Below are 72089 nucleotides of genomic sequence, written 5' to 3'. Positions count from 1 at the left end.
GGAACTTCTTCATTTGGAGTGTGGAACAATGTGGCAGGCCGGTTGGCTTTGTGCTCCTGACATCCCGCCGAGGCACAATATGGCCCCGTCAGGGATCAGTGGGAATACACAATGCCCATTACCCACGGGGCCGTGCGGAGGCCTCAGGGGGCAGGGCAGGGATGGGCCGTTTCCAGACTACGGGGTGTCTAGGCCACAGTGAAAGAGAGAGATGGAAGGAGGAAAGAAAGATCAGAGAGGGAGATAGAGAGACAGAAGATTAAAAGATAAAAGACGATGGGATGGGAATAAAAGAGGAACGCCGAAATAAAAGTAGGAGAAAGAGGAGGGAAAGTGGAGGATGAAGAACTACAAACCGGGTAAGGGTTATGAGAAAGAGCCGAGCTGGGGCGTGATAGCGAAGGACCAAAAAGAAGGAGGATACAAAAGAAAAGGGGCATTGAAAAGAGAATAACAGGGAGCAGGTCCTCTGCCAGAGATGGGGGCAATGAAAGCGAGCAGACACTCTGCCTGGGGGTGCATCTCCCTGGGGATACACAGAGAGGAGAGGGTGAGGGTGAGGGGGGGTCGGTTTATCTTGGGAGCTGAACTTGGTTGCTTGATCACACCCAGCATAAAGGCAGCCTTGACAAACGGGCCAAGGAAGAGATGCATTTCCACTCTTTCTGACTGGCTGCTTTGACCCCGGGCTCTGTGAGGGGGAACGCAGTGGGTGGACAGGCACTGGGGGTGGACGTCAGGGGCCACAGGACCAGAGGTGGCGACCAGGGGCCACAAAGGGGGCACCTAGCAGGACAGAGGGAAAGATAGAGAGGGTGGACGTGGGTCAACGAGCTAGCTGAACTTAACCATCAGTCTCCCATGAGAATCTATGCCCTCTGTCACTTCTGTCCACCTTTCAGAGAGCACTAAACCAGTTAGCTGGGCAAACAATCTGTGATCTCGAGTCGGGTGTCCTACCTTTTAAACGAGCAAGGAGGGTGGGAAAGTGTTGCAAAAAGGGATACCATGACCTCTGTGTTGAAACATTAGATTATCCCAAAGCCAACCAGCCCCATTTAGACGCTACCTGTGATTTTCATCTCACTTTAATTTCACATGAAAGACCGCAGGGCGCGCACGATCTGAGCCGCTCCTGTATAGCTCCTGACCAAACGTTTGCTCTCACCTCAGTTAGGGGTCAGTACAAGTCTGATTAAATGGGTCAGTGCTCACCTATTTTCAGCCCTCGCTGACAGGGAGATGCATTAGTAATCTGGGAGTACATCCCTGGAAAGAAGGGAAAAAAAGATAAAACTGCTGTGCCGGTGGGTTTGCTTGTGCCCCAGGAAGTTTCTCCACAAACCTCCCAATGGTACATCTTTCCTGTGATAGAGGTGCTCTTATCTATATACAGCCTGCTCTGGCAGAAATTAAGTGAATTTCAGCCTCGCTGTGGTTTATAAACCCTGCACTCATTTAGGGTTGTGCACAGAATCCGTTCGAATGCCCCCCTTTTTTCTCATAGCGGCCAGCTAAAAATTGCCAGATGGCTCTCTATCTATCGCTACCCCTCACTTTTATTGTCTCACAGTCTGTTTCTGCAAATGCACACCATTGTTTTCTCTCCATGTCTCTGTCTTGCACACACATAAAGTGTTGTGCAAATAATCTCATATGAATGCATCACAGACAATTTGGTTCACACGGGGTCAGAAGATGGAGGCAGTTATCTAGACGTCCAGTAATGTAGAGCTGCACCGTTAATGTACAATGTACAAAAACTACACAAAGGCTGACATGGAGCTCCGGAGGAAATATGTGACAGCGCACAGTATGCAACCCAAAACAACAAGCGGTGCTCTTGTTATGCGTTCCCTGGTGAAATCCCTTCACTGGCTTTCTCCTCCGTCTCACCCTCCTATCTGTGCAATAGGCTCCACCCTAGGTGCTGCCACAGGTTTATTTAGAGCTGGGGGCATGTCCACACTGCACAGCTTGTCTGAATGGAGACTCACAACATGTGGCGCCCCCCTCCCAACACTCACCATCTGGTCTGGTCCTCTTCGCGGTATGAGAGCCACGCACAGCAACCCGCTAGGGACTGCACAGATGTGTGATCAAAATATTCCCATGCTCGTGCACATATGGAGACGCTGTGATTTTTTGGGGGGGGAAGTTGGCACTAAAAAGCCCAGCCCCTTTTTGCTGTTGTGAAGTTTCTATTTGTATCAGCATTGTGTTTAATACTTGATATTAATGTAATGAAGTATTTTGCAAAACAGCAAAAGATGACACTTTTTGAACATATTGGATAGTTGGGTTTGGGTCTGCTAAGACGTCAGAGTAGACAGCCTGTTCTTCAACAAGAGCTGAATGCCCATAAGCATGTTGACCTTTCGGGGTCAGAAATCATTGTGTCCTCTCCTTCCACTGTGTGGTCTCTGGTGTATAATTGACATTTAATGAAGGCCTCCGTTTGCGTGGGGCCATAATGGCACTGGGTAAAAGAATGGAGGCAGGGAGACGGGGGGTGAAATAGAGGGATAGGGAGAAATATGGGGAAACCTGTTGATAATGGAATGGTACAAAGTTGATAGGCAGGGTGAGCAACGCTGGGGAGAAAGGGGTGTAAAGACAAAACAAGGCTATATGAAGAGATGGATGGAGGAGAGGGGGCACATGGGATACATGGGAGCAAGGAAAGAGAGCCCAGTAACAGACGTATGAAGACAACAGCCTGTTGTCTGGCTGCCAGCCCCATCTGTCTACTTTCACATCACCTCAATCAACCGCAGAGAGCAAGAGGGAAAGTGAGAGGGATGGAGAGAGAGAAAATGGACACGCTAATGCGCCTCATGTTGACACCATGCCCCGATATGTCAGCTTAATAGCATACCGCCGCACGAGAGGAGCACACAAGTGATCCGTTTGAATATGACGATGATGAATCACTGTTATATTACCTGCGCTACGGTAATTATATTCTTCTCGGGGCACGTCTGGGTTCAAGAGCATCTCTTAATGTGTGTAATCATCTGTCACAGTCTGCGTCTTACACATCCTCCTTAATGACTGGATCAAAGTGGCTCAATCTATTCACCGACCAAACAGCCGAGGAGCATCTACCGTAATGAAAAGGTGTGTGTGTTCTCCTTTCCCGTCATCTCATTTGCCTACCTCTTAGAAATGTTGTGTTTCTAAGGAGTGGCTGTTTTTTTTATCTTCTTCAAACCAACTGAAGTTGGCCGGGTATCAAAGTTTCCTGTTGGGGGAAAACCACACTGAATCACAATGGTCCACAAAATGTGGAAAGTAAACAACTACGTGGTTAGAGATTAGCCATTGTGGTGTGTGACTTATTAATGCTGCAGTAAAAACGGTTTTGCCTGAGGTCAGACACCACGGCCTCACGAATGCAACGGAAACCAGAGATAAGAAGCAACGGGAAAAGTTAATACGGCACGTGGAGTGGAGGGGAAACCCAGAAAATATCTTCAACAGTAAACATGTTATTTTCTCTTATGACACTGTTGGATGATGAGAACCAACCTGTTAGCTCTGTTGCTACACTTTTAGTTGTTTCCCATGACCAGTCCAGCTTGCCCAGGGCCAACACATTGCCATAAATCACATTTCAACTAAAGCCCACTTAATAATTGAAAAACTCTGTGATGAAGTTCTGTTTACTTGAGAGAATTCCTCTATAATGTGTTGCCTTACATGCTGAAAATATAGCTGAGGTAGTGTTAGAACAATTTATAACTATGTGGAAAAATTCTAAGTGTACCTTATGCATTTATTTGCACTCTCAGTAATCATTTATAGAAATATCTGGATCCATTTGACACACTTAACACATCTGGGGATCATATTTTCACAGAGATTACAAACATGTTCAAGTCTGAAAACCCTCTGTGACAAAAGAGCAGGGTGGGTACACCAGAGGACTAAGGTAGTCATTCAAAAGAACCATTCATTAGAGGAATTAAATAACTACAATGTACAGCACAGCCATGAATGACACTTGAAGGTGCAGGTACATAAAAGACAGAATAAGACAGCATGTGTTGCTTTCAGAGTCCCCTAACTTTGGAATACTTGTTTGTTGTTTTTACATTGTAGAAAAGTCACTTTAATAGACTTCCTGTCAGCTTTTAAGCATATATTATGCAAGTATGAATACCTGAATTGTATCTGTGCATCCGTAACAGAAAGTCTATCAAAACGCTGTTTAATAGCCAATGTACCTGTGTTTTTGGTGAGACATCATTATCATCTATCACAGCAACCCAGTCTCATGGGTTGCTGTGATAGATGATAATGATGCCTCATAGCACGACATTACACAGTCATTCTGTTTGTCATGAGGACGCATTTTAGTTTTTTCGCATGTCATTTGTACACTACGCAGTAAAACTATGGTAATGTCCGCAGTTAGATTGAGACAACAACCATTCACATAGGTTTAGGTAACAAAACCACTTAGTTAGAATTAGGAAAAACGTCATGGTTGGACTTAAATAAGTATGTAAACTAAGTAAAATACGTACGGAAACAACGTAAAAGAAGTACAAAAAACATGACAAACGTCACTAAAAACACGTGACAAAAAGTCATTAACATAACTTACAAAACAAAACACTTGTCTATTAAAGTCGTGCGTTTATCGAACCCATCCACCACCTCCCCCGCCCACCATAAGCGGTCTTTCTCTCTTTTTATTCTACGTCATTAGCTCTGAGCGTGGCATATTTATGAACATGCGTTTACATTGGACTCAGTACAGACTACATGGCGTACAAATGACACACCAAAAGCAAGAAAGGCATTCGTATGGCACACTAAATGCCTTGCGCATTATCGTGGCATTGATACGCCTTCTCGTGCGAACGGGCTGACCACAGAACTGCTGTGAGAAAAGAGAACGAACATTTTAGAGTGGACACCTTTAACATATAAACAGGGTTACATACCCAATACCTACGATTACATATACTGTAGGGTTAAACCCCATAATACTGTGACCTCTCCAAAGGCCATATAATAGTGATTATTATTAGTAATTATCTATTAATTATCTATTAATTAGCCAGTAATCTATAGTTGCACTATTGTTTTCCATGTGATATGTGTTTTGTCCCATCATAATTACGTCACTGTACCCCATAATTCATTTATAACATCCTTATAATTACATCAATTGTCACCTTATGGGCCTTTTTCAGAATAGACATTTTGACTTGTCATAAAAGGAAAAGCACAGGTATCACTAATGAACGACGGCTCTGTTCCTACTGTGACATGCCACAATGTCTGCTGTGAAAAAAGGCCAATCATTCCTTCTTTTGATTCGTAACTAAATCGCTGTATCCATAATTTCCATTTACTTATCTGTAATTGGAAACATTGTCAGATCATCATGAATTTATAAGTTAAAAGACAAAATTGGCACCTCTTCATTGTGACACTTCTTTTCTTATGCTCCAGTAACTAATAAGTGACTCTTTAATCTAAAGCATTCCCCAGATGAGATTTTGCAATGACACAGTTGGACGGCTTCTTTTTTTGTTTTTTTGTTTTTTACAGTGTCTTGTCTTCATTATGGGGTATTAATGGATGGGGATAGAGAGCAAGCAAGCAAGCATTCAGCTATTTCTTGTTAGAGTATATTGAGCAATATTTCAAAGAGTACATGTTTTCCAAACTCTTTTACTTTACTTTTTTTTTTTTTTTTTTCGGAGAAAGCAACCTTGCAGAGTGCAAGGCAGGCAAAAAACTATTAAAACCTCCCTTTCTCTGGGGTTTAAAAGCACTCTAAAATAGAGAGCTGTGCGGCAGATTTGCCCCTCAGGGAGCAGCTCACAAAGACCGTTCTTCCCCAACAAACTTTACTGAGCTCATTCTCACAGCTCTGTGATCTATGTGCAAAATTATACATTACTGCTGTCTGTCATTCAAATCACAATGTCACCTTTATAGCAAAATTGACTTAAAGGCTCCCTGCACACAACACAGAGACTAAACTATTACACTTGAGATATTCTGACCAGATGAGTGGCTACACGGATGAATGTCATTTTTTTGCAGAAAAGCACAAAAATCTAAATCAGCCACAAATCTGATTGTCTGTCTCATCTGGCTATTTAATCATACCAAGATGGCACTATGCCATGGGATACAGGAAATGTGAATGAGCGGACAGAGGGGTGACTCATAGAGCAGAATGGCCTGTTTGTCAAGTTCAGGTGCAGAAAATAAGCAAGACTTAGGTCTAATGTTTTTCTTTCTGGAGGTTATGCAGGATACTCTGTCCTCTTATACATTTGCATAAGAGCTCATCATGTCTATCTCATTCACACACACACATTCACGCACACAAAGAGCACGGCTTAAACCTTCTTTGTACCTGTCATCATCCCTCCTCCTGACACGTTGTTCCTCTTTGTAACGGCCTCCCATTCCTTCAGTACCTGTAACCACACACTTAAAGCTGTTAACGGTGGCTGTAGTACGTGTGTGTGTGTGTTGTTGTGCGCACATGCACGTGTTTAACGTAAACAGACTTGGAGACATCCAACTGTCAACACAAAATATACCCCTTGACACAGGGAGGCAAACAGTAAATGAATGCACCCTCTGTAAAAGGGTGTGTAGCTATGTGTGTGGACTTTTCCACACTGTCTTGGAGATTGGCATGTAAGAAGCTAATGGCTTGTAACAGGGTGTCAGGTTTATCAGGCCCACAGCTATTCTCACCATAATGAGAAACCATTAGCTAAACCACCGGGAAGACACTTCCAGAGACTCCAACTCCTCACTGTGCTCCTAAATACAGAAAAAGTAAAGGTGACTGAGTAAAGACTGATGTTTGCTGCTGTAGTTGGTCTTCACCTACACACACAAACAGACACACACGAAGTCGGGGCTGTGCGTTTGGCCTGTCACTAGCTATCAGGTGTTCACACATGTGGAGGTGGAGGGAAGAGCCGTGTGCATACCTGGCCCTCTCCCCTGCAGGTTACCTGTCAATCACAGCATGTCACGGCTCACAGAGGCTGCCCTCAACACAGGGATTAGTGCTCACACAGGACTAATAGTCTCAGTCACTACGGTCACATGTAACTGCAGTCGGTAGTTGTCTAAACAATTAGATTTATAATATAAATCGGTTAAAATGTATTATTTTGCAAATCTCTTTCTATTTAATGCAAGTTTGTTTGAACTCTGTATTTTTTAATTTTATTTTTGCTGTTTCCTTTTTTTAGTTTATTATTTTTTTAATTCATAAATATTGCAATCGTATTTTAAACACAGCCACTAATAAAGTGAAAGTAATAATATCAATTAAAATGTGGTTGCTCTTTTTTTGAACTGCATGTTTCCACCATGTATCAATATGAGCCCAACCTACAGTATTTCCTTGACCCTTGACGTTTTGTTATTGTGGTTAAATAAATGTAATTTATGTTGCCGTTAGATTGCTGCTAAACCGCTCCGTTAATGCCAAGCCCCCAGGAAGTGTGCCGGGCTTTGATGCAAATTTTCATAGTGGCCAAACGGCGGTACTACAACCGTCACGTGATGCCATTGGGCCAAAAAAGACTTTTTCCCACAGACTTACATTGGGGAAAAAAACATCTGTAACTCAGCAGATAATTTTTTTTAGATAAATCAACTCCCCAGTACGAACACTTGAATAGCTCTTATATAAATCATTAGGTCCTAAAGGGGAGTTGAAGGCTGGACCACGGGCTGGGAGGCGGAGTTAAAGGAAATGCTACTGCGCCTGCTCTATGGGCCCAATGGATGCGGACGATCACCGGAAGATCCAGGTATTATCATTCGGCAGTCGGACCATTTTGGCTTCATGCGCCACTGAGCAACTTGCATAGGAATGAACGTGAGCCTGCCTACAATGCTGTATCCAGTTCTCTTTATACATCCGTGGTTAATACAGGTGCAGGCCACCTTTGTGTGCAGCAAGTGGGAGAGAAAATGTTGTTTTTGAAACCAACAAATATGGATTGAAGCAGAATATTTTGCTAGATTAAAAAACATCTTGTAAATTTTGGAATTGATGTATCTTCGTAGGGAACCAACGGCTTTAGGGGATATTTTAGAATGATCTCAGCTGATTGAGTAATTTTTCTACATTTATCTAAACGAAGATAATATTTCAGGACTGATATAAAAAGTAACAATTGACTTTAAGATGGCCATTTTTGGAGTTTCATTTGTTTTTCTCAATAGTCATAGAGGGAAAATAAGCATCGATAAATCATTTCCAGTATTGTATTATGCAAATTTAAAGCACAAGAAATTAAAACAATATTGTCTGTTAAACGGAGGTTGTGTCTACCATCGATTTTGCATTTTCAGTTAAAGTTCACACGTGGCCCGGGGCTAGCCAGCGAGAGAAAGTTGAAAGTTCAGAGATGTAAAGAAGACGACACTGTTATCTGTCATATTTCCACACTGAGGCATACTTCACCTTTGAGAGATGTTTGGTGGGAAAAAACAGGAACAACTGCCCGGAGGGTCACTTAACTTCCTCACAACTGCCTTCTCGTTTTTCCTCTCACCTTTCATCCTCAGCCAAACAGTCAAATAGTCATAAATCCAGGGGACAGAACACCTGATAGCAAACACAAATATACATTTGGTAGTTATAGTTACAGTAATATTGCATCATATGGTGTCCCAGCTGTTAAATAGTCCCTGGATGGACGGAGTGAAAATCACCACAGTCCTGAGTCATTTCTTGAACTCTGCCCTTTGGATATTTTACTATAATAAAGATCTTACAATTACAGTTATGTGTGCTTAGTTATGTGAGAGAAAGGCATGTTTGTTTACTGTAATTAAAACTTAAATGTAATTGTTACCAATTTACAGTAATGTGCTGCCAAAATAATAATATAATAATAATAATAATAGGTAACCTGATTAATCATAAGACATGGTTGCAAACAAGACCAGTGAGAATGAGGATTAAAAATGTTATCTTAGTTTTATTTGTTCAGTACTCATCCGCTCTATATCTGTCTCTCTGTCTGCCTGTCCCACACACACACAACAGTAGCAACCTGGAGGCTACGTTTCTTTAACGGAGTGTGTGTGTGTGTGCGTGCGCGCGCGCGCGCGTGTGTGTGTGTGTGTGTGTGTGTGTGTCACTTTATCTCTGCTTGACAGGTAGACAGAGAGAGAGTAACTCCTTACCTCTTATCAGACTTGGCATCTTCTCATGAACCATAAATTAAAGGGCACTTACTAAAGGAAACTCACACACAATATATGTGCATACAGTATATACGGTACTATATACATTATATATACATATATACAATATGTATGTATATATATATATATATATATATATATATATATACTATATATATACTGTATGTATATATATATATATGCACATGTATACTGCCAGTATCAATATGAAACAATGATGGCTATCTTGTTCTATTGTCTAACTGTCTGTTACTCAGTCTCAACCTGCCCACTGACTTGTTGTGTGAGGAAAGAGAAAGACAGAGAAAAGAAAAGAGAGAGAAAAAAAAGGAATTTATTTAAATGAATTAAAGAAATATTTTTTCATAATTAAAAAAAAATAAAATAATAATCTAGATAAATTTTTTCTTTATGCAATGCGTACTTGCACTTACACATGTGCGTGAACAGGGTGGGGGTACCCAGCAGCATCAGGGACAGCCAGCAGCCATTTCTTGTGCTTGACAGAGCTGTCAGAATGCATCGGCTCGTCTCCCTCTCTTTCAGGAGAGCAGGGCATGCATTCCTCCATCAGAGGATGGAGGGATGAGACCTGGGAGGTGTCTCCATCCATAAGGACAGACATATCCGCACAAAGAAAGGTAACGGCAGACTTGTAAACATACAGAATGTGACAGTACGAGTCAGCAGAGTGGGACATGGGCTGAGGCCCCCGTGAGCCATCCCCTCCTGCTAATGCACCTCAGTGTTGGACGCCAAGGCAGAACCTGGTGGACACAACTGGACATTTAACCTAACCAGACTGAAAGTTTGAATAAGAAGTCGTTCTAAACAATGACAGTAAAAAAAAATATATTGTTCATGCTTTATGTTCCCCCCTCAACTTTCTGCTGACACTGACACACATGCTCACAGAGTCGAATCCATCCTTGCTCCAGGCTACTTTCATTCTCTGCTGTGTGCTGAGACGTGAGCAGACCTGCCCATCACATCCCACGCCAAATTATAGCAAGAGAATTCCCTTAACCGCCAACGGACTTCTAATATGAGTTTTTGTGTGTGAATATATAGTACATTATATGTATGTATTGAGCAATAATATGTTTTATATATATATATAAACAGCATTTTATGCCTTTCACTCCTATCTCAGCTACTAATACATTATATAACTGCAAATGAACCTAGTGCCAAAGGGTCAAGTTCATAAATCATGCCTCACAACTATCATAATACATTCCTTGAAGTTCAATGCTATTCCATACCTGTGATATAAAAAAAAACCTCATAACTCATAATGATGACTATTTGATTAAATGCCAACTGAAGAATTGTGAGACGACGTACTGATCCCAAGAAAAGCAGCACCGGTTGAATTACAAATTATAGCAAATTGAAGAGAATTGTCTCCCCCATTCTCCTCAGTCAGGATGTTACGGAACAGTGAAGTGGAAAAGCAAAGTCATTGCTGAAAACTTCTTTAGTCACCAGGCTGGAATCGCCATCACCGGCGTGTCACAACAACAAAGCGCCGGTATCTGTCTCCGTCTTCATGCTTGGTGTAAATATAAACACTGGCAGTGGCTGCCTTTACAGCTCCAGTGTTGTGTGTGTGTTTGGAAGCTTCACACTTGGAGGGACGGAGCGGTTGGCTTCTACGCTTTGATTGTCTGCTGCCAACGCCTTGTCTGTTTGTGTACTGTACAGCGAGATAAGCAAAACCCAAAACACAGTAAACGTTCAGCGTGCTCCAACGCTCATCCTTCTCTTCGGAATGCCGCTGAGCTCCTCCGAAGGCAATCAGCTCTGAATCAAGGAGGAGTTGTTTAACAGCACACAGTTGTTTGATCCAACTGCAATATAATCTGTCCAGGTGATGTCATCGAAGCCCGTTGGGTAGGTTTTGACAGGATCAGTCAGGAGTGTCTCGTGTCTAGTGGCAGCCAATCAAGCGTCCAATGCTGGGAAGCAAGGTGATCCCTCGCGATAAAAACGCCCCTATGGACATGTACCATTACAGTAGTTACCCTTAGCGTCACTTTAGGATTAGGCAACAAAACCACTATAGTTAGGTTTAGGAAAGTAATACATTGTTGGGCTTAAAACTACTACGTTTGTACAGTGAAAATGACACTGAATGTTGTGAATACGGGACACAAACAAACAGCTGATTGTAACATGACGCACGGGACAGGAACAGCGGTCTCCTGGATGAACGCCTCGTGTTTGTTGGACCAATCCTCCCCTCTCTCTGTGTGTCTTTTTTCCTCTTTAAATAACGTCAACACACTCCCGGTGTACTGTCTCGGAGCGTTTACTGTTGCCATGGATGGGTTTACATTATAGTTAATAGAACGCCCGGTGCGTTTCATACCGGCGCTAAAGGGTGCCGGTATCGAATGCCGACGGCCATGACAAAACCTCAGTATTTGACGCCCTGAGAATGAGAACGGGTTGTCACTACACCACCGAGCTTCTAGCCATATATCTCGTGAAGATGTGCGGGGGAAATTTGCTATGCCATGACCAGACCTTTAGACTGTACGGGGACGTACAATAATGGGAATGTACATGAAATTATCTTCTGATTTGTAGAATACAGTTTTTTTTACGTTTTAGCCAACATGAATCTAAAAAAATGTAAATTTCATGAAAACAAGGTCTTTATGACATTGAATAAAACATTTTTTATTTACATTAGTAGCTATGATGATCATTGCCTGGAGGTAATAGATGAACAACTTTTTGATTTACTGCCCCATCAAAATCTATATGCAGTAACGAGGAGCGGAGAAGCCAAGAGCCTCTAAATCATCTCAATCTTTCCAACATAAACACAGCCACACCCCCCCCCCACACACATGCTACCAAATCCAAGCACACACACAAATGTATGGGCACATACTCTCACATAAAATGCACAGCACAATCCTGTTTCTTCTTTCTTTTTTGATCAGCCTTTTTAATTGTGCGTCCCTGCATCTCGCGTGGTGTATTTACAGAAAGCGTAACAAGGCCATTGGAGCCAATTATACAAAGAGCGGTCTCCAAACCCCATCGTCCAGGCGGAGGAATCACAGAAATATTTATCCTGTTTAAAAGTTTAGGAAGGAGAGAAAGGGCCTTGGCACTAAACCCTTTAGTGAGGCAAGGGGAATGAAAACCTCCAGTGTAAAAGGACCTATTAGTCTCAGGACATGGGCATTAGCATGATAGTAGACTTAGCCTCTGGGCTGAAGGAGAGGGACGCTGTCTCTACGCTTTCAGCTAGCGGGAGAAGGGGGGTTCCTATACATAAACACACACACACACAAGCTCTCTGATAGGCAGGGAAATGCAAAGTGGGGCCCTATACAGAGCATGAGGCACACCAGCGACCCAGTAAATAAGGAGGAGGAGGAGGCGGGGAGGAGAGAGGGCGGGTCGGGGAGTGGAGGCGAGCGATGAAGAGAGAGGAGAATTAAACTTGCTCACAACAGACCAAGAAGAGGAGAACCATTAAAAGATGTAAGGAGCAATTTGTAAAACTGCAAGTGACAACAATGCATTGCAAGCATGAAAAAGGAGTTTATAACGTCTTTTTGTATCTAACAGTCGCTCTGTTAAAGCTGCAAATGTTCCACTCTGCTCCAGTCTGTAATGATGAGTTAACAGGTGAATTGTATCACAGGCAAGAATTCTCAAAATGCAGGGCTGCCCAAAGCAAGGCCCGTGGGCCAAAGTTGGCCAACCATCAGGTTCAATTTGCCAGAAGTTGGGGAATTTTTTTAAATATTAAAAGGCCTGCAGGATTGCCGGCGATCCCGACCGACTTTACTGTTTTTCAATTTTGTGTTATATAGTATTTTGTATTCAGCAGGTGGATTTTAAGGGGTTAATTATGTAAAAGCTAGAATAAAATTCAATTAGAGGAACTGGGGATCCTAGTACCATTTTGCATCTTAACAATACAATACAATAGGTGTTTACTTTCGGCCCGCAGCCCACCATTGAGTTCCAGTTTTGGCCCTCCAAGGGAAAAAGTTTGGGCACCCCTGCCCTAATGTGTATCATAATGTAGTTTCAGTTGGTCAGTGAGTCCTGAAGATTTCTACTTTTTCAGGATGCTTGAACAGAGGAGGTTCAAAAGGATGGGAGGGGTTAACCTGTGCACAACAAGTTGACCAACACTTCACGCCAAGTTTGGAGAGAAAGAGTCCACATAGGAAACCGAGTCAATAACAAACAAACACACAAACAAACAACCCAGTGTACGTTCAAACACAAACACAAGCACAATCATGTGTGGTCATATAAACATGCTAATGTGTGTGTGTGTGTGTGTGTGTGTGTGTGTGTGTGTGTGTGTGTGTGTGTGTGTGTGTGTGTGTGTGTGTGTGTGTGTGTGTGTGTGTGTGTGTGTGTGTGTGTGTGTGTGTGTGTGTGTGTGGCAGATGAAGGGAGTAGCCTCAGTCTGGGATCAGAGAGGTCAGTTATGTACAAAGCGTGTGTTGATATAGTGTAAAGATGGAGGACAGACAAGCAACTCATGCAGGGAGAGGGCAACAAGTGGAGAGAATGAACCTCATTGTATGTCCGTTAGCATGGAGATGCCGACCATGGAGGGGTGCTGGTGGTTTTGGTGGGCGGAGGGGGGGGTCTAAAACTATACAACAAAACTGAAAGTGCATACTGGCGTTGAACTGTGCACCGACAAAAACAATCAGTGGGCAGAGGAAGGAGGGAGGGCAGGTTACAGAGAGGAGGCACCTCCAGTCAGTCCCTGGAAATATGATAAATGGGCTGTTTAATGTCCTCATTCATAGTTCTGAGACGAGGAAAGACGTTGAGGGATTAGGCCGTAAGAGTCAATATTAGCGTTGGTGGCATCAGGAAAGCCCTGTCTGGTTAAACACAGTAGGGAATAAAGCGTTTCCAGCTGATGTCAATGTTTGAACAATGATTCTAATCATTTGCACAGAGATGAGGTCTGCCTTGGTTTATCTAATAGATCAGGTGCTGCTGTGGGGCCGATAGAGAGTCCTGCATAGTAACAGAGGAGGCAGAATAGTTTTCTGAATGGACCGATGGGGGTAGAAAGTGTTGGAAACAATCGCATCCTGATTTAAATTTAAATTTAGCTGGGATTCTGTTTAAAGGTGTAATATTTTGGTGGTCCTTGTCACAAAATAACCATAAATATTGATCAGCAAGTGTTATTGATCAATGGTAGACTCTCTGCTATATAGTTGCAGAGATTTAATGATCCTTAAAGAGGCAGAACTGGCCCCAACTCTGTGTATTATTGCTCCAAGCCCTCTTGATTTAGTTTTCCAAAACCTGAATGAATATTGTGCACCCATCGTCCTCTCACACAGGTGTTTTCACCTATTACGGTATGATTAGAGCTCTTAACAGGACTGTACAGTCATGCACAGATTGTGCAGATCTCATTCACTGTCTGGTTGCACATATTAGGACGGGACAAATTACATAATTCTTATTTATACATAGAGTTTGGTGAGTTGAGCAGACGTCTGCTCAGCGAGAATAGCTGTGAAAACACCTGTGTGGATGTGCCAGGCCTTCAATCTTATTGTTAATCATTCTGTTTGAAGCCGCAACCCAAGTAAAATATATTTGTGATGAGATGAAGAGAGATGAAGATACAGTGTTCAGCAGAAACCTGCATTATTTGGGGAAACTACGGGTAGACTCAGATACAGTCAGTAGCCACAGCAGTCCAAATCTGGAACACCAACAATGCTGGGCAGCAGCAACTGATCACTGTTTGAAAGCACAGTTACCTCTACAGCAGCACCTGAGTCAGTTTGCCAGTGTGAAATATAATAGTTATACAAAACATTGTTATGCAAACCTCAGATTGTATCATCTTAAAGGTAGTTATTGTAACTTAGATGTGATAAGCTATAAATGTATAAGTCAAAATGCTAATGTTTTTGTAATTCCTTATGGCTAGACGGGTTTGAAACATTTGTGAGATTAGCCATTTTGGTTGTGGTTAATCAAAAATACTTTAATTCAAAAGTTACAGGTATTGCTGCAAATTATTTTCCAATTAAATAAAAAAAAAACATAAAAGCTCAATATAGTTCAATATAAATTATTATATTTAGATATTAAATGCATCAAAGCAGCCAATGTGTACAAACATGAGGTCATTGGGTCAACTTAAAGGCTCTGCACACCCATACAGGTGTTTCCATTTATTCTGGCTGATTAGACCTCTGCTTAGCTGATAGAGTAACGGTTATCTACTTCTACTACTAGGAGGATCAGAGAGATGTCAATAGGCCTGTTTCACAGCAGACATTTTGACTTGTCATACTAGGAAAAGCACTAATGACATTAACACGGTCTCTGTACTATTCAAGTATCCCAGCGAGTCGCCATGCACAATACCTTGAAACTGGAGCAGCTAAATGGAATAAAGCCATCATTAACTGGATCAATTACACCTGTGCTACTGTGACATGTCAAAATGTCTTCTCTGAAAATGGCTTACAGTATAAAGCACAGCCTTAACACGTTAACATGGCCCCTATGAAAATAGTTATTACTGCTTACTCAACAATAACTATCGACACTTTGTCACGGCCGTCAGCGTTCCATACCGCAGCACAAGGCACCCATTAGCACCGGTATGAAACGCACCGGGCTTTCCATTAACTACAATGTAAACCCATCTGCGGCAACAGTAAACGCTCAGAGAAAGTGCTGTGTTGACGTAGTTTAAAGAGCGAAAGAGACACACAGGGTGGGCAGGTTTAACAAACACAAGGCTTTCATCTAGGTCCTGTACGTTATGTTTCACTTTACAATCAGTTCGTTTGTGTCCCGTGTTCACAACGTCAAGTCACATTTTCACTGTAGAAATGTAGTAATTTTAAGCCCAACCTTGTTGTTTTTCCTAAACCTAACTAAGTGGTTTTGTGGCCTGAACCTAAGCAAGTGTTTTTGTTTAATGCACAACATTAAGCATGTGTTTACTACGACCGAAAAGTGACGCCGAGGGGTCTGACAAAGCATCAGTATTTGACAAATTGGGATGAGAACGTGTTGATGTTTCACATTTTATGTAGAACTATCTAAAAATTGAATTATCTAATCTGAGATTGGAAAAAAAGAAACTTGCTGGATGGAGCACTTATTGTTTTTTTAACCAAGCTGAATATATACAGTATAAACTTGAGCTTTAATACCTTTGTTCTTTTTGCAAGTTACACAACACAATAGAGTGATCATTCCTCATAATTTACGTGTTGCATTCCAGCATAAAGCAACTGTCAATTCAACATTGTGACATGAGCGGTTAACCAAATACTCTGGTAAAACTTAAGTGAAATCTAGCAAAACAGGCAACATGTACTCTAAAACCCTCCTTTGTTAAAACCAAAGGGCCTCCATGTTTGCATCTCATGTTTCAACTGTTTGTTTTGATCCAGATGATTTACGAGTCTCTCTCGTACAGCGGGAGCCCAAGGTTGTAACTGCAAATTCATAATGACCCCACACAACCTGGCGGTACAGTTCTTCCTATACAGTATGTCAGATATGACATATGACATGCAAATGAAGCCATGTTCAAGATTTCACTGATAATGCATCAGTATTTCATAGAGCACTAACACTTGTGACTCAAGTTTATGTCATTCAGAATAACTGTTCTACAAGTGTTTGCATACGCCCACCATTAAGGCAATACCTAACTGGAACCATACAGTTATGTGTGGGGTTGCAGTGTGTGTGTGTGTGTGTAGAGGTATCCCTATAAGACAGGGGGAATATGCTTGGCCCGCCTACAGCTGTGATGAATGGGTCTGAGGCTTTGTACCACAATGCCCCTCACTTCATTACTGTCACATGGAACAGATGGTGCCTTTCACCGTAGCATCACATGTACACACACACACACACACACTTTCTTTCCAGGGATGCCGTCGTTCTGTGATGTGCGCACACACACACTCACACACACACACGCGCAGGGGACGAGGAGGCTTAATGAATTCTACACCACATGCAGCTTCGGCGCTCAGCTGAGGCATTAATTTACAGATCTGAAGAGCAACCAAACAAAAAATTAGATCATGAGTATGAAATGTTAAACAAACCAAACAGGGGGTAATTGAATGAAGCGGGGAATAAACAAAGACCTGCGTTCCGGCTTCCAAATGGAAAATTGTTTTGGTACTTGGGAATCTTGATTTGCCAGCACAGCAACACAAAAATCCCAAGGTGTTTGAGGGAAAACAACAATGTGTGTGCGTGAGTGTGTGTGCACTGATGCCTTAGGGACAGCAGGTTACACGCACTGTGTGGTACACTGTGTACCTCAAACTGGTGCTCAGCGTATGACAAACAAACACAAAGTGCAAAGCTTGAGCAAGCGCTTTTCTTTATTATGCGTGCAAACATGTTTACTAAATCAAACACGGGATATGCCAAGAATCATATTGCACTTGTTTTAACTGTAAAAGAGCATCAGATGTGCATAGATCAGCTAAGAATACAAATCTCACCTACTTCTAGCCCACTGTCTTTCTATTCTTTTCCTGTATTCAGGCCCCAAAAGTCCTGAGCCTGTGGCTGTGTGTCACATTTGTGAAGGTCCGCTGCTTGAACAACTTTCTGCTCTGCCTTAAACCAAATTTCCCCACCGTTATCCCTTCCCTTCCACATGGGTCACAAATTAACAAGTCCCTGCTCGCTCAATCGCACACGAGCAACCCTGGAGCGCACAAATGTGGAGGGTAAATGGAGCATGAGCCAAGGGGCCTGAGCTGTGGAGGTGGAGAGGTGTGAGGAAGCAGGGTGGTGAGGTCAAATTCAAATTCTTCTATGTGGGACAGGCATCTTATCTTTCTCTGCTTCTTTTCCCTCTCTTTACTAATCTCAGTCCAAACTGTGTTTCACCTGTCCTGCAAAAAGAAAAAAGAAAAGGCTCTTTGACAAACACTCGCAGTCCGAGGAGCAAAGTTCACACACTCTGCTTCAAAGTTACACCTGCCAATAAGTGGGTGCTGTAAACACTCTCTTTAACTTAGCGCACACACGCTTTGGCCCCATTATCTAACTGAAAATCAGAGCCACTGATACAGGGACTGAGACCACACGCCACACAGTCCCCCCCAGTCCAAGCTCTATCTCTGAATGGAGCGAGTCCAGACCGCATGGTCCCAGTATTATCTTATTGGTTTAACATTAAGCAAACTGTGGCAGCACACCAGACCACCAGCCATTGGTTCCTCTTTGCTTTATCGTATTTCTATTTACTCTTCTTTCCTTCTGCTATCTTGAAGGCGGCTATTAAAGATGCGTCTTTCTTATTTACAAGCGAACCAAGAAAGGGAGTGTGTGTGTGTGCACCATGTATGTGTATTTAGGTACTTTTACTTAAAAGAGGTCAGAAGGAATGGAAGAGAAGGAGAAAATCAGGGTAAATAAGGAGAATTGTCTTTTATCACATCTTTTGTCATGTTTACCCCATAGAAATAAAGTGATGATATAGAGAGGCGAAGTCCCGCCCCTTCCGGCAGACCACTATGGGACCTTATTTCAGAAAAAATATGAATGGTAGTCAACAGCCAGAGACAAATATTTTTTGATTCCGTTTGAATTGCGCCATGAATCACACATATGATGTTTGTCAATTTAAAATATAATTTTGCAAGTCAAGAAAGTGGCTGTTTGTTGTAAAACTGTTGAAGTACCAGACTATGAAAATACGTAATTAGAAAAACAAACCTCACTACATTCCCACATAAATATTGCCTAAAAATAAACAAATAGTAAATAAGGTAAATTATGAGATATTACATGAGTTAGAATATAATTTTACCCTCAATTTCTGAGATATAAACTGCCTTTTTAATCCATAACAACAGGTGCATACGTTAACACATCAGTGTACCACAACATACAAACAATGGCTGAATGAATGGACTTTTTTTTGGGACTATTAGTGGAGTAGCTGGTCCCAGTGGTCAGCAGATGCAAGACAACCTCCTCATCATGTAACAATAGCTGTGTCCATCCATCTGTATCTGTCCAATACAGTAAAGAATCCCTGCAGGAAAACCAACTGGCATTCTTCTGTCGTCTATTGTGATGAAAACTATCACAGGAATGGATCACTGGGAAGACAATCCAACCTAATTCTCTGATCCCAAACCAATAAGGAGGCCAGGAATGGACTTTGATTGATCAGGGAACAAATGGACCAGCTTCTCCCTGCCTGCCTGCCCTTTCACTGGACGGACTACAATCTGAATGGATAACTTAGTTAATTTCCGCGGCCTGTGGCTTCATCCCTGTCAGTCTGATGGTTTCAGTAGGTGGCTCGTAATGACTGGGGGGTTCATACATGCTACTGCTGCTGCTGCTGCTGGAGGTCTTCGCTGCTGTCTCTGAGGTGAGTGAATGTGGACCCCCCAGTAGAGGTGAAAGCACATCACACATTCCTGTGTCTACAAGGAGATTACCTATCACTGCAGTGACACTGGACGCCTCTGGGTCAAACAGACACACGTTCACATCAACCCCCTTTAGTAGTACACCTCTCTCATTAAATGACCTGATGCACTCGTTACTTGACTTAAACTTCCTCAGCAGGCAGAACAGGGCAATACCCCCATCTTAACATTCAGTGGTTTAAATCATTGTATTTGTCATGTCATCGTAGCTGTGTGATCTAGTTGGAACCTGTCACGGCATGACAAACAGTATACGCTTCTGGGCTACTCTGGGGCGCCAAACTCTCTCAACACAGAAGCCTCCAGAAGTTTTACGAGCCTGAAAATAGACTAGACTGTAGTGATAGACTGCAAACTACTGTACAACTACACTGTAATAAGTAAAACTACATATTTTTTGTAATGCTTCTTAACAAAGGGTACCTTCATGGGTACTATTAGCAAGCATAGACTGTGTATAAGAAGTGGACATGGTCGCCGTGATGGCACCCATTGGTTTTTGGACTGCCGCTTTGAAGTCTCAAGTTCAGGATTTTTGTCATCGCCATCTTGGTTTTTGGCCATCGTCATCTTGTTTTTTTGCAGCCACAAGTGACACGAGAGGGTGGAGCTAAGTACAACCGAACGCTGAATAAGACATATAATAAGACAATAAGACAATAAGACGACCAAAAATGTTACAATTAACTTTCATGAACTGAAAACACACTGTGAAAGGGTTAAGGCTGTAAGACGAAAATGTGGACAACTCCCAGACCGGACAACGCCGTGGTAGCGACCTGTCAATCACAAGGTAGCCACGCCCTAAAGCATACCCTGCTTTATGGTCTATTTGAGTCTAAATGGGACCAAAATTTACTAAATGAACATCATGCTGTATTGAAGAAGACTTGAAACTAGCGATTGAGACCATAAACTCATGTTTACAATGTTAACTGAGGCAATAAATCAAGTGAGTAGTAGGGTCATTTTCTCATAGACTTCTATACAATCAGATTTTTTTTTTCTGCAACCAGAGGAGTCGCCCCCTGCTGGCTATTAGAAAGACTGCAAGTTTTAAGCACTTCTGCATTGGCTTCACTTTTCAGACCTGGAGGTCGCCCACTGTTAGTAAGCTACTTACATGTATTTAATTAGCCAAACGGGTTATATGAGTTAGAGAGAACCCTGCAAGAATAGGACACTTTCATCGTTGTTACGGAGGCTGATTTGAATGGGTTAGTTAGTGTAACGACCACAGGTCAGAGTACTCTCTTCCTGTCTGCAGGCTGGTAAAGCCTCAGCCTGGACTCTGCCCAGAGAAGAAGAATAGGGAAGGAGGGAGGGATGAAGGGATGAAGGGTTTCATCCTTTATTGCCCATAAACACCCAGGAGTGGAGTCACTCGTGTGCAGTAAAAAGCGCTCGACACCTGCCGGGATGTTGACTCAAAATCTTTATCACCAATATCTAATCGCTCGCCTTCTCCCCCTGATAAATGGGCTCATGTCGGAATTTTCCCCCTCTAACTAAAAGACATGCTAAACACAGGTGTGAGTATGTGTGTGTGTGTGTGTTTGACAGATAGAGAGGAAATGTGAGGAACCTGTACATTTATTCACTTATGGTTGGCGTGGTTAATGCTTAAGCAGGTTTAGGTGTATTGATGCCTGTGGATCCTCTATACCTGAAGAGGCCGTGAACCTGGACAGGACCTAAAGAGGAAAGAGAGAATGGGGCTGTTATCTAACGAACTGTGATTAATGGTGAGCAGAGCAGACCTGCTGCCACACGCTGTCGAAATTAACTGCAAACCCAATGCCACATGCATAAAAATTCAAAGAGAGATAGGCTGTTTATGCTTATTATGAGGTGGATAATTAAATTCAATGAATGTGGTGAGTCACTGCTTTCTTTCTCTGTTTCTTTCTCTGTAACTCTTTAAGAAATGCCTCTGATATTCCCCTCAATGACTCAAAAAAACAGAAAAGAAAATCAGGTGATGTTCAAAGCCAAAAGCAGGCTGACGGTTTCTTTAGATCAATAACAATGATAGGGGTTTTCGGGTGCTCTGTGTGATGTGCGATACTAAGATCTTACACACTTCAAAGTGTTAGGATTACACTCTTAATCCCAGGAGTCAAATGACGAGAGCTGCCTCTCTTGTTCGCATTGGGACGACGTGGGCCAAAAACTGTTACCGCCGGCAACAAAAACACAGGGGGGGGGGAGAAAGCCAAGCGTTCTCTACCTGAATCTAAATATTGACTCTGAGGTCTGCCACTGCATCCAGTTTTGCTTGACTGCTATTCACACAAGAACAGGGCGATTCAAGAAAATAAAAGCACTGCCTTTCAGGGAGACCGTTACAAAAGCACAAACCAGAAACTTTTGATGAATGTTGTTAATGCCTAATCCTCATTTTTCACTCACTGATGAATACTCAACTGTGTCTAAAGCACAGTGTCATAAAACCAAACAATCACCCAGAAACTCTGCATTGACGTGCGCCTCCGTGTGCAGGTACGGACAATAAATTGGTCAGGTTTGAGGAGTGACAGTAATTGTGATGTGTTGTGTCGGTATCACCGGAGCACGGCAACACAGCGTGGTTCAAGGACTGCAGGATAACCTGAAGGTCTAGTGTGTGTGTGTGTGTGTGTGTGTGTGTGTGTGCGTGTGGTGTGTGTGTGTGTGTTTGTGAGTGTCATAAGTCTGCACATGTAAAAAGTGACTACTGTCAGTAGAACTAAAGTCTCGCCACACCCAGAGGTGCATGTTATAATGGTCCAAATACAATGTGAACAGACTCTCTCTCTCTCACACACACACACACACACACACACGCACACCTATAGACACAAACACACACAGTGCCTTGTGCCATCTGGAAAGGTAAACTGCAAAGTCCTAGTCCAGGAATGAAACAAATTACATTAAGAGTACTCGTATTTATGTACAATTTTGAGACTTGTGTATTTGAGCATTTCCATTTTATGCTACTTACATCTATGTCACCACATTTAAGAGAAAAACATTGTACGTTTTACTCATTTACATTTATTTGACAGCTAGTTCTTATAAAATGTAATGCATTGTTATAGATTAAATCAACCAACAGTATAGAAAAGTACTTAGAATTGGCTAAATCTCCAACTACATCGGTAAAATGGTATATCCAATAGAATATATATTAATATAACACTCACAGGGAGCATTTTTCCACAATAGAGCACTTTTACTTTTGCTGACAAAACTTGAATAAGACTTTGAATGTGCAAATATTCAATCACTTTTACATTGTGTCAGTCCTATTTTTATTTTGCAGATTTCTATTTAAATAAATGTCTGGTAAGTCCAGGGCAGGAATTTTACGGAAGTCATGAGGGCGATGGTCTCCTCCAGCTAACAGGCACTGTATGTAAATACAAAATAATTGTGAGGATGAATGTATTTTAACAACTAAAACACAGCCACAAATCTTTGAACAATGTTGTTCATAACTAGACTTTTAACAGTATTAACTTTGTCTGTAGGCTGCAGCACAACAAAGTAGGAAATAACAACAATAAACACAATTAAAACAGACAAAAAAGAAACCATTTAACTACGTATACTTAGCCTACTTAGGCACAATTATCAAGGAAAAATGACCAAATCAACAAAATCTGCAAAACGCTCGGCTAACGTAACGAAACATTAATACCAATAAGCTTTTTATTTTCTTATTTCACTGAAGGTTATTCTATGTATCAAAAATAAAATCATCCTTAACCCTTAAGTTAAACTCATTATTGGCTTTGTCCTAAAATGATGAAATTCCAGGCCTGGTTAAGTCACTATTGTTACCGAAAGACGTAATAGAATGATGATGATTGAGCTTATGGCAAGCCCTGGCATTTGCGGTATTACTAACTGAGTGTCTGTGGCGACATTCCCGGGAAAAATCACAATTAGCAACACGGTTTGTATCTCTGGGAAGAGAGATCCAAAAACTGTAATTACCGCTTATCGCCATAAGTGACGCCAAAGAGAACAAAACGGAGATCTTCGAGATTGTAACTTTAAGTGAACCTGAATACTCATTTGATCACTGTCCTGTTCATATACTACAGACAGTTCTTCTTGTTACTTATCTGTACATGCTAATGATGACCATTAACCCATTCAATTTCATTATAGGCCTTACGAAAACAAATTACAGCTTTACAATGTTTGTGTGAAATCTGTCTTTGGTGGTTTTACAGCATTCTGTTATTGAGCCGATGGAGCCTAATTAGCCTACTTACCCACATGTGACCCTTCTGCCTGATTAACTCTTCTTCAATGTGTTTGCTTGCTTATCTGCAATAAATGAGTATCTACAAATGAAAGTGAAGTAAAAACGTATACGTTGTGAGGCAGCCCACCTACAGTGCAGGTGAGTACACACACATATCTCAGAATGGTCAGCAGATAGGAGCTGTCACTGAACAATAGTAGCGGGGCCGAGGCCCGGCCAGCGCTGCAGACACATACTGATAGAGGATGACCTGATAAAAAGAGAGACGGCGTGAAAGAGGAAGACCTCCTACCAGCAAGGCCACACAGGATCAGCCACATTTTACTAATTCATCTGACCCCCAGTCAGCTTCCGTTTGTGTTTGTTTGTTTGTTTGTTTGCTTGTTGGGGGGGTAACGCATCTAAATGCCAGTGATAGCGGTGAACTGGCACCTCTGTTAAAACTCTGTCTGGTTTCATTTATTTGACATACTGAGCACATTGATTGTTCAGTCCCCTGGCATCACTGAATAAGGCTGAAATGGGATTACACAGTGACTTGTCTTCAGCTCAGTCCTCCACCCTTTTTTTTTTTTTTTTGTCTTTTTTGAGTCCTACTCTGGACCCGGCCCTTCTCTCGGGTCTATAAAGCCGACGCTGATGAGCCTGACTGGCCCGAGCTCTTGGGGCCAGTAATAATCTCTCTTTAGGAGGCTGAGAGGGTGAAGTGAGCCATAAGAACCCTCTCTGTCAGCTTTAACCGACCAACAGAAAGAAAAAGTCATAATTATAGTACTCTCTCTGGCTGGATTTAAATAAAGCTTCCTGGCTGGGCCCCTATAGACACACACTCTCTCTCGCTCACACACACACGCACTTCAATAAAGAGGCACTAATCAATCAGGGGTTCCCCTGCCACGGCTTCATTGGAGCCCCTGTCTGAAAGAAGGACTGACAGCCCTCAACCTCCCAGTATTGTCAGACAAGACTGATTAGGCCTCTGACTGGCTACCTCAGCCACCAGCTAGAAAAGCACGGAGGTTAAAGGGTCTCCATTTGAAATCGACAAGCGCTGAAAAGTTCTGGACACCTGCTTTTTAAAGTGATGCTTGTCTCTGTGGTTCTCTCCTCCTTTTTTGTTATTTGCAATTTGAGGGCAGCGCAGGGGAGAGGGAGAGAGTTGTTTGAGAGAGTAAAAAAAAAAGGGGTGAGCGGGGTACTGTGTGTGTGTGTGTGTGTGTGTGTGTGTGTGTATGTGTGTGTGTGTTTGTGTGTGTGTGTGTGTCTTAAGTTTTGAAGGGGGAGCTTGGCTGTGGGCCAAGGCTGGAACAAAGAGGGGACACTCTTTACATGCATAGCCAGACAGAGTAAACTGGCCAGCAGCACTGCCAGCAAATACAAGGCTCAAAAACAGACTTAGAGAGAACTGAAAGAAGGAGGAGGGGGGGAAAAAAAGACAGGAATATCTAGACAAACGCAACCATCAGCTTGCTCCACCTCTAAAACGTTGCATCCTTCAGGTTTGGTTAAAATGAGAAATGTATTGGGTGGTATGCTTATAGGGTGTTAAATAGCACAAGCTCCTTAGATTTTTATTGTGTTTGCGTTCAATATGGAGCTGCGTGGCCACGGGTAAACGGAAGCTATCCCTTCGCAAACACCCACATGATGAACAAATACAGGCAATTAGTGCAGCACAGCAACAGAGGAGAGGAGAAGAGAGGAGAGGAGAGGAGAGGAGAGGAGAGGAGGAGGGGAGGGAGAGGAGAGGAGAGGAGAGGAGAGGAGAGGAGAGGAGAGGAGAGGAGAGGAGAGGAGAGGAGCAATTTGATTCATAAGACCGACTACATAAATAAAAATGCAATTATATGTGCACAGCTTTATTTTGAAATTGTAAAAAGATGACCATATGATGAGACATGACACTCATAAAATAGATTTACCTGAATTTACCTGAAAGTCTACACAGATACATTTGTTTTTATTCTCAACATGTCTTCCATTATCAGTTATGTGAATGCTCTCTCTAGATGAAACACAACAACACTCGGATGTGACCTTCATCACAAAACTGTATCCCTATAACCTCTGAATGGCCCAGTAGCAACTGAACAATTCCTCAGTGCCACAGTAACACTTCAGATGAATGATTTCTAAAGAGCAACTTTTTTTCCATCGCTGTTATTTTTAAGAAGGAGGTGCAGTGGATTCCCTTTCTTTTATTCTACTGAAATCAGCTTAAAGCTCTGCAGCGACTACACCCTTTAAAAAAGGAGAGCCACTCCATCAATGAGGAACAATAGTATATTCTGACAAAAAGTCTGAGGGCGTTACGCCACCCTAACATCACCAGGTTCCCCTCCATACAGCCTCGGCCGGTGACTGGTAAATGCCACTTTCAATCTTTCTCCTTTCTCTGCTCTTTCCTTTTCACTCCTCCTATTCCTCGCCCTCAATGGGTGTGTTAAGTATTGTGCGTTCTGACGGGGGCGGTGAGTCAGTCAGGATCATTAAAAGCAGGCCGAGCCTTTGGCCAGATCAAAATAATTAACTGGAGGGGTCACAAGCTAATGAAATGAAATGGGGGGCTGAAAGGAGCCCCTAAATGGTGCTCACTAATCCTCCCTTTACCTTGTTTTAGGGAGGGGGCAGGACTCTGGAAGCCAGGGCATCTCTGCTGATAATAGGTTGTGGGGTGCAGGGGGACCTGGGACTATAGATTTGTGTGTGTACGTATGTGTGTCAATGTGTGTCCGTGTGTGTGTGTGCGTGTGTGTGTGTGTGTGTGTGTGTGTGTGTGTGTGTGTGTGTGTGTGTGTGTGAGAGAGAGAGAGAGAGAGAACTGCAAATAACGTCCATCTCAACATCTCATTTGATCTCACTGTGAGTCAAAAAAAAAACAGTTTTCAGGAGGCTGTTTTCTTTTCAGTTGCTCTGATGCAAATGAGCTTTACGTAATGGTGCGTCATTTAGGAGTGGAGTGAGGCAATCTCCCTGTTTCAAGATATTGACATTTTTGTTTCTTGAAAATCACGAAAAGAACACGAGTTCAATACGAAGAGAAGAATTAGTTAAGTAGCAATAACACATTATAATTTTCCTTAAGTAAAAGTACTTAATTATTGTCAGCAAAATAATACTTAGTTTAGTATCAAAATAAAGTTACTCATTATGCAGCAACTCATTGTTATATATTATAATGTGTATTATACTATTGGATTGTTATTTCTGGTGCATTAAGCAGCATTTTGCTGCTGTAGCTGGTCAAGGTGGAGCTCATTTTAACTGCTTTATTGTTAGATAAATAGATAAAAGTGGATATTTTATAAGTTGATAATGTATGTTTTGTATGTAAAAAACTAGGAATGCACTTTTTCAGAAGAATTGAATGATGAAGGTTGTGATATGTGTAAATAATAAAATTAAAATAATCATTTAACTAGTAATAATAATGGTCAAAAATGATGTAAAATTGCATTGTTTTAAGTCAAAAACTTCAAATTTTCTTAGAGGAGGAGCCCAAAACCCAATATCTTCTAGTATCTTTTATTCACTGTTGAAATTCATAAGGTCATAAATTCATCTTTATCCTGCTGCATAATATGTAGGAGTATCCTGACTGGGACACTTGATTCAAAACCTGAATGAAGAGCTCACATACCTCAGCTCTGCATGTGTACCTGCCTGTCTGTGGCTGTCAATGTATAATAATATAGCAATAAAATCACAACTGATTATGACTGACACAGTATAACAATAAATAATCAATAGAAAGGAATAAGTAGCAAGAGATTGCCGATACACACACCAACATGTCAATAAGGGCATAAAATTGAGAACATACTGTATGTCAACAGTATAATTAAGTGCAGTACTTGTAAATGTACCGTGTTTATTTATGTTCTTCCATTGAATGTAAAAAGAGATCAAAGAGGGAAAGACAAACTTTATGGGGATAGATAATATCCAAACATGTTGACTAAATGTGGCCAACATCAAGGCTGTGCAGACAAATGGGCAAAACTTAACTACGGTTTAACATTACTGAACCACCTTCACTTGATTTCTTTTTCATTATCCTAATCCTGCATGTGCTCTCATGTTTCCATTCAGAGTCCTTACACACAAACCTTTCATGACCAGAATCAAGTGCAAACTGAGCTTTGATACCATAAAGAAGCCACTTCTATTGTGTCATGCAGAGATATTCACAAGACGTATAAAAGAAAATATCCAAGTGTCCTACTGTCTGTCTGAATCGAACAATAGAAGAATGAAGCATGGGATCTGAAGCTGAGGGCGATGCGTGTCAGAGGCTGATGAAGCCGTGGTGTGTCACTGTGAACAGGTTCTCCAGGGGCAGGCTGCAACCTGCTGAGGACCCTAGGACATGACTGTGTGTGTGTGTGTGTTTGTGTGGGTGTGTGTGTGGGGGGGGGAGGGGGAAGAACTTGTTTGAGTAAAAAAGTGGTTTTCAAGCTTAACGATGTGACCTCTGACATGCAGGCAAACATACAATTTGCACACAGACCCACGCATACACACGCTTTAAGACATTACAACGTACTGCTGAGTGAAGGAATGCACCTGATCAACAGGAGCATGGACGAAAGCTATTTAAACACACACACAAAGACAAAAGCACACGCACGCACAAACAGCAAGCCCACACAAAACATGTTTTTAGAAAGACAGTTAAAGGGAGTTATCGTTTTTTTTTCTTTGATGACTTAACATGACATGTCATCACACATACAAGTGAGGGCAGAACAGGACAGTATGGGTGAGTTTTTAACGAGGTGACAGGAGGTTGTTGTAGAGTTTGAATCAAGCATCAGCCTAGTGCTGAGGCCATTGTGAAAGTGTCTGAAGATGCAGTTCCTACAATGACCACAAGATGCTGGCTCAAGAAAAACTTGGATGGCATCGAGGTGTTTGGGCAAAACACCAACTTCTTTTAGTGATAAAACGTTTTGTTCACCTTTTTCTCAATAGTGTGTCTTCTAATGACTGTTCTGGTGTTATTAACTATTATTGTTCCATTAAAGGGCTATTACGCAGTGGTGGAAGGAGTATTCAAATAATTTATCGAAGAAAAAGCACTGTTACCACACTATAGAAATATTAAATAACAAGTAAAAGTCCTGCATTCAAAATGTCCCTTAAAGGTCCAGTGTGTAGGATCTGGCATCATCTAGCAATGAGGTTGAGATTGCCACCAACTGAAGCCTCTCCCGTGTGCCTCTCCTACACTGCAAGCATGTAGGAGAGCTACGGTGCCCGACACAAAAACGTGAATGGCCCTCTCTAGAGCCAGTTGTTGTAAGAGTAACCTATCTTAGGTCATTTGTAGCAGAGCCAGTGCGAGTAACGTTATCAACGTTATTGAATTATATTCCATTTCTGCCAATAGAGCCCCCTAAATGTACACACTGGTCCTTTAAGAACAAAAATACAAGATCAGCAAAATGTAGTCAAAGAATCAAAAGTACAAGTATTAGTTTGTCAGAATGGTCCCTTTCAGTGTTATATCATTATGTTACTGGACCATTGTTATCAATGCATTTAGATGTAAACAGTACTTTAATGTTATAGCTGGTTGAGGTGGAGCCAATTCTAAATGTCATAATCATATCAGTCAATTGAATTTGATATATTGACATATTTGCCTCTGAAATGTAGGGAAGTATACAGTAGCATAGAATTAAAATACTCAAATAAAGTAAAAGTTCCTTTAAAATTGTACTTAAATACAGTACCTGAATAAATGTACTTAGTTACATTCCACCTCTGATAAATAAGGTATGGTCGGTGATCTTGAGAAACTAGCAAGAGTACACTAGATTTAAAAAAATGATCCAACCGAAAAACCGAGCCCAGTTTTGCCAACTCTTTTCCAAAGAAAGTAGCTAGCAGCACTAGCTCCAAAAGTCACTAAATCTAGTAAGAAAGTCACCAAGTTGGCAACACTGACAGTCCGTCCGTTCAGGCCTCCCTCCAAAGCCACTCCCCCAAAAGTATCATTAAACAATGAACATGGCTATTGTTATCACTCACAGCTGTCAAGCTAGCAGCTTGTGGAAGACTCCAGTGATGCGTAATGAGCGCACGAGCAGAGTGCGCACAGGTAGACAGGCGGGTAGCCCGTCCAATCATTTCATTTGGCCCGAATGTATCTATGTATTTATCACTGTGACAGCCACAAATACCAGATTTTTCTTCTTTTTCTGTCAGAGCATTTGATTTATTACCTCCGCCAAGGCCGAAGGCCTAGAAAGGAGGTTATATTTTCACCGGCGTTGGTTTGTTGGTTTGTCCGTTTGGAGGATAACTCCAAAAGTCTGTGATGGATTTGAATGAAATTTTTTGGAGGGGTGGGGTGTGACACAATGAACAATCCATTAGATTTTGGTGGCGATGATGTTCACACATTCATGAAACCTGCCTTGGCAGAGGTCTGCGCTCTCCGAGTGCACTTCTAGTTGACTGCTGTGATGAGAATTTCAACTAATATAACAAAAAATGATTTTAAAATCTTTACCAACCCTGCCTTTAATTATTCATTTTAATTATTTGTATGTTGCTATGGACAAAAGCGTCTGCCAAATGAATAAATTTAAAATGTAAAAATGTGCATGTTTTGGGGATATGTAACAGGTGTCTCAGTCTGTCACATTTCAACTGTGACGGTTGCTCCTTGCATATCCCATCACAGCTCGCCTGAACCTCAGGCTTAAAAATGTCCCCAGAGAAAACTCTGAGTGACGTCAGAGAGGCCACGTCTATTGTTTGTTTGATCACAGTCAAGAGATTTCTAATAATATTCACTATTAATGTTAAAATCATGAGTATACGTAATCTGAATGACAGATTCTCACTGCTCTCTCTCCTCGCTCACTTGCCCAATAAAACGTATACACTAATCCTGCATTCTTACTACCCATCATTAACCGTTGTCTCCATCACTAACTTGGTTCTCATGACACCAGAATATGTTTTCTGTCTATCCTGCACTTAAAGGCTTCATTCTGTGCCACTGTTCCGGTAGCAGCTCCAATTTACGGTCCCATCATTGTGTCCATCATCCTCTCTCCTACACCTAACCTTAGACATCAGCTCCAGCTCTGCTCTACCTCCCCGGTCAGCCCACACAAGTACAAAAAAAACTCTCCCTCTTGAGGACAAGCAGCCCACTCCAGGCTGCAGGCTGCAGTCTCTCTGAACCATCATTACAGTCATTAGGCAAGAATAAGCTCTGTATCACAGGAGTCCACCAGCATCCAGTTTAACCCAGCACAATTAGCACATCCGTTGGAGTAGAATTACCCTGTAAAATGAGAATGCTCTGGACAAAAGAGGCAGGAGAGTTGGAGGTGAAAAAAGAGGGTAAGTGTGAGGGAAAGGGGGAGAGAGGAGGAGAAGAGAAGTAAGGGAGGACAGGGAGAGATTAAAATTGTTTGAATTGGGTCCACGCTCGCCCCATTCATTTGGTATTCTGCTCAAATCAGGGCTTTTGTTCCGCCTGGCGTAAAGTAGTGTCAATCATCTCGACCCGGTTTTGTAGAATGGGGAAATTTATTATGAATTTGCTCCTGCAAATAATGAGGACTACCCCCTGCCTGCACTCCCTTCTCCCTCCTCCTTTTCCCCCCAAGCCACCTCTCCTCTCTCCCCCTCGCCTCCACCCCCATATCAATGCTGCAGAATAGGCAATAGAGAGTGAAGTTAGCAATCTCAGGGCCACTCGCACTCTGGACCCACATCAAAGTGACAGAGACGTCCAATCAGATTTGTCTTACAGGCATTACATGATGAATATGGTGCGGCCGCAGCACAAAAGCGCCTTTGTGTCTCCTCCGAGCAGCGACTATTCACAGCCCGCCACAGCCAGCCAGAGTGGAAGTAAATGGCCAAAAGGGCCCAGGCCAAAAAAAAAGCACCCAAACTTGTGCAGCACAATGGCCCATGCAAATCACAGCCCCCGCCACCTCCACCCTACCACACATCCCCACCTCTTCCATCCCTCTACCCTTCAGGCCTGAGCTCGGTTCCTCCTCTGCTGGGTCGTCTGAAGTTTAGGGCCTATTCACGCACACACACAGAGGTGTCAGTTAAAAGTGCTGAGCTGCACGCATTCAAACGTTCATTTGAAAAGAGAGAGATTTTCTTTTTTTAGAAAGATAGAAGAAAAACACGAGTCGAATGACTGACTTTTTTGTCAGAAAGTAAGAGTGACTTGGCGGCTGTGGGCAAGGCTCCTATTTAGCAAGACTTTTGCTGTGGGGAAGGGTATTTCCAGCACACTGGAGAGGCCCTAAAGCTATGACATGTGCTTGCCATGAGAGAACGATGAAATGAAATGTGATACGCCCAATTTGGCACAAAGAAAGGACATATATTGATCCACGTACCCATTACTTCAACTCAATGCATGCAGGACTGTAGTACAGTCTCGGTCTCGAGTCCAGACTTAAGGCCACTTTTTTGAAGTCTTGCACTTGTCTCGGACTCGTACCTTGTTGGACTCTGACTTGTCTTGGACTCATGCTCAGCTATTGAATACTGGTCAAGTTGTTCCTGGCTGCTCATTTGGGATAAGTTGTACAGAACTTTGCCTGATTTTAACAGTGTTTCCCCTTTATGCTGCATTCAACAGCAGTGCTATTAAAAATATCCCTGAATGCAATTTGGGCCGCCACGGCAAAAATACAAACTCTAGTTCTATCTATCTATCACATATATATGTAGCCTATTAGCATTGGAAAGACACTATTGCATATTATGGTCTTGAACAGGACTCAATTTGCTCTGGACTCCTTTTGGACTTGGTCTTGTCCCGGACTCGACTGGACCTGGTCTTGGACTTGACTACAGCCAGAGCGCATGACTCTGATTCTAACTGTAGAACATCTTTAGCAGATATTCAGTTCAAAGGATACCTCACTATGGTGTATCTCCCATGCTGGGAATGGAAAATCTGATTCTGAATCCCAGAAACTAAACTCTCAAGACTGTTCAGTTTAAAGGCCTACTTCATTACAGCATGATGTTAGCATCTGCACTGGTTCAAATGTCAGTTCCTGCTGTGCTTGCATTTTAAGGAAAATCTGACAAGTAAAACTATGTGCTCTTGGAAGAAAACTCTCAGGCAGCATCCATAGCACCTGGAACTCTCTAAATTTCGGAGAGCTCTTGAAGCTTGAAATCTAAAAAAAGCCTTTATTGTCATAACTGAGAACCAATGTGACCTGCAGTTCCTGACCATAACTTCTATTGGGGCAAAAAAAGAGTAGCAGCAGCACTGATTAGTGCATCCATAGTGCTCTAGTACTCTCCTAACCAGGACCTTGCTCAATCAATAGCGGAGGAGTCAACAGATTTGTCTCTGAACCAGCTGCACAGCCCTGCATGTCTGTGTCCGTCACAGTTCAGCATGTTTTTTGTCTGTGTTAAATGTAAACGGGTCTGTGCCTCTGCTTAAACATTAACACCTCTGTAAGCATTGCTCAAGGTTGTGCACCATCTCTCCATTCATCTACATCGCTGCTCTGTCTGTGGTCATTCCTCCTTTGTCTGAAGCGTATTTATCGTACTTGCATCTTCACAGCTGTGGCTCAGCAGCTATAGGTTTGTGTGATGTTTACCTTATTTACATTAGTTGAAAATATTTCTGTAAAAAAAGAATGTTAACGGTGTCATGGAGCGATTACATTCAAGTTCACTGCCTGTGGAAAACTTAAAGGAGTCAAGTTGTTTTATCCGCCAAAAGCCATTTGGTATGAAGTGTGATAAAATACTTTTAATTTTTATTAATTGTGAATAATTGAAGTATCAGAGATACAGACAGGTGTGATTGTTGTCTTAAGTAATGCGTAGTAAGAAAAAGTCTGCAGTTTGTGATGCACCTGTTGCTCTGCAGGCAGATGTGACTCTGAGCTGTGATTGGATGAGCTGTGCACTCACAGCATCCAGATGCTAACTCTTGGTGTAGCCATGACTTCATCAACTTCCCTGCAGCCATTCTGATAAAATAGTTCCATCTACTTCCATTTCAACACAGTAAAACAGTGTAATTTTCATGACAGCAACTTGTCATTAAAAGTCATCAAGTCATGTCAACTTGAATTGTGTGTTATCATAATCAGATTCATTTCAGAACTTATGATGAAAAGTTCAGGTCTTGTGACTTGAAATCCACTTTAAGCCACACAGCTGCAAATTTGATGCACAGATGTGTTACTACTAACATTAGAACAACTGAAACAAACAAAAATGTAATTTATCTCACATTTTAGTGCAGCTGGACCATTTATATTTTGATGTTGAAATAACTGAATGTGTTTACAATAAATGGTAATGCTTATCATATATCATTTCTAAAGGAATCATCACACTGAGATGCTGAGAGAGAGAGAATAGTTGTGTTATCAGTGGCAGTTACACTGTTATCATGTAAACATTGAAATGATTCATGTTGTGGGACATACACAGATAAACATTTGTTGCCCACGGCGTCAAAACATAAAAGCAACGAAATTTGTAAACCAAAAACTATAATTCAGCCATGCGCAATTTACGCACACACTGGAAGAGTGGATGTTCCTTTAAAAATGGATTAAAAAATCCGCCGAGTACTCTGATGATGACTGCATGCAGAGCTGGTCTCACTGAACATCTTTAAAGCGCTTCTAAAAGATTTGGAAACAGGCACATCTGGCTGCAGATGTTTTGAATGTTGATGAATGTTTTTTGATACCTTATGATTGTGAAATTTGCTCTTTGTCTTCGTTTTCAATTGTTATGTTTGTTTTATGTATGCAGCTGTGTAACTGTGGTGCTGCCTATCTTGGCCAGGACACTCTTGGAAAAGAGATTTTTAATCTCAATGAGTTTTTACTCCTGGTTAAATAAAAGTTAAATAGATAAAAACGATGACCCCTCACCACCCCACTTCATGGCCAGTTTAACCCTTTATTATAGTCTAGGTATGTGCGCATTTTGGCGTCTCCATGGTTTTAGGCATACATCTTTGTGAACGAAAACGCATGCATAAAATGAGCTGCATGTGATTGATTATTCACCATTGGATTAGGCCGAAATTAACATCGCACCCTTATGTATTGTCAAAGTGAAAATGACCCACTGACAAGGTGACATGAATAAATCTATTTTGGCCCGATATAGCTGAGGAGAAAATTGCATATCCATCTTTTAGGACAAGAGACTTATTTTCACTCTGTGCCCTGCATGGCCCTGCAGCCTGACACTGAAGGGCATCAGAAAAACATCATTTCAACCGTATAATAATGGAGCAGCGGGGTAACATTGATTTGTCTCTTTGAGTCCCGGTGACGTAGGAGGTTACAATAAAGCAGAGCGTAATTAATGTCATTTATCACTTGTGGGATTTTTTTTGTCACCGCCTTCACAGACAGGGCTCACATACGCGAGCCGTTAACCAATGGGAGAGCTCCTCGAGCCTTTGTCACCGAGCACAGGCACGTGGCTTACTTACACCTGCAGGCTGCAGTGTGTGTGTGTGTGTGTGTGTGTGTGTGTGTGTGTGTGTAAGAGAGAGGTGGAGCGTGCATATGCCTGTGGCACACTTTTAGGCGCAAGAAAAAACAAACATCCCACACATCTTTCACTCTGTTACTTTTTTTTGTAAGATTTCAGAAGTCCAGAATAGAAAGTAATATGCTGTTCTTCTTTTTTTTATTAATGTTGGCTGATATATAATGTATTTCAGTTTTTTTTTAGTTGATTATAAAAATACAAGGACTATATAAGACCAGCTTCAATCAGCCTCTCTCTTGTTCCCAATTTTCCACTCCCCACAGAGAGCACCAGGTGAAATTAAACTCGTTATTTCTCGTTCTCTGCGAATCTGGCATCAGTGTGTTTAATTACAATAGAAGATCTCCCATAATTGGCATAATGAGGCGCAAAAGGCGCACACAATAGGGCTTACAATGCTGGTGTTGTTGCTCCCCCCATTTCGCAGGAGATGGGCTTTTTTTGCTTGGGCTGTGAAAAACACAGTTGGGGATACAACTAGTCTACAAGCCCCTGGTTTTATTTAGATTGATCTCAATCTAGGCAATAAGAATTTTGACCCCTCTTATTGTCTGGCTGACTTTCCCCCGGGCCGTATTTCAAAGCGTCTATATATACCCTTTGAGAGGAGTGAATTGCACCCCTCCGCTCCAGGCCCTCTGGGCTATTGGTAGGACGCAAAAAGAAACAATGCAATGCATGAAACGTAATATTAATCTCCCTCCGTCCTGAATGCAGACAAAGCGCTGTAGAAGGTGCACGTCCATAATGGTTATTGAGTGTTCACCCAGCTGCGCAATTTTCCCCCGTGTGCCCAATGCAAGTCGGGAAAAGGTCATGCAGGGGCTTTGAATAGAAGAGAAGAGAAGCTACTAGTTTGCTCAATTACCGCCACACATACACACACACTACTTTCTCTCTCTCTCTTACACACACACCTCTCTCTCTTACACACATGAGCATAAGTGTGTCAGCTGAAGAATCAAAACCACTACAAAAAACATATAATATAAATAGATTCATCTTTATTTATAAAACTTGTTTACACAAAATATATCTGTTCAAATCGAATATTTACATTTTTTTTAGGCTACACGGAGAACAAGAAGTGCATACATTGATAAAGGTCTCCTTACCACCTATTAAAAAAACACTACAATCTGTCACAGGTAGTAGTAGTAGCCTTGATATTGCTGTCCAGTCACACAACTCATCATCCATGCTCAACTCACTGCCTCACTGACAGCTGGCTCTCACACTGACACTGTCAGCAACAATGTGGAAGTTGTTCATTATTGTTTGTTTGACTCAATGTACAAAAATATGTCTTCATGTTAAAACAATTTATGATACAATTTTTTGTTTTATGAAAAGGTGTAAGGAAACAATGTACATCACATTGTAAAAAACAGTCTGTTGACGCTTCATCATCTTTGTTATTGTGTCTTCTTCTTCTGACAGACGTCATGGCAGCTGAGTGAGGAAGGCAGTCCTGCTCTGATGAAACACTCATCTATAACAAGTCCTCTGGAGCTGCAGAGCCTGCTGTGTCACGTAATAATAATTGCACTTATTCAAACATAACACCAACACAGTTCTTTACTTCCACGCGTCAACGTGACACCGAGGAATCCAACTACCTCCCTTTCTTGTGGGGCGACTATTATTCATGCTCTATGCAACAAGAGGCTCTCTCTCACACACACCCCTTTTCTCTCTCTCTCTTTCTTGCTATTGCTTTGCTCCTGCAGAAGCAGCCCGGGGTGAGGGAGGGAGGCAACCAGATCACTTCCAGACTGATCTGATGCCTTTTTACCAAGTCTTTGTCATGCGCTTTTACGCACAGACGCTTTTACGCACAGACGCATGCTGTGTGGTTCCGGCATGCTTGTCAAGCCTCAGTACCTGTCGAACCAGGTGGTAATGTCTCAGTACCTGTCGAACCAGGTTGTAAAGTCTAACAGCTCCTGCTCCTCGGAGCTCAGAGGCTCATAGCTGCCTTCGTCTGACGAGTAGGTGGAGTGAGGTGACTCCGGGTCTGCAGAGTAGCAGCTGTTGGAGAGCGTCGGCGACGGCGGCAAGCCGCACTGGAAAGCGGCCGACACGGCGTCGTGCTCGTCCAGGAGTTGCTGCAGAGCCCGGATGTACTCCACCGCGGACCTCAGGGTCTCCACTTTGCTCATCTTCTTATTGGCGGCGCCGTTGGGCACGTGCTGCCGCAGCGTCTGGAAGCCCATGTTGACCTGCTTGACCCGGTTCCTCTCGCGCTCGTTGCGCCGAGCCACCGCGACCGGCTGCTGCTGCGGGATGGAGTAGCCGAGGCCGTTGAAGCTCAGGCGCCGCTTGCAGCGCAGCAGCTCCGGCGAGCTGGAGCGCTGTCTCTTCAGCACCTTGGAGGTGGAGGTGTTGGAGGTGGAAGTGGAGGTGGCGGCGCTGCAGTCCTGTGCAGGTGCGTGCAGGCTGAGGCTGGCGTGTCTCTCAGTAAATCCAAAGGTGAATGCAGTCTGCGTGGTGGTGATGGTTGTGGTTTCCATCTCAGCTCAAAACAGTTCCTTCTGGTGAGTGATGGAGATGGATGCAATGCGCGCAGCCTCTTGCGTTTGGCAGTGTACAGCTCTCGTGTCCTTCGCGTGTGTGGCTCTAACTCTAGTTCCAAGTCTCTCTCTCTTGACTGCTTTACTCCACGAGCCGATCTGACCCAAACTTTGGCAGCACTCCTCTTTTTCAACACGCGCCCCCATGCACACCCACCCATGCACACCCACCCTCCTCTTTCTGGAGACGCACGCTTCGTCGCGAGGCCCCGCCCCCGCTGTGTGATTCGACTCCCCCCGAGCCAGGCGCGTGGCTCCGGGAGCTCAATAAACAATCCCGAGCTTTCACTGCGCCGGGAGCACGCGCTGGGCTCATTTACATTCCAATGTCTTCTAAAAGTTGAAGGTCCCATTGGTCGATTCAAAACGGCCCCTGCAAACCGTGCGTAAAGAAAGAAAAAAAGAAAAAAAGAAAAAAAAAAGACAGAGAAAGAAAGGAGAAAAAAAGAAGAGAGAATAAAAAAAAAAAAAAAAAAAAAGTGAATGGTTTTTGGTTCTTTGAAATGCCCTTTTGAATTTGACAATGTACCCCTGGCAAGTCTTCAAATTATCAGTCCCTCCTCCTCCTCCTTGGCCATCTTTCTCTCCTCCAGCTCTTTACAATCACAAATACCAAGGACGCTCTCTGCTGTATCCAGGCTACAGCTTTACACAGCCAAATAAATTGCAAGCGTGTCTCTGAGAGCACAATAATTGGCAATTATAAAGCTCGTAAGGAGGACGCCATAAATGTAAAAAGTAAACACCGTGTTTATGACATGTAGGCGTCCGAAAGAGCACATTATACTGTTACCTCTCAACTTACTTGGCAGGTGGAAAGTCTTGTTAAATTCACATACAACTCTTGACCTCCCATCTGAATGCAGTTTATTTAGTGTTGTGTGCAGGCTATACTCTTTTTACGCGCATGTAGTCTGGTAGAAGCCAACTCTTCGTGCAGATGCACCAATGCAGCATTTCAGCACCACATCTGACTGGACAGTTAAACACAACAGCATCGTCATCCTCTTAGTTTTTGCCTTTCTGCTGACCTGAGTCGCATGTATATTTGTTTTAAATCAGATTTAGTTTCATTCACTTTTGTCAAAAGCTTCGAAATATAGGCTACGTTTCGTTTGTGGAAAAGTCTCCTTACCAGCAAGCAAACTCTGGCAGTGAGGCAGTCTGAGTGGAAACGTAAAGACTGGTCAGCCTATAATAAATAAGGGACACTTGCGACCTCTGGTGGTAAAAAAAAAAAGTGGCAACTGCCTCCTGCTATAACACATCTGTGTTCTGTTGTGATTGCTTCATGGAGAGGGGGATTCCCTGACAGCTTTAGTGGTTAAACATCTAAGTCTGGGCTGAGATTGCACTTAACTCTGCCCAGCCCACATGGCTTAGAAAACCCCCACATATTCATAACACAATAAGTCCAAAAATAAAGAAACAACTTTCACAATCAGATCATCAGACCTTCAAATGTCCACAACAAAATGTGTAAATCACTGACAAAAACTTTAAACTGGAGAAATCAGAGTAAATACTGTCTTAATAAAATATAATAGACATATAAATATTAAATAGAGGCCTGCTAATTATTTAATGAGGTGCCAGAGACATATAAGAAGCAATAATCTGAACATAGGCCTACTTGACCATTAAGTAGCCTGCCTTATTTCATGTATAAAATCGGTGTTTTGGCTTTATAAAATATAGATATATAATTAATTACTATCAATCAATCTATTTATATATTTTGGAGTTTAAACACATTAGAAATGGTTGTTTTTCTTCTCCATAATGTGCAAAACAAACCAAACCGTGACCCAAAAAAACGTAAAACAAACCAAACCATGAACCGTTGCACCCCTAGAATCAATTGTGTCAATATTAAACAATCACTCCAATGTTTGATCCTCTGTACACCAGAGTATAGAAGAGTTGTGCTGACACTCTTAAATCATCATAATCCAATACAAAATAAAATGGCACTCACTTCACACTTCTCCCCAAATCACACAGCTCACACCATCTTCTTTCTGAATACTTTAATATATCGAATATATATTTTAGCACATTATCCTGGGCAAAACTTTCCTTTGATAATACTCATATATTTTTCAAACTATTTGTCAAACTTGAAAAAATGTTGCTTTTGTTAAACTTACCATTACAACACAAATATTGTAACTATGTCATACGTATTCAATTTATGAAGAAGAAACACTCTCCTGAAGGGAATATCATCATCTTTTCCTAGAGGCTTGAGGCTTGAGACAAGTATACTTTGGATATTCCCTGCATTGGCCTGTGTGCTGTTTCATGTTAGTGCTTTCTATGGTAATCCCCACTTTCAAACTCTCAGATTCCCCCTTTATCTGCTCCCTCTGCCTAGCCAACAGCAGAGGGCGCTGAGTGAAAATAAAAGTGAAAACCCTCTGATACACTAGTTCATTTAGACAAGTTTATTTATTTAAATAGCCTCTATTTATTAAAATCTCCCCTGATGCTACATCTGAACAGTGTCTGATAAAGCTGTCAAAAAAAAATTACTGTGTCAAGAAAAATGTTTTTGTGTGTCGTGTATTCGTTGGAACCCGCACACTAAGAATGATTCACCTCCTGACATGGTGCTGATGAATGATAACAAACATTGTGAAATTCACAACAGACATTTTGGAGCAAAACTCCTGAGTAGGACAAATGTATCAGTCAAAGTTTCATGTGAGCTTTAGCAGGACAACAACTCAAAACACACATCCAAAAGCACTCAGGAACGGTTCTTTAAAAGCCATGGGGGGATGTGAAGTACGGCATGTGTGTGTGTGTCCTAAATTCATGTTAAATTAAATAATAGTCACAAATGTAAAAAAAATAAAGTATAATAAAATACAATAACATTTGATAAAAGATCAAATTCCTATGACTTTGACATCACATCTTAGATTATTGTTTTTCTCTTAGTCGCGCCCCCACACGTACACACCAGTTTACAGTAAGCTGAAGCGTGCCAACGTGTTATTCATAGGTAAGGGTGCGGTTATTTATGAGAACTGGAGCAGGTTTTTTGAAACACAATGTGCCACAACACCCACGATTTCAGAATTTTTCTTTTTAAAACAATAACTCAAGTCAACAGTGCCTCATATCTAACACACACACACACACACACATGAGAGAGAGATAAGTGTGTGTATCTTTCTGTGCGTGAGTGCTACAGATAGCGAAATGGCAAGCAAGATACAGATAATCTAGGATCCCAGTAAAAACACCCTTTTATAAACATCAAAAGTTGAACTGTAATTGTGCTTAATATAAGTCTCTCCTCCGATAACTCATATGCATGTTTGTGCTGACAAAGTAAGGGCCTGTGTACCTGTGTATGTATATCTCACGCGTATCTTTTGAAGGTTACTGTGGCGTCACACTAGAAGTCTAGAAAATATGCTCAGAGCAAACCTGTTGACCTTTCCTCTGTGTCACGTGATCTGCTTCATGTTTTGCCACAAAAATATCCCATATTTCATAAATTAACACTGATGATATTGCCTTTGCACTGTGAATATTAGTGTGAAATAGGATGTGAGCCCTCCATGTGGTCTAACAATAACCCGGTTACATCCTTCCCGAGTGGCCTTTGTTTTCTACAGGGGGCCTTATACGAGGACTGAGCTGTATTTCCGAAGAGCAGGGAAAGGGAAGTGCTCCCTAAGAGTATGTATCGCTTCCCTATTCCTGACACATGTATACTGCGCTGTAGCTGTGTGTGAGCCATATTTCTTAAAAAGTTCATCACTAACACAGTCTGCGGTCAGGACACAGCCAGACAACGGAAAGCATAATTCTCCCCTTGAAGCAAGTAAAGACATTTAGGCTTAGCATGCACACTAACCCAACATACAGTTCCTGACCTTTTGTACTTTGGATAAGATAATGGATGGATAGGAGCCCAGAGAGGACTGAAGAAAATAAATACTTTACAGTTGCGCTTCCTTGTTAAGTGAAGTTAGAGAACGCTGATGGTAGAAAGAGGAAGTGAGGCCTCGTTTGGAGCGAGCTAAGTAGTGGTGTTTAGTATTATAGATCAACCTGCATGTCATGGAAATAAGGGAGTCCCCGCTGCACTCTCACTCACTGTATGGTTATTAATATTCGTTCTCATTCAAACGCATGACACAACCGCACACCTGCAGGACTCTGACTAAAAGTACCACATTATCACTTGAGTACACTGCACATTTGTTACTAACTTTATGCGGGGCGTTCACTGGTGGATTCTTTTGTCTGAATTCACTGGAACAGGGTTGGTTTCATGATGGGACTCTATTTTAGTGAGCAATACCTCTCCAAAAGTACAGGTCAGAGCAGGTGGAGCGAAATGCCAAGCTGCCTCTTAACTGACAGGTCATCTGAACTGACTTACAAAATGTTCGGTGGGCCTTCAATCTTACCAGTAGGGGGGGGCATAAGGTAAGGGGGGGAGGCATAAGGTGCCCTCTAGGGGGCCCTTCCAGTGGAGAAAACATGATGAAGTGCCCTCTAGAGTGCCCTTAAAGGGACTGTTTGTAACTTCTTACACGTATAAATCACCCGGGTCGGTGTCACATGCGCACTCGTATGTGTGGCTACGCTGTTCAGACAAGACTCCAACACAAACTACACGGAAGCACCAAAACCGCAAAGTTATATCTAGTGAACCCCGGTTGCAAAACAGTGTTGGTTGCGGTCAGAGTACACGGGGGAGACCGTAGCTTTGGTCTCCAGGGACGGAGTCTCTGCTGTACTCTGCTCCTCTGCCAGCTTGCCTTCACTCAGCTCGCTCCACCTCACGTGCATGCGCACACACTACACACTGCAGAAGAGTTAGTAGCTCTGAGAATATCTAGTGAGTGGACGTTTATGCAGAAATAACTGCTGCAGCTCCTCCAGACCAACAGAGGTTTTCCGTGTCTTGTGAAGTGACGGGGCTCCGCAGCGAATTACGTTATCGTCTCCGACCGGGTGCCGGTGTCTCCCTCCGACCGCGGTCGGGAGGCTGAAGCAGGAAAAGCCAACACTAGGATCAGCAGTGATTCATGGAGAGACCTTCATCTGGTCAGCTAACATTACTGCCAAGCAGGTGAAATATAGAGTGTTATTGTGGTTTTAGCTGATGTGTGTCACCTCACTGTTTTGATTGTCGTTCATGTCTATGTAGAGCGAGCACAAACACTAGCCCTATGCTGACCTTCGTTGACTTAACGGCCACAGGTCTTACAAACAGTCCCTTTAATGTTTTTAGCCCCTATACCCCTCAGACAGCCTGAGTCCGCCACTGTCTATAGTTGTTTATAGCTGTTTATAATAAAGTTAAATCAAGAGCATCCTAATTGTCACTTGTCCTGTATCTCCTTGTTCCAATACTACATTAAAACCATAAGGCATATATCTATATTGTGTGAAATATTAAAGCCCCCCACATTTTTACGGATGCAACATAACATTTGAAATGTCGGGTACATACATACATTTTATAACTCGTGTCAGTTATGACATCATAATTCAGCATCACATACACCTGTAGAATGTCTCATAATAGATACTTGGCAGCACTAAACTGCCCACGTGGTTCTCGCGTGGGTTAACCGGTTTTTAACAACATAGGCTTGGCATCACTCACACTATTATAAAACTAATGATGTACTCAATAACAAGGCTTGACAACTGGGTGATGATATACGAGAAAACATTCCCTTGGGGAGGTGGATGATGAAATGTAAGATGACGCAATGACAGAGATTGGACACATTCAGCAACTTTCACTTTCACTCGGAAAGCGAGAAATTCCACTTTTCCAACCAGTTGTGCATCCGGTCTGCAGAGTGTGTGTTAGATTTAACTACCGGGAGCAGCTTAAAGGTCTGTTTAATGCTGTGTGTGGGGCGGTAACGTCGTGCTGGTCCTTGAATCGAACTCACCCATGCGTGAGTCGGAATGAACGCCGGATGCGCTGCGCCCTCCCACCAGCCTCCCACTGGAGGAGGAGACATCAACACGTCATATTGGCACTGGTGTGGCTTCTATAACACTCAGCAAAGCTTTCTCCGAGGATCCAAACCAACAGCTCTTTGTAGAGAGCAACACATCTGCTGAGACATGCAAAGGTAGGGAGACAAACATCCTCATCTCTTTCTCTCCCTGTCTTATTATTTAGGATTATACCATTATGTTTCTTCTGTGTAGACTAGTGTGAGTGAAACTTGCTGTGTGTGTGTGTGTAGATTTGTGTGGCAATAAAAGTATAAAACTTGATTTATTCAGATCCTTTTGGAGGCTATAATGTGTTTAGTGTGCATGTTCTTAAAATTGCTTGGCCAGACCATGTTTTGGATTACAGTGGGCTATGGGTATTTGTCTAAAAAACACTTTACTGTGTGTAAGCTGCAAAGATAGGGAGACAAACATCCTCATCTCTTTCTCTCCCTGTTTTAGGATTACATCATTAGGTTTCTTTCTTCTATGTAGACTAGTGTGAAACTTGCTGTGTGTGTAGATTTGTGTGGCAATAAAAGAAACTTGATTTATTCAGATTCTATGGAGGCTATAATGTGTCTAGTGTGCATGTTCTTAAAATTGCTTGGCCAGACCATGTTTTGGATTGCTATGGGTATTTGTCTAAAAACTGTGTGTAAGCTGACTGCACTGTGCTGTGTGTTGGGTCTTATTTCCTCTCTCTGATCTGTCATGTTTCCTTCTCAGCCCTCCCAAGCCTCAGTTTGCCAGCTGGCTCATAGAGCAGGTGGAGACGGGCCAGTACACGGGCCTGCGCTACGAGGGCCAAAACAAGTTCAGAGTCCCCTGGAAGCACAACTCCAGAAAGGACTGCAACGAGGAGGATATTAAAATATTCCGGGTAGGTTGCAATACTAGTGTTATCCATCCGGCATGTGATTAGATAACAATGTTGCTTTGTTGACATCTGTCTGATACAACTGTAGTGATACTGTATGTAGTTTGAAGTGTGATATTGTGCCACAAACACTCCTCATAGGCAGTTTCTGAAGAATATGACTTGGTGCTGAAGTATGGCAGGTGTTGACAGGGGGCAGTTATAGCATGCCAACACCAGTGGTGGCACTTCCACTTCCCTTGAGTCAAAGTAGCCATACCACAGTGTAAGTGGTTAAAGCTGCAGTGGGTAAAAATAGAGCAAATATGATTAAAATGTTTTTGTTTTTTTTATAAAATGGTCACTATATCCTGACAGTAGTGCATGAGACAGGTAATCTGAGAAAAAAAATCATGTGCCTCTGTCTCCTCCGGTGTCCTCCGGTGCTCCTAATGGCATCTTCAAGATTTCGAATACCGGAGGAAAACAACCAATCAGAGCCGAGCTGGATCCTGCCATCTCTGAGCAGCTGTCAATCACTCGCAAACTCCGATCAAACAGTCAAACTAGGCAGCGCTGATCAAATATGAATCAATGAATCAATTACTGTAATGCCTATTTCTCGCCCAAAATGTTTTCAGAAACATCTTGTAGTGTACTGTTTAGCTGTAAAATTAGAAAGTTTGTGACCCTGCAGCCATGTTGAGATCAGTTGAAGAAATACCAAGCACCGCCCACCAGCCGGAGCACAGCCAATAGGAACGCTCTCTCTGAAATGACCTGTGATTGGTCAAAGTCTCCCGTCACGGGCTAGATTTTTTAAAGCCTGAAAACAGAGCCATGAGGAGGTGCAGAAGTCTAGTTTTCTCTCAGAGCACTTGAATTACAATATGATGAAAGGTTATTATGGAATTTTTGCCCAATGATGCCAAAAACTTTCTGCCTGCTGATACTTAAAAACAAAAACTCAATTACAAGTAAAAACCCAGCATTCAAACTTTTCTATAAGAAAACAATGAAAGTAACTGCAGGGAAATTTAGTAATTTGCTGCTATAGAAGCACTCATTGTGGGGAATTTGGAAACCTGAGGTGCTTTCCCTCATGTAATTAATGCATTTATGATGCAACATCATAATCTGTGTTATTGATCATAATTAAATGTGAGATTGTTCATTTTTGATGGCAGGACAGCCTCTTTTGTTTACATGTGGACTGTATTTAACCTTCTCTTCTCATGGTTCAGGCCTGGGCAGTAGCAAGTGGCAAAATCTACGACTTCCCCACCGACAAGGCCAGGTGGAAAACCAACTTCCGATGCGCTCTGAACAACCTCTCGGTGCGCTTCAAGATGGTAGAAGATAATTCCAAGAACTCTGACGACCCTCATAAAATCTATCAGATCATCAACACTGAGTGTAAGACGACTAGTCACTTAATAAGCCTTCTACTTCCACCATGTTTTGAAGTTTGAATGCAAATGAATCTGTTTTCTTATCGGCAGACAACTATGAACGTCTGCCAACACAAGCGTCTCAGGAGGATTCTGACATGTCTCAGGATATCTACAGCGTCCCCACAGAGTGCTTCCCCTCAGGAAATGAGGTGCCTGGAGTGCATACTTTCACTTCTGTCAAATGGTTTCAAATCACAAATATTTTTTCTGTGGTGTTTGCTTCCTTTCAGTACTTACAGTGTTATTAAATGATTGTTTTTGTTCTCCAAACAGCTTAATCTGCTTAACAATTTCATGGCCTTGGATCTTGGCAACCAGCCACAAGGTAAAGTACAGAGTCTTGTGCAAAGACTCTTCTATATAACCATAGAAGTCATAAAAGAACACCCTCTCCAGCTGTTTATGATTTTACATGGTGTATAACGAAGGTTGAATATAGTTTAATCTGCTTTTTATTGTTTTTAATAGAGGAGCAACTGTGGGTAGATGACTATGGTCAGCACAATCCAGCTGTCCCTGGAAGCTATCCCGTAGCAGCTGAGAACCACCAAGAGCTTTTATCAGATCAGCCTGCTTACTGCGAGGGTATGTTCAGACCAATAAAATCTAATTGCTTTATTGAAATGAAATGCTGGACTGGGAAAACATGTTTTTTTGATTGTATATGTAAATATTTGATCATGTCTTTGTTTTGTTTTTTTGCAGTAAATCCTCCGCCAGTCCTCAGTTCACCTATGCAGCCAAGTATATACGACCTGGAGATCTCCATTCACTACAGGAAAAAAGAAATGCTAAAGACCACATACACCACTGCCCTTCTCCAGCTCCACTACCACCAGGAGGCCCCTGAGCTCAACGCCCATCACCTCTGCTTCCCCTCCACTGACGGCCTGCTGGACCAAAAACAGGTACATGATCACATCAGCTGGACATTACATGTGACTTAGTTAAATAAAAATCTGCCATAAACTACTGAAAAAAAAAAAAAAAATGAACAGTTTATCTCACTTTCTTTGGCCAATGGTGTAATATATATATATATATATATATATATATATATTACTGTTTTTAACTTGACAAACATGGTGAATGCATTTCCTTCCTCATAAAACATATGCTAAAGCCAATTTTTTAAGTATTTTAAATTGTGCATTGTTGGCTAGCAGTCTTCCTCTTTGCAGCCTTTGCTGGCACATTACTGCTTTTCTTGCCGTGTCACTACCACGTGTGGATAGGCGGAATAGTGTGAAACTTTTGGCAGGGATGTGTATATCATGTCACCCACGTGTATGTGCACAAGAACCATCAAAACGCGAGACCCACTCATAAAAACATTGCACCTTAGCTCTACTAGTGGTCAGAAACTCCACAGGGTACCTTTTAAAAGGTATGGTTGGTAGTGCTGTTCAAATACATTATACATGGACATTATAATACGTTATATTAGTTGAAATTCTCATTACATCCCGACAGCAATCAATAAATCAAATGCTCTGACGACACTTAAGAAAAAAATGTGGTATCTTTGACTGTCGCAGGATTGTAATAAGCCCGTCCAATCATTGCATTTGGCCTGAATGCAATGATTGGACGGGCTACCTGCCTACCCACTTGCGCTCATTGCACATCAACAAGCTGCTAGCTTGACAGCTGTGAGTGCCAACAATAGCCATGTTCATTGTTTACATTCATAATGATAATTTTGGGGGAGTGGCTTTTGAGGGAGGCCTGAAGGGACGGACTTGGTGACAGACTTGGTGACTTTCTCTCTAGATTTAGGGTCTTTTGGAGCTTTTGGTGCTGCTAACTACTTTCATTGGAAAAGAGTTGGCAACCCTGTTCTGGGTTATTTCGGTTGAATCTTGTATTTCCATCTAGTGTACTCTTGCTGGTTTTTTTTAGGTTTAAAAAAAAGACTCACCGTGAGACGTGTTAAATTGAGCAAGTTGTGGAAGTTTCAAAAAAGTTCAAGATAGAGGAAGAGAGAGGGATGTAAGAAGTTTGGAGTTTGCTCCTCTACAAAGAACTTTGATCAGCATATCAAATATTTAAGGATTTAACTTTCCTTTAAGTTTATATACTGCTGTACATCCTCAATGTGTTAAAGCTTTTTATATATGGAAAAGTTTTTCTAATCACAACTTCCTTTACACCAGATTGAGTACACCAACCGCATCCTTAACAGCATCCAGAGGGGTCTATTACTGGAGGTACGGGAAACTGGGATCTATGCCTGGAGGCAGGACCGGTGCCATGTGTTTGCCAGCACCAGTGATCCCAGTTTGGCTCACCCAGACCCAACCAAGCTGCCCCAGAACACCATGGTGGAGCTCCTCAGCTTTGAGAATTATGTGAATGGTAGGTGTGGGCTCTTTACTACTTATTACTAATATTATCACGGTTACATTTTAAGTGAAGCCAGCATCACTTTGCACTGTGAAATAAATGGTTGAACCTGTATGTTTCAGAACTGAGGCACTTTAAAGAGAGCAACGGTGCCTCTCCTAACTACTCCATCAACATGTGCTTTGGAGAGAAGTTTCCTGATGGAAAACCTTTGGAGAAGAAGCTCATCGTAGTCAAGGTAACCCTCTTTAATATCTTTCCTGAGCTTCACCTCAAAGACATACAGTATTTGAGATCATTTCCCTTCACTTATGCAGTTATTTTAAAGAGCTGTCTCAATGTGTCACTTTGCTACTCCCTGTAGGTGGTCCCTCTGATCTGTCGACACTTTCATGAGATGGCCCAGATGGAGGGGGCTTCGTCTCTCCACAGCGCCAACGTCAGCCTACAGATCTCACAGAACAGCCTCTTCGATCTAATCAGCTCCATCTTCAGTCTGCCGATAGTTGAAGAGCCGGCACGAGCTGCTGCGCCTTTTCTACCTCAGATCTGATGTGTTATCTCTAACTTGTTCCTAATGGGACCATTTCTACTACCTGCTGGACCACACCCTGCCTTTACCTAAAGCTTCACTTAAAAATAGCCAAACTGGTGACCTATTGAATGTGTTAAGAGTAGATGAAGCATAATGATGTGCCATTATTGATCAACTGTAACTCCAGCTTTGCATTATCTCTTGTTCACATTAGTCACAAACTGACACTTTATCACTACATAAGTAGAAATGAACTCCTCCACTGTTGGACTGTTACATTACTCAACTCAAAGGCCTTGCCTTGGAATAAACCTTTATATGATTACTGTAAATGTCAAATCATCTCTTAATGAAATGTATTGTTTTATTTGATACATGCATGTATTAACCAAATGATGCCTAACATGATGGGAAATCCTTTCTAACATGTTAAGTGTTTGGTTTTTGATCACATATTTATGAGCTTGTAAAATGCAAATGGAAGTTAAATAATGTATAAGGAAGATTTTTTATGTGTCATGCAGCCATTAACTGCAATATACTGTATGTCCATATTTGTGGTGAATTGTTTTGCACTTCAGAATTTGTTAAACGTTTTTATACTCTGCTGGTCATTTTTGCACTTTTCAAACTAAATAAACCTTACTGGCATTATTTAGATTTCCAATAAACCGTTAACTGTAACCTTGAATGACGTCTCATTTCATTACCACTGTGCTGTAGCGTATCACTCGTAAATGCTGGGAAGTAATATACGGAGAGAGTATAATAGATCACTTTAAAAAACACTTTAGGGTATAATATACTGATTTCTTAAAGCTAAACCGAGACTTTTTCCAAAGAAAAATTAATCTTTGAAAACTTAAGGTTCGTCCATAATAACCCAAAAAGAAATGAAGACAAAGATCCTATTTTTTTTCCGTTAAAACAATGACACTGAAAAGAAAATACAAAAACTATACTCACTATAATTCTCAAAGTATATCCAAACCGAAATATGACACTAGGACAAAATATGAGCAAGTAATTGAATTCAACTGAGACAAAACCCTATTTATCATCAGTGATTTATTATCATTTGTGTTCCCTCTATAGAAACACCTGGCCTGTCTGATCAAGTAAATGCAGAAAAAAGAAAAATACATTCAGATAAACATGAGCACCTGTTTTTGTAGATTCGTCCACTCCTAGTCCTTGGCGTTATGAAGCAGAATTAAACGTGACAACACAGTACAAAGCAAGTCCAACTACCCACCTGATCCGTCTTTACACAAACTACTAAAGACAACAAAATGCTGGACACACAGAATAACATTCTCATGAACAATTCTGTTAAAGAAAGCAATGTTGTAAAGGATATCACCAAGGAGTAAGGTTTAAGACACAATGACAAAGCAGTCAGAATGAGGCTGTAATTAAGTACTGCAGGTGAACACTGAACGGATGTTCCCAACTAAAGCGCTTGTGTTTACTTCCATCATACCTACCTTGGAAAATGCTGCAACTTATGAGATGTTCCACTGTTTTTTTATGATAATATGGACTATAAATTGAGCTCACAAAACCTTGATATCATGCCAATAAAATGAGCTTAATATGTATTGATAAACTTTAAATACAGAAAGAAAAAAAAACTTGTTAAAATGTTTGCGGATGTGAGAGCATCAGGTAAGACAGTGACAAAATATAGACATTTTTGCACAATAATGGGTACTGCAACTCAGCCATTGAGTCTGTATTATAACCCTTTTCACTCCAAAATAAAATCTATACTACCTTCTGTGGAGCGGTAGTCTCCATTGTTTAAAAACAGAATGCCCAAAAACAAATGTAATCGTTTTTATTGAGGGAAATGGTGCGTTTTTTTTTATTATTATTATTTTTACTAGTTAGGCACAAAAACAAAATATTCCCTGGTTTTCTACATTTCAATAACGGGTTGAAAAACGGGTAACACTGACACTCAAAGGAAAAAGGTGCCTAAAAAGAAGAGGCTGTTATCTGAGCTGAGTGACTCCATTATTCAGTTCAAATTGCTAAGCCAGAATTCACCTGTAGAACGCTGAACTAGATTCAGCTCATCAGACATGGATATTAGACAGATAACGGAGGCTTTCAAAATACAAAACACAAACTCTATAAACTAGAACCATTTATGTCAGCCATTCACAACAGGCAACACAGATGAAATAAACATATAAGTGGATATATCAAATCTATATTATTTACAACCAAATCTAAAATTGTTTTATTACTCTACTGATAAAGTTTCTACAAAAATTGCATAACAGTGTTGTTCCTTGATGTGACAAACCTCTTAAATATGCATACTCTGCATATTTTTATACCTTTTTTCTTAACCAAACAAAAAAGTTTTGCCACTGATAAATACCCCTTCACTCTCACCAAACAAAACAAAACAAAACAGCCATCCTCCCGGTGGAGAAAAGCTACCCGATTTATCATGCCACGGAAGGGACTTTGAGATTTGCCTCTTTAAGGCACAACCTCGAGGTCTCCCGTTGAGTTTCTGAGCTGTACTACACAAAGAGACCAGAGTCTTGGCAGTGACAGTCCAAGTGTAAGACATCAACAGGTGCAGTTCAGGTGATGTTCAAGTGATCAACAAAAAAAAGTTTGTCCTGGAAATTCAATTCGATATCAAGCTCGACATCGTAGAAAATGTTCCATCTTGAAGATTTGAGCGAATCTTAGTTAACTGATTAGTTTGTAAGAGAGTTTGAGATCACACCTAGCTGTCGGACACAAAGTAAAACATATGAATATGAAGTGTTTGCAGTGGGTGTGGCTGTCCTTGCCTGTAATTCACGCCTCCTCATGGGCTATCAGACATTCCCATGGCCTCAGCCTCCTGCCCTAAGTCCTCTCCTTTCTTGTGTTTCCTAGCGTGTTTGTATTTGTCCACATATGCCTTGACCAGATTGCCCACCTTCACTGGGTTGATCTCCCCACTCTTGCTGTGGCACACCTGGTGACCAGGAACACAAGACAATTACATATAAATTCCTAGGAAACAACTCGTTCAACTGATGACCTGAGAGTTTATTACTATTAGGGCTTTAAGTTATTGGTTGGCGACAAACCTTTCTGCATCATTTTGAACCCACCTTCTGGACGGCTTTGCGTAGAATCTCTTTGTATTCATCCTTGTTGATGTCTCGGTTCTGGTAGAAAGGCTTGATGGCGAGCTTCACCTCTTCTATAGCTCTCTCCTGCATGTGCAGCTTCTTCAAATACTGACGGCAAGAGCAAAACATCACAAATGTCATGACATATTTTCCACAAATATTCTCAAAGTACTAAGGAGTTATAATATTTATTTAAAACCAAAGAACGTGAGAGATTCACCTGGTCTTTCCTTGACGAATCTCCTTCCTCTGCCTCTCCTGGTACACCATCAGATCTAGAGGAGGTACCGAGCGGATCGACAGCGTCCCTCTTGGAAGGGTGACTGACAGCTCCAGTGATGTCCTGTGAAAGTCAAGGGAAATGATATGGATGATAGGAAAATTCATCCTTCCATCCATTATCTGTAACCGCTTATCCTATTCAAGGTCGCGGGGGGGCTGGAGCCGATTCCAGCTGACATTGGGCGAAGGCGGGGTACAACTTGGACAGGTAATCAGCCTATCACAGGGCTGTCACATAGAAACAGACAACCATTCACACTCACAGTTATTAATCTAACCTGCATGTCTTTGGACTGTGGGAAAAAGCCGGAGAACCCGGAGAAAACCCACGATAACACGGGGAGAACAATGATAAGAAAATGAAAAGATTGCACTAGGATGGAATAAAAGATAGATTAAGTAATTTAGGGCTGCAGCTAATGATTATTTTCTTGATTAATCATTTTATCAATAAAATTGTGAAAAATGCCCATTATGATTTCCCACAATCCATGAAGATGTATCCAAGTTGCTTTTTTTATTTGACCAAGAGTCCAAAATCTTATACAGACTTGGTAAGGATAAATATGGTAAGGACTTAGATTGAACCATTAAATGTGTAAACAACAGTTTTGATTTCCACAGAAACGTTTTTACTTTCGTTTAGCCTGAAAACACTTCAGTATCAGTTTTAGTTTCGATCACATGACTTCACCCAGACAACACACATTTGCTCCTTCTAGGTAAACACTGCCACCTTCTGGTCATTTCAACACATTAAACGCTTGATGTCTGAAAATACATAGTTGTTTGAAATATTAGGTTAACTCTGCGGTAACAAGTGACTTGGTCCTACCTGACTGGTTGTCTGGACTGTTGAAGGGGGTCTGCGAGCTCCTTCCTGCTTCAGCTTCAGTTTATAAAGCGACAGCTCTGTGCAAGAAAGAAATCAGAAAGCATTTAGCTGAGAGCCAGATACAAAATACAGATTTGATCTTTGCCTGCAAGACAAAATATCAAGATAAAATGTTATCAGTGTGTGTTTAAGAAAAAAATATATATAAATAGGCAATTGTATGTGAAACTTGATCTAGAATCACTTTTTATATCCTAATTATTTGTCTCGTCAGCAAACAAAAACTGGTGCGAAGCATGAATCCAGCAGCTACACTTACTGCTTGCTGATTTCTCTGGTTGAGGCCCCTCAGGCTCCTGTATATTCCAGGTGACCCTTTTCACCTGAGGCTTGGATTTCGCTCCCACTACAGTCGATGCCTGTTCATTCTTCTCCTCTGCTGCTTCCTCCTCTTGTTTGACAGATGCAGCGCTTTCCTCCGTGCGCTCAGATTTCACATAGTCCAGGTTGTCTAGCATCACATCAACATTAAAGTCATCATCAGAGTCCGAGGGTTGCTGAACTTCCTGCTTCACTTCCTGCTTCACAGGGACAGTCGACCCAACGGTGTCTGGTTGTTCTGTGGAGGCCATCACCTCTGGCTGAGACTGAGAGACTGTGTCCTGGAGACCGTGTGCTGTAACAGGTGTGGTCAATGTAGAAAATGAGGTGGCAGGGGATAGGTGGCATGATTCTGGGGAACTTGGCTCGGATTTAATTACTGGGAATACACAAGTCTCAGTGCTGACTTCACAAGTCTCAGTCTTGATTTCAAACCTCTCAGTCTTGACTTCAAACCTCTCAGTCTTGATGGGTTCTTCTTTGTTTCCCTCCTCATCTATGCTTTTGGTTATCATCAAAGCACAAATGTCAGTTTCTTCTTTCTTAATTGGTTTAGTAAGAGAAAAAGAATCTTCAAACATATCAAGAGATTGTTGTTTTTCTTTCTTAATTTCTTTTCCAACCTTCACCTCTTCCGTCATTTCTGCTTTTGTGGCCTGTTCGTCTGCCTTGAGGTCTTTCCCTTTCTTTTTATCTTTAGACGTGTCAGTAGAGGAGGGAGTCTTCTGTTTATTCACTGTGGCAGCTTTTTTCTCTTTGAGGGAGCTTCGAGCGATAGCCTTCTCTTTTTTCTTGCCCTCTACCTGTTTTGTGTCTTTAGAGGACGAAACACAGGACCCTGAAGTTTTCTGAGAACTCTTGGATGAAGATCCTTCTTCTTTCCTTTTCTCTCTTGAGCTGGACCGAGACCTGCGTCTCCTCTTGTCTTTTGACTGTGACTCCACCTTGTCTCTGGAAGAGAGAGAGGGTTGTGGCAGGCGTGCTGGGTCTTTCCTCTTTTCCCTGGACCTGGATCGCGATTTTGAGTGAGATCGACCACGTTTATGGTCCTTCGATATAGATCTGGATCTGGACCGTGATTTTGAGCGAGATCGACCACGTTTAGGGTCCTTCGATATAGATCTGGATCTGGAACGTGATTTTGAGCGGGACCGACCGTGTCTCTTGTCCTTTGACACCCGTCTTTTATCACAGTCTCGCTCTTTACCATCATTTCTCTCCTTGCTCATTTGTTTATGCTTCTTCCTCGTTGAACGCTCTATGCTGCTAGAGCTGGAACCAGACCTGAAATCAGTAATGAGAGACACAGTCTCATTAATATAGAACAATCGTAATGTTGTGTTAATATTCATATTAATATTATTGTGTACTTTTGTATTTTGATGATTTGGCAATATTGTTTTTTGGAAACTTTCATGCTAATAAAGCCACTTTGAATTGAATTGACAAAACCCGTAACTTAAGAAAACTATGTGGTCCTCAATAGAGAATGTCAAACGGGTGGTTACCAAATAGTGGATACCAGGAATATTCGGCAAAGTATTACATATTTACCTAGATCGCCTCCTGTCTTTGGATCGGGACCGGGACCGCTGTCTCTTTCTGCGAGTCTTATCAGGGGAATGGGACTGAGAGCTTTCTGATGTTGAGTGTGCCCTCCTCCTCTCTCTGGACCTTGATCGCCTGGAACTCCTTTCTCCTTTGTCCTTCTCCTTTTCTTTCTGTCGGCCTCCATCGCCTGAGGCATGATGGTCTCCTCTCCTGCCTCTGTCAGTCTCTGGACTGCTAGAGCGTCTCTCCTTCGAAGCTTGGAGGGTCTTCTTCTTATGGCCTGAATCTCTCGACTTGGGAGATGATTTGGAATCCGATTTACTTTCTGGCTTGTGTTTCTTCTTGGTGGGAGCAGAGCTAGATGCTGATGAATCGTTTTTACAGTCAGGTGGAGCTCCAACACTCTCTCCACTCTCCTCCCCTAGAGTCTCTCTTTCAGTCTTTACAAGGTCCAGGCTGTGTTGAAGAGGTGGTGTTGTGTCTGCTGTCTCTGACTTCAAACTTTTTACACTGTGACCAAACCTTTCAGCTTCGCCTGCATCATCTAACCCTGGCTCTTTCTTAACTTTAGTGGAAAGTAATGATGTTTGTTTCTCAGTCTTAGTGTTTAGTAATCGAGTTTCTTTTTCTACCTTGACATATTCCTCTAAGAATCTGAGCTCCCGTGATGTGGTTTCCTGAACACTAGCTCTCCTTGGTTCTTCTTGTGAGACCTCGGTCTCCTGTGTTTCAGTTTTCACAGCAACCAGGTCCTGCTTCCTTTGCACTAAACCTTTCTTGTTTCCTAAACTAGGAGCCTTCTCCTCACGTGTGGTGAGTCGGGAGCTACCGTCCAGGCTCTCATCATCTGAGCTGCTCGAGTCTGACAGAGTGGGATCAAAGGGGTCGTAGATAGTATCACTCTCTTGTTCCTTATTGGCCGACGTACGTGATGCCAGGAGCATCTGTTTGTCCCTGTGCATCTGTCTCTTTTTTACGTCATCTTCCTTTTCTCTCCGGGGTGCCGGCGTACTGCTTCCAGCAGCAGCAGGGGATGACGAGTTGCTTAGCCGCCTTGACTGCCAGGAGTTCCCACTGGTGTTAATGCGGAAGCTCACCGATGAGGAAGAAGAGGAAGAAGAGGAATAACGTGGATGGTTGGCAGAAGAGCCAGTGGAGGAGGAAGAGGATGAGAATGAGTTGGAGAAGGCTGAGGACGAGCCGGCTCTGTCAGGCCTCTGCGCCTGATCGTCAGTCCTGCCCTTCTGCTGGTCGACACTTTGCTGCCTTCCCTTATCCCCAGCGAGGCTGTTCATGCCTGTATCTGGCACGCCGTAACCATTACTACTAGAATTACTACTATTTCCCCTACCACTACTACTGCTGCCACTGCTGCCACCTTGACTAGCGTCATCATTTGCGACACCACTGCTCTCCCTTTTTATTTTTGGTATCCTAGGAAGCACTGACACATCTACCCACATGGGCTTTAGATCAGCTTTTTTAGGTTGGGACTGTGATGAGGCCACTCCCTTGCTTTTGGAGCTGGAGTCTACAGTGGATGAGGAGGGGCTGGGGGAACTAACTCCATTGGCTCTCCAGTGAGCAGGAGGGTGCGCCGTGGGTCTGATTGGACGGGGTGGCTGCAAACTTGGATGACCTCGCGGTGGTAAATCAGAATGGGTAGATGGTCGGGTGTGGCTGGCTGAGGAGGGCATGTAGGGGGGTAAGTGAGAGGAGCTCTGGGAGAAAGGTCTGTTCATGGAGCTATGGGAGGACCCTGGTAGGTCTCCGCTGTAGTGGAGGGATGGAGAACTGTCTCCTGGGTTGGGTGACATCACCGGACTGATCTGGGTGCTGGTTTCTCCTGAGCTACTATTGCTATTGCTGCAACCTGGGTTTAACCCAGATGGCATCACTGAAACACAAACAATTTGCAAAAGATTAACACACAAAGAGTTAAAAATAATTTTTCTTTGCTCAGCAGATTACACCGACTTACACATTGTACACAGCACACAGTAAATAAATCAGAGTAACACATCACAGTGTTGGGGAAAACCAGAAAATGGGAACAGCAACAGGCTCAGTCAGTCATAATCAGCTGAGAATGAGAGGAATAATTCACTGCACACGTGGGAGAACACAAGCAGCACTGCTGGCCTCTTCTGTCTACAGATTGAGTTTTAGTTTAAAGCTTGGTATTCACCAACTGTACGTGCATTTTCATAAAGCACCAGGTTGAAGCTAATTTGAAGTTGTTTGATATTCAAAGGCTGGACTTGATGGGCTTTATTTTAATAACATCAATTACTTTGAGGTAAGATTAAGTCAGATGTCTTGTCCTCTGTCTGCCTCTCTTAACCACCAAGTGTCTAAAATTCAACAGCTACAAAACATTTAACTAAATCTCACAGTTCAGACTTTGTGTTTAACAATATGCCACACACACTTACTTGACTTTGTAGCTTTAAGGGAACCATCTCGATTAATAACGACATCAGAGCTGTCCATCAAGAGGACGCTCTGTCCCGATAGGATACTGCCCAGGAGGTCGGGCACAGGAGCCGCCTCCACGACACCCCCTGACTGGGGCACATCCATTCCTCTCCTGGTATAGCAAAGCAAACTTTAATTAGATCTCAACCTTATAGACAACGTCTTGATCACAAAGATCGAGACAGCTAAGACACCTCACTTATTACATAAACAATCATGAGGTATAACATGATGCACATTAGTAGTGTTTGGAATTGTTGTTTAATCATTTCTGTTTTTTAATCTGCTCATCATTTTCGGTTATTAGCAAAACTGATTACGGATTTTTTTATTTTCCCAAGAAAGGAAAACCCCAAATATGTCGAAAGCGAATACCACCTGTATTTTCAGCAGATTTAGACTGACATAAACAGTAATTTGTCATAAAAAGCAAGGTACTTTGTCACCAATGTTCTCTATCATGCACATGTTCACCGTTTACAATTGTTTCGACCAACCAGCATTAGCGGATTTCTGGGTCATTATAACTAGAATTGAGGACATTTAAAACCCATTCTTACATCATACTGCAGTAAATTCTTGGTCATGTTAGGGATTGATAAGCAGAAATATGTTACTTAGTTAGCTATAAATATGGAAAGCTCCAAATCACAACCTGTTCTGGATAACCAACCCTAAACTTCATGGCAAAAAGGGGATGTTACCTGGAAAGGCCTGCAGTGACTGGTCGAGCTACCGGCTGGTGAGAGCGAAGAGCAGATCGAGAGATCCCTCGTCTCTTTGCCTCCAACAGAGACGTAACGCGGGCCTGCTGCTCTTCCTCCTCACTGGTCAAATTAAAACCGCAAGACACAATTTGCTTAATAATGAACAATGTATATGCTCAGCTACATACAAACACATAAACAGTGACATATACACAGGGTTGGGAGGGTTACTTAAACAATTTAATCTGATATAATTACTAATTACCTGTTAAAAAAGGTAATTAGTAACATAATCCAAGTATCCCAATTTAAAAGTAATGTAATCTGATTACTTTCTGTTACTTTTGGATCATCTCAATACCGAATATGCAAATAAAGGGAAAAGAAAAATTATATTGTATGTAAAGCGGAAAAGGGGAACAACAACAACACAGTACAGTACAGTTGTGCCTCCCAGCTGTGAAAATGCATTTGGCACATTAGTGTTGCCAGATTTTAACTTGGAGCAGCAGCAGTAGGCTACCCATATACATTTAATTAACCTACATGCATATTTCCCTTTTGTTTGTTCTGTATTATGTTTGCTGAGAAAGTTGAAGCGGTTCGCTCGTTTCCTACGAATCCTTTTCACGTTGGGATGCCTCTTGGCCAAAAAGAATAATCTTGATTAACTGGAACGTGCTCTAACCATCCTGCTTGTGATAACTTGCACTGTACTGTGATGATGTTGTTCCCCATTTCTGCTTTATATACAAAAAATAATGGTGAAATGTCCACCCCAGTGAAAGCATTTTTCTTACCGTTCCACAAATGGATCCAGGTCAAATGGATCTCCATAGATAGAGAGAGATGCTGCGCCTATGTCAGCGCGCATGTTGCTTAGCGTGTGCTCTGCTGGCCGATATACTGTAGGAAGCGAAGAGCTCTTCTTGTCTTTTACAATTCGGAGATTATTCGCAATACGGCTTCGAGGAGTGGCAGTCTTTTTCAACGTCTAGTGGGAAAACATAGGTATATAGTTTATCTAGAAAGAAAAGCATCTTACAAGAGGAATACAAATAAATAAGTAATACGATTTATTTTGATTCATTAAAAGAGATTATTCATGGTTCACATTCAGCGTTAGATACATCTAGCGAAACATTTAAAACCAAATCATTTAAATCTCAAGACTGATGCTGATGACACACTCACCAGCTTTCTTCTGGATTTAGTCCTCCTCACTCTCCGTCTCCTCCTCTTGACTCCTGTACTTGACGCTTTACCATTTTGACCCCTAACAGAAGATGTCTTCTTTCTTCTGACCTTTCTGCGCTTTCCTGTTCAATCATAAAAGTTATCCCTCATCACAAACACATCCCAATTTTTGGCCTCACAGCTATCTATTGCTTTTCCTTCCACTTCATCTGTTCACATGTGTGCTTGTGATTATGTTAACTATCAGAAAACTGTTGTGTATTTGTATGTGCGTGCTTACTTACCGGTCTTTCGCCTGCGGGTAGATGGGACACGAGGTGTGAAGTCCCGTATATACACAGCCGTGTTGAGCCCAGAAACCACAGCATTAATAGTGTCATCCAGCCACGAGGACTGAATCAGATATGTGGGAGCCAACTAGTAAGAAAAGGTTTGCATTACTCCATTGGTTCGCTTTCACAAACCACAACTCCCAAACACATGCACCGCTACTTAACACAAGCATTTCAATCACCAACCGAATACAAGTATGTCAAAAACACATGCCATCATTTCTGTACATTACCCAAACACACAACTCAATGAGTCTTTAAATGCCATCAGTAAATCTTCACAACAAACTTAGTGGAACATCAAGACATTTCAGCAAAATCCAGCCTGCATGTATGCTGTAGAAGTTAGTTAGAAGCGTCACGCCTCATGCCAAACCTGTGATGAGCGTGCCTGTGAGATGCGATGTCGGTTGACATTAGCTCGGACCCTTTCACTCTGCTGAGTTCGGGCGATAGCTCTGGTGGGACCTGCAGCCCCGGACTGGGAGCGACTGGTGGCAGGATGGGCAGCAGACGGTAGGCTCTCTGTGTCACTAATTTCTTCAGCTGTACCCCCTGAGTCAAGAAGATTAAAACATCTCCCTTGTGAAAAGATGCTAAAGAGTGCAAACAATTCTTAAATATGGCCCCATTTAATATAATGAACAAAGTCATACATAGGGCTGCACGATTCTGGCCAAAATGATAATCCCGATTATTTTGATCATTATTATTTATCCCGATTATTCATAGATTTTTGGGACAAAATATTTTCATTGCAATTTCACATTTAAATAAACAGAGTGCTGCTTTCACTTCCACGTTGTGCTAAATTCCAATCATCAAAAATTCTAAATGTTATCCATTTCCTTGGTTATTGTCATCTAAAGTGGTTATTTGCATAAAAAGACATTTCAAATGATTAGAAATTAATACTTTTTTCTATTTAAATATTTGCTTTGATTAAAAAACTCTTGGCATCAGTAGTTCTAGTTATATTTATAGCACATTTGAAAGCATTGTGATAGCGTTAGAATTTACTATTGCCCAATACTCATTTCAACTGAGTAGGGATTGAACGCATCATAATGTGACTCAATGGAACCTCAGTTAACGTGAGCTGTTAGCTCCGTGCTGTCGACAGACAAGCCTGTCACTGTGATTACTCCGAGTAGCATCATGGGAATTAATTACGATATAAGCATTAAGTTAGTTGTTGCAAATTTTTTTAAGGTTGTTCCTCCATGGCTTATGTTGGACTGTTAGTTTTGACAAATTGCAGCTTTATGTCTTCTTCACTCACACTGAAGAACTTCCACACCGACACCATGTTGTCTGTGTGTGTGTGTGTGTGTGTGTGTGTGTGACATTACTGACCGTGCCGCTGTGTGCTGATGTAAAACCATCATGTGGCGGCTGCACAAGTGTGTATACATGCGGATATATGAGACTGCTGAAAACCGGCCTGCTTCGATCGAATGCTGACTGACGGTGCATCTCTTACTGTTATTTTTGGAGGCGCTTGATTTAGGCAGCAGAGTTTTCTATGAGCGGAGCACGCATTTTAAATGTAAATATCACAGTTGATTATGTTCATTTAATTGTGGGAAGCCAAAATCATTATCACGCAGCCCTATTTATAAGTAAATATGTAGTTTTTATAGGAATGTTTTTTTGCAATCCGTTTTTGTTGAAAGTGAGTTACAAAAATAAAGTGCAATTCCAAAAAAGAAAATAAATACAAAACATAAAAATGTACAATGGCAGCATTGTTGAAGAACATCAATTCACTGAAATATGTAAAATACTGTATATTGCAAGTTGGAATCTTCAGATAGGACTATTAGGTCCAAAATATTGTTTGAGAAAGTATAAATTTAGGAAGAAAAAATAACTTCAAGGCTTACGTAAGTGACGATTGCTGGCTTCGCACTCGGGGCAGAACCATTCCTCCACAGGAACAGAGTCAAGTGGTGGCGTGAGACACTCCATGTGATACCTGTGGAACAAAAAGACTTAACAAATTACTCTGGTGATAAGAAATCCAACAACAGGCTGTAAAAAAGGCAAAAGCTGACTTTCAACACACTAAGAAATAGTTATTTAGTATAATAATATCTATCTCACCCAGAATCACAGCCATCGCAGAGCAAGAGGCGGTCCTCGCGGTCGCTGCCCCCACACACCTCACAGCTGGTCTGCTCCAGGTCCACATCTATGATTTCCTCTTGCCCTTCCTTCACAGGCTTCTGTACTGTGATCTGAATGAAGCAGACATCACAAAAACCCCACATAAACAATGAGCTCACACAACATAAATGTATATATAGAGTAAACAGGGTTAATACATGTTCCAGAAGTTGTGCTACCAAAGACTGAAGGCACTCACCATTTTCTTCACTTTGCCTCCATAACATTTCCTTAGGTATATGCTGTTGAAGGCAATACGGTCTACAGGACACGAGTTTGCATTCTAGCGGAGAACAAAAATGTTGGAAATTAGCCATTCAACTTCCTCTGTCACAGATGCTTCTCAAATGCAGAGCAATTACTAATAATCACAGGATATAAGGTGCTCTCTAACAAAGTGCTTTCTCCTTGGGCTCATACAACAATCAGACTCACCTTGGCCCATGCAAGGATGCAGTCGAGACAGAAGTAGTGCTCGCAGTTCTCTGGTGTTGCCACAGGCTGGTTGCTAAATGAGTTAAGGCAGATGGGACACTTCTCTGCGTCCTCATCCGAGCTGAGCTCCACAAGCTCAACAGAGGTTCCCCCAAAAGCTCCATCCTCAGCCTTGGCATCTTCCTCCTCTTCCTCATCTGATAAAAGTGGATAGAAATCGATGTACTGTGCATACTATATTTACAGAGGATATTGCAGCATAACACAAAGTAGTGGGCAAATAATGATATACTGATTTCACACCATAAGTGTGTAGCGTATCTCAGAAGCTTATTTTTTCCTTTTTCCACTCTATAGGGAAAACTAAAGGCACAGACACACCAAGCCTACATCAAAGAACACACCGCAAAGACCACAGCCAACGGCCAGTTAGCACGTACGTTCTGCGCCTGCATGGAAGGAAATAACTCTTCACACCAGCTGGCTGCGGTAGTCTGTATTCGTCATTCAAAAAGGGAAACCGGAAGACCGAGGACAGTGGATATACACCGTATACAACGTTGGTTTGATACGTACATGAAACAAAGGGCCGTTTACCGACCATTTTCACATCACTCTCACTCCCCACTTTGCTTCATTCCAGATGGCCATGTCTTTGTGAAAATATCCGTGTATTAGAATGATCAGACGAGATGAAGATGAAAAATGAGAAGAGTCTTCTGTGTGTGCCATCTTGACTTTACTCGTTGGCTTGCTTTCCTCACTTCCGTTTCTCTTCTCAAGCACTGATTCGCTTAAGCTGAATAGCCAATCAGAGTGATTTCTCTCACCGACGAGCTCCGCCGCCGATTCAACCTGCTGAATCGGCCGGAAAAAAAAAAACGTCGACATGGGCAGACTAGAGCCAACGGTGCGGGACACACAGAAAAAACTAAGCCGACAGACGCTCACCGACGGTCGCAAACTGTCCGAAGGCCAACTGTTGGCTTGGTGTGTCAGGGCCTTAAGGCTTATTAAGTAACAAAAATTCCAATATTGTGTAGGTTGAATTAATTAGAGCAGCTAAAAATTAAGACTAGAGTGCAGTTTGTACTTACATAAACCTTAAACAGGTTGAGCAAAGAATAATTATATGATAATCTTGTAAAAGTCCGTCACTCATACCATCCTCCTCTTCATTCCCTTCTTCTTCTTCTTCGTCCTCTTCATCGTCATCCTCTCCATCTACGTGACCCTCCTCTTCTTCCTCACCACTGTCAGATTCTCCCTCCTCAGACTCCCCTTCATCATTGTCAGAGTCATCTAAAAGAAACAAAAATGCATGAGGTGTGAAAAGCATTAAGGTATGTTTGATACTGTACTCTTATGGAGGTGAATGCAATTTGGTGGAAAAACATGCACTCATTCATTCATCAGCTCGTGATCATAATACATAATACACATGTTAAACAAACTACCTGAGATGGCCCACAACGCAGCCCTTTTTCCTTTGCTGTGGGATGAACTGCGGTTGATCAGCTCCTCTTGGCTGTCATCTTCATCCATGGCTGACCATCAGAAAAACAGCTGAGCAATTTCTCAAAAGGAATCCTTAGAAAATAGAGCAGAATTTTGCAGTGTTTAAATAACAGATACTGTGATGATGAATGATGACATTTATCTGTTAGATCATGATGGATTCAGTCGGAGCCTTTCTATTTTCTTTGTGTTTTTGTTATTTAAACTGTGTCAGTTGTTATTGTTTTATTTACAGTAAACGTGTATTACGATGTGTTATGTTAGTGTATGATGAGTAGTGTGAATGTGTATTTTTGTATTGTCACTATGTAAACTATGTGGACCCCAGGAAGATTAACTGCTGCCATGCAAAAGCTAATGGTGATCTAAATAAACAAACAAACAAACAAAATGTCTGGACTTTTCTTGTGTACACTACAGACTTGAATGATTATGACACAATTCGGTCTAACAGAATCTCACTAAGATTTTAAGTGTGTTGGTAACATGTAAGCAAATCTAGATTCAAGATTCACTTTATTGTCATTTCACTGAGTATTTGCATACACAGAAGGAAATTACATATCGTTTCTCCCAGCTCCCATCAGTGCGTTAAAAAGGATAAAATAAATAAGTATTAAAATGAACATACCTAAAAACAACAACAAAAAATTAAATAAGTTAACTTTTCAGACACAATTTCACACAATTTGCCGTCATACACCCAATTTGCAGTCGTGTTTAGCAGCAGAGCAAAGTGCATTTATATCCATAGTAAAGTGCTGTTTGCATTACTGTTCCAAAAATTGTCTTTGACATGTGACTAGCTTTAAAAACTGTTTCTGTGTTAATGCTGGGGGGTTGGATTTGATTGTGTGTGTGTGTGGGGAGGGAACACAGTCCATTTACAAGCCTTACAGCTTGTGGGACGAAGCTGTTCAGCATCCTGCTGGATCTACTCACAGCTTAAAGGACAGGGGGACGAAGGAAAGATATTCAACCAACTTTATGGAAAGACAAGGTGATATGTTTGCATGAGTCACTGAGTAAAGAGGGGAAAAAGCATACGCATGTGCTCTTGGTATATGGGATGTAGTAGTACTGTAAGGACTAGCAAGCAATATTTTCTTACTAACCACCAGTGATATTTGGGAACTCGTGGGTGGTTAAGAAACTACTAGAAACTTTTAAATGAACCAAATTTTGTAAGTTACTTTGATTGTTTGCAGACAATCATGAAACGTTACCTGACATCAAATAAACAAACAAACTGTCTGGACTTTTGTTGTGTACACTACAAACCTGAATGATTATGACACAAATGGGACACAATCTCACTAAGATTTAAGTATGTAAGCCAATCTACTCACAGTTTAAAGGATAGGGGATGAAGGAAAGATAGTCAACCAACTTTATGGAAAGACAAGGTGATCTTTTGCCTGAGTCACTGAGTAAAGAGGGGAAAAAGCATAAGCATGTGCTCTTGGTATATGGGATGTAGTAGTAGTAGTACTGTAAGGACTAGGGTTGAAATCAAGCAATATGTTCTTACTGACCACGAGTGACATTTGGGAAACTACTAGAAAACATTTAAATGAACCAAATTGTGTAACTTACTGTTATTGTTTGCAGACAATCATGCAACGTGACCTGACATGAGCTAGCTAGCAGCAGGCTGCACACTATGCTGCAGCTACATTTGTAAACAAAGAAGAAAGCTCAGCACCAAACAGAGAGCTTCCTCTATGCCTGGGATAAAACACACACAAAGCGTATATGTAGATATATACAGTAAACATATGCACTGACTAGAATACATGGGACTAACCTGTAACTATGTTTCTTAATGAAAGAAACCACGCTAGCTAGTTACATTAGCTTCAGGGTTAGCTCGCAGAAGAAGAGCTAAATTTAGCAGCTCCTTCAGAGTCTGCGCCAAAACACTCAATGTGTGTGTGAGGGGGATTTACACACATTCCTCATTCATTCAAACCTCGTTTTAATGTCATATGCAAGCATGTAATAGTAGTTTTAAACCTACCCTATTCGGCAGTGTGAGGTATTGTGTGTTTGAAGTGATTTGAAGTCTGCAGGTTGTTGTTGAGTGACACCACCGGCTGGCTGCAGACGGAAATGGCAGAGTGCACTCGACCACACGAACGTGACTCTTAAAGAGACAGTACTCGTTTATTACAGCGCAGTCCTGTACAGTACACACGTGACTAACTTTAACCCTCCTATTATCTTTGGGGTCAATTTGACCTCATTCAATGTTTAACTTCTCTAAATAAATGATTGACATCATTTGTTTTGCTTCATATTTAATGACTTTTCCTAATTTAATGGGGACAACTGGGTAAACATAAAATTAAAATGATTATATATTTTCAATGTCCTGTACACATGCTGTACAAAAGAAAACGGGCACAAAAGAAAATAGACAGGATTTAAATGATGGTAACCACCTTCACACAGCTGACATTATGGCCTTAATTTCAGTATATCGCCTATAGTTCCATTTAGAGGTAGCCTAGGCTATAGTTCAAAGAGCATGTCACACTAATTAAAGCTGCAGTGGGTAGAAATGGAGCAATTAGGATTTAAAAAAAGTTATTTTTATAAAGCGGTCACTATATCCTGACTGTAGTGCATGAGACAGGTAATCTGAAAAAAATCATGTGCCTTTGTGTGCTCCGGTGTCTTCCGGTGCTCCTAATGGCATCTGCAAGATTTCACAGACCGGAGGAAACCAACCAATCAGAGCCGAGCTGGACCCTTGCTGTTAATCACTCGCAAATTCCGATGAAACGGTCAAACTAGGCAGAGCTGATCAAATATGAATCAATATTATGTTACTGTTTTCAGAAACATCTTGTAGTTGTTCTATTTAGCAGTAAAATGAGAAAATTTGTGACCCGGCAGCCATGTTGAGATCAGTTGAGGAAATACCAAGCACCGTCCACCAGCCGGGGCAAACTCTCATTTCACAGCTAAACAGTACACTACAAGATGTTTCTGAAAACATTTGAGGTGAGAAATAGGCATTACAATAACAGATTATTGATTCATAGTCTGCCTAGTGTGATCGTTTGATCTGAGTTTGTCAGTGATTGACAGCTGCCTCCATTGAATGAACAGCCAATAGGAACGCTCTCTCTCTAAAATGACCTGTAATTGGATTAGATTTTTTAAAGCCTGAGACAGAGCCATGAGGAGGTGCAGGAGTCCCACTTGAATTACAATATGCTGAAAAGTCATTAGGGAATTTTTGCCCAATGATGCCAAAAACATTCAGCCTACTTCAGGTTTAATTTCATTATATAGCCTGTAGTTCAGTTTAGAAGTAGGCTATAATTCAAAATGTACTTCACACTAATTAGTGCATGGTGGCCAATCTAGTGTGCAGGGGTATGCTGTTTGAAAAAAGTAACATTGACACGAATGAAATATTAATTTGTTAAATAATAAATGATGGAACGGTTGTATTTTACATTCAGTACCTAACCCTTACTTCATACTAATTAAAACATTTTTTTTAAAAAGTCTGAAAAATCTTATTGAGATATTAAATCAACCAGGAGGGCCTAACTGCAACAGTTATGGCTGTCACAAGCCACAAGCAGTCAGTACAGTAAACAAGTGCCACTGTCGCCCCCCAGTGTTCACTCTTACTTTGCAAAATCAGCTGTTACATAATACAATGTAATCCTGATTTGCTACTTTATGTCATGGGGTTATGTGTATCCTGGCTGTGAATAATCCGACAGGGTTTGGACAGTCAAAAACTGGTCAACATCTAGAATAAAGGGCCTACCTAAACCTCAAAAGGTTGTGTGATGTTATCCAAGAAACAAAAAAAGAACATCATGTTCCCAGCTGACAAGTTGACATGGGGGTCAATTCATACAGATGCAAATCATGAACATATCTTCTGGAGTTGCCCAAAAAATAAAACCATTTTGGGACAGAGTGAATTTAGTATTAAAGGAGGTATTAGGATAAATAATCAAGAAATGTTCCACTTTATACCTGGGTAATATACTGTAACTACAATGGTGCTGAAGGAAGATCAGTACTTGGTTAAAATCCACTGACAGCTGGCAGAAAGGCCATTACGAGGAAATGGCTTGTAGCGGACACCCCCAGACTTAGTCAATGGTTAAACATAGTACAGGAAATATTTGTGATAGAGAAAATGACTTATTCTCTAAGAGTGAAAGAAGATGAGTTTAACAGAAAATGGGGAAAAATGGATTAGGTATAGAAATAAAGACATAAGCACTGTATAATTGTATTGACAATACTGTAAGTTATTTGAAAAAGGTTTTAATAAGAAAATAACCCTGTATACTGCATCATCAAATGTAAACTGAATTGCAATGATCTAATTCAAGATTCAAGCCCTTTATTGTCATTGTGTAGTACAACGAAATTAGATTGCGACAATCCCATAGGTGCTAATGAAAAGATGATACAATATCAAATATAAAAATACAATATGTATAGTGATGAGATGACAGTTTTGCTAGATTATTGCACAAAGTGTCCGTCAGATAATTATATAATTATTGCACAGCATCAGATAATTATTGCAGAGTGATCAGCATATGTTATTGCACATATCCATAACAGTAGATTTAATCGAGTAATGTTCTGTATTTAAGTTCATGCACCTATAGCTGTTGTCATGTGTTGCTGAAATAAAAAAAATCAATATTAAATTGTAATTTCAAATCTATTTGATGCTGAACAATTTGTTAATGATGGAGTGCTTTAATAATTGAGTGTTCATCCTCCTCTTTTTTCATTTCAAAATTACAGCATACATAGTAACAGCAGAAAACATCAAAAACATTTACATACAAAAGAAGCATAGCGAAAACATAAACAAAGAACTGTGACAAACATGAAAGGACAACAGAAATTAAACAAAACAAACAAAAGAAAAAAAAGAAATAAATAGATAATAATAAAAAAGACCACGCGAGAGTATGACAATAATTTAACTTAAAAAACATTAAAGATATTGCATACATTCATTGTTTTCATTGCTTTTTTGTTATGTGAGGAAGAAATTGTTGATAGATATAATTCCATTTCTTTCATAAATACAAAGAAATTAGGCTTTTTTTGGGGTAAATTTACACTTGTGAATGTGGAACTTAAATTAATAAGAAAAAATGCATTACTGTCTTTGTCACTGTAATCATAGCAGCCAAATATAATATTGCTATAGTACAGTGCAAAATCTGAGAAAATGTTAAGTATAAAATTATTGACATCTTTCCACAATTCACACAATGTTCATCCTCCTCCTCCTCCTCCTCCTCCTCCTCCTCGTCATCAGATCAGACTGTCATGCTGCATCCTCTGTACGTGCACAGCCACACTCTGCTCATGGCAACACTGTACACAAGCAAAGCCGAGTTCAACCACTTCATACTGTAGGGGTAGCGTCGACCTCTGTCCAACCGGCTTAAAGCACATTATCCCACCTCCAGCAGCAGCTGTCGCATCACATGGCGTCTATTTCAGGCTAAAGAAACATGTGTCGCATTGATGTTTTGCAAAAAATACCAGAAACTGTCAACAAGATAATGGTTTATTCCTAATGTACGACGTGCAGAACTGAACGCGCCGCACCCCAACTATAACTCCCAAAATCAACATAACTTGCTGGCCTCTTAAATCCCACCTATAGGAGAGTACTATTGGTCGTTTCAAATTCAACGCTGCAGCTCATTGGCTGTGGCGTAATGCCAGTTTCTATGTAATTTGCATAACCAGGTCGGGTTGCAGATGCATGGGAGTGGGCAGGGTATGGGGTAGTAGTGCAAGTGAACTGAACTTCTGCGTCGGTGTGTACTATATCACTCCAAAATGCACCTAACTTTAAGCATGCACGGTGATTTATTTTAGAGGAAAAAACAATTTGGATGTTTGGATTAGATGGCTAGTTTTTGCATGTTGGTGAAAATGAAATATTTTTCTTTTTAAAATTAATACAAAAGAAAGAAAACTTGGGACTGGTAAGTATAGCTCCCTTTCTTTATCTGCCACTATTCTTTATTCTATATGGTGTGGATGAATAGGCCACATCCAACAGATTAATAGATGTATTTTTTTCTGTATGTTTATTTACAGTTGTCAGATATGTTATTATTTTTATCTCTGGAACTTTTTTCATGACAATTGAAATTGAAAGTATGTCAAATGCACACTGTACATTGTGAACTGAAAGCCAACTGTAATTTATGAGTCTGTGGCAGTTATGTTACAATGTTGGGACAAATATATTTAAGAGATTTTGTAATTTTAATTTGAACTGTTATATAATTTTGTGTTATGTACATTAATTTAGCCCTAAATAATGCTGTTTTCTAAGTGATCTAATCTCCACTCTTCTATGTGTGATTTATAGTTTTTATTACACAGCCTTTGTCTGTGTGACTCCACAGATGGTGTGTGTGCTCATGGTTACTATCAGTATTATTATCTGAAATCTAAAAGCAGGTAAGCCACTGACTAACGCACATTGTGCCACTTGTCAATTCCACTGTGCGTGTGACAGCGGCTAACCTGGTTTTGGGAACACTTCTCTCAATTTTTGGGGCTCGTCCGAGAACCAGCAGCAGCCGGACCAAGCAGACAAACACCTCCAGTAGATCTACAAGCAATCCCTCCTTACTGTAGATCATGTCCCGGGCACATTGCTGGGACAGGCCCTGCTCAACATGACTGCCCTCCCAGTGGTCTCCATGTGTACTGTAGCCTACTTCCTCCTATATACAGTATGGTTACATACTGTTCCTTATTTAGGAACCAGTGGCCTTTGCATTGCCTCTCTAATCTCGCCTACTGTGAAGACCATTGGTGAGTGTTTCTGTCTCATCTGAGTGGTTTAGAAATGATAATCATCATCATACTGGTTCTATTTTGAGGTCAGGGAGTTCTTGAAGAGGTCCCCCTGGTGGCCCTCCACTAAAAATGAGTATAAAGACACTGAACTTTGTTTTTAGAACAAAATGGATAGAGAAAATACAGTAATGTGTCCACCCCTTTACACTAATAGAAGCAGTTTTCCAGTTATTTACAACTTTGTTCCAAGTACGAAAATCCAAATCAGTTGTGTACATTATGTACCATGTGTGTTTGTAAAAGGTATCCCTCAAGTGAGAAGTAAAATTTATACTCAAATCAATGTGTGTCTTTTTGTTTTACTACTGTGTAAATGCATTTCTTGGTATCAGCGGCGAGGAGGTTTCATTCCCATCAGTGCATAATGACTCACTGTGACACAGAGGAATAGATAAGTGCAGTATGTCAGACTCATTAACTTGTGGCCCCCATTCATCATCATAATGTGGACGTGCAGATGCTCACTCTCCTCCAACAACAAGGAGGTTCTTCTTTCCCAGACACCCACTGCCTGTTATAAATGTGCATCGATCAGTTTTCATCCAAAAGTGGTCAAAACGTTCAGCTCTCTGACCCCTTTCACATTCATCCTTCCAAAGTGGATTTGGATGGAGTGCCATTGTATGAACAATAATAATTCCCTCAGCGGGGTGTCCTGAACCATCATCATAATCTGTTAATGTCCCGTTTATGAGATTGGAGTCCTCTGGGTTTAGATTTGAAGTGGTGGGTGAGGTTGGATATATTTCACTTTGCATGCAGGATAGTGGATGTACAACACTAGTTTTATTTTTTACACTATAAGGGATCATTATTGTCAATGTGAAGGTAGTAGGTGGGAAATACAGAGAGAAAGACTTTTGTTTTTTTGAGTGTATGTGCAATG

At 41.5% G+C, this 72089-nt stretch overlaps 3 protein-coding genes across 3 annotated transcripts; 1 reads left to right on the top strand and 2 right to left on the bottom strand.

The window, feature by feature from the left end:
* Positions 1 to 36542: 36542 nt before the first annotated feature.
* Positions 36543 to 38306, bottom strand: ascl1b (achaete-scute family bHLH transcription factor 1b). The gene has a single exon (XM_074634315.1). The coding sequence runs from the start codon at positions 38025 to 38027 to the stop codon at positions 37422 to 37424; it is 606 nt and encodes a 201-aa protein (XP_074490416.1). The 5' UTR covers positions 38028 to 38306; the 3' UTR covers positions 36543 to 37421.
* A 5766-nt stretch (positions 38307 to 44072) lies between these two features.
* Positions 44073 to 49956, top strand: irf7 (interferon regulatory factor 7). The gene is made up of 10 exons (XM_074632260.1): positions 44073 to 44212; positions 44808 to 44961; positions 46182 to 46353; positions 46440 to 46540; positions 46665 to 46716; positions 46860 to 46976; positions 47097 to 47299; positions 48548 to 48749; positions 48860 to 48975; positions 49102 to 49956. The coding sequence occupies exons 1-10, from the start codon at positions 44205 to 44207 to the stop codon at positions 49288 to 49290; spliced, it is 1314 nt and encodes a 437-aa protein (XP_074488361.1). The 5' UTR covers positions 44073 to 44204; the 3' UTR covers positions 49291 to 49956.
* Positions 49957 to 51096: 1140 nt separating this feature from the next.
* Positions 51097 to 66459, bottom strand: phrf1 (PHD and ring finger domains 1). Its single transcript, XM_074632259.1, has 19 exons — positions 66327 to 66459; positions 64246 to 64378; positions 63953 to 64090; positions 62789 to 62985; positions 62553 to 62636; positions 62291 to 62424; positions 62071 to 62162; positions 60561 to 60739; positions 60137 to 60269; positions 59850 to 59974; positions 59456 to 59649; positions 58653 to 58775; positions 57906 to 58060; positions 55474 to 57367; positions 53858 to 55203; positions 53539 to 53615; positions 52642 to 52764; positions 52401 to 52529; positions 51097 to 52261 (listed from the first exon to the last, which is right to left on the bottom strand). The coding sequence occupies exons 2-19, from the start codon at positions 64331 to 64333 to the stop codon at positions 52109 to 52111; spliced, it is 5364 nt and encodes a 1787-aa protein (XP_074488360.1). The 5' UTR covers positions 64334 to 64378; positions 66327 to 66459; the 3' UTR covers positions 51097 to 52108.
* Positions 66460 to 72089: the final 5630 nt, after the last annotated feature.

The sequence above is a fragment of the Sebastes fasciatus genome, chromosome 4 (genome assembly GCF_043250625.1).
Source record: "Sebastes fasciatus isolate fSebFas1 chromosome 4, fSebFas1.pri, whole genome shotgun sequence".
NCBI classification, from domain to species: domain Eukaryota; kingdom Metazoa; phylum Chordata; class Actinopteri; order Perciformes; family Sebastidae; genus Sebastes; species Sebastes fasciatus.
Note: the sequence above shows the minus strand (reverse complement) of the source record. Positions and strands in the feature narration are given on the sequence as shown.

Coding starts and splice junctions, on each gene's coding strand:
- ascl1b (XM_074634315.1), bottom strand. CDS start 38,027: ATGGAAACCACAACCATCACCACCACGCAGACTGCATTCACCTTTGGA.
- phrf1 (XM_074632259.1), bottom strand. CDS start 64,333: ATGGATGAAGATGACAGCCAAGAGGAGCTGATCAACCGCAGTTCATCC. Junction 59,975..60,136: donor TACCCGCAGGCGAAAGACCG/GTAAGTAAGCAC, acceptor ATGATTGAACAG/GAAAGCGCAGAAAGGTCAGA. Junction 58,061..58,652: donor GTCACTGCAGGCCTTTCCAG/GTAACATCCCCT, acceptor TTGCTATACCAG/GAGAGGAATGGATGTGCCCC.
- irf7 (XM_074632260.1), top strand. Junction 46,977..47,096: donor TCAGCCTGCTTACTGCGAGG/GTATGTTCAGAC, acceptor GTTTTTTTGCAG/TAAATCCTCCGCCAGTCCTC. Junction 48,750..48,859: donor CTTTGAGAATTATGTGAATG/GTAGGTGTGGGC, acceptor TGTATGTTTCAG/AACTGAGGCACTTTAAAGAG.